This window comes from Populus trichocarpa, chromosome 4 (assembly GCF_000002775.5).
Source record: "Populus trichocarpa isolate Nisqually-1 chromosome 4, P.trichocarpa_v4.1, whole genome shotgun sequence".
NCBI classification, from domain to species: Eukaryota; Viridiplantae; Streptophyta; class Magnoliopsida; order Malpighiales; family Salicaceae; genus Populus; species Populus trichocarpa.
Window position 1 is genome coordinate 11755667 of NC_037288.2, and position 72089 is coordinate 11827755.

Genomic DNA, 72089 nt, shown 5'->3' on the forward strand with positions numbered 1-72089 from the left:
AAAAACTTTGCTTTTGTAAAGAAAATGGTCTCATTATCATGGATGACCTGCTCTTTTAAAATTCAAAAATTGGTTTATTCTCAAAGGCAACCTGCCCTTTTGAACTTAAAAAATAGACCTATTTTCAACGATGACCTACCTTTTTTTAAATTTCAAAAAGAATTTCAGTAAGGCTCCATTCTTCTCTAAAATTAGTCTATTTTCATCGGTGACCTATCCATTTTGAAATTTAAAAATTGATCTTTTTTCACGAGCGACCAGCCCTGTTTCAAATTCTAAAAAAAGAATTTTAGCAAGCCTCCATGCTTCACTATAATTGGTCTATTTTCATGGGCGACCTATCATTTTTCAAATTCCAAAAAGAATTTCAGCAAGCCTCCATGCTTCCTTGAAATTGATCCATCTTCACGGGCAACCTGTCCATTTTGAAATAAAAAAATGGCTTATTTTCACGGGCGACCTACCTTTTTCAAATTCTAAAATGAATTTTAGCAAACCTCCATACTTTCTTAAAATTGGTCTATTTTCATGGGTAACCTGCCTATTTTAAAATTAAAAAAATTAGCTTATTTTCACTAATGACCTACCCTTTTTAAATTCCAAATATTAGGATCTACATTAGATCCTTTCAAAACATTTCTAAAACAAAATACCTTTTAAGGCTAAACTCTTAAAACAAGCACCTTGTATTTTGGCCTTAGTTATCCACACCTTATAAATGGGATGTTTCTGCCATTTTTCAAATTTCGTTCACACATGTAGATTTCACTGCCTTTCCTTTTGATTGGTGAATCCTGTGCCAACACTATTTCAAACTTGAGGTTAAACTATATGAAATGCATGCCTTTCAAAATATAGCCTCCCCTTTCTTCATATTCTCTTTTTTTATTGCTGGCTCACCCTCCTAGTTTATTCGAGCAAATCCGTGCGAGTTACTTTCAAATCCTGAGTGTCGAGATGCCTCTGTAGCCTTCTTTTTTATGAGTATTTAGGTCATGGAAAATGTTATCACATTTCCTCTAATTGAGAATGAATTAAAACTCTGTTTTATGACAACATTGTTTTTCATGTGCTTTTTTCAAATACTAGTGACACATGCTTTGGTTATATTTTAGGGTGTTTTCCCTAACAAATATTTCTCAAGATTTACTATCTTTTTCAAAATATGAGATTTTTTTAATGACATGTCAGATAACAAAGTTCATCCAACTATCATGATTTGTATTAGTCTATGAAAAAAAATATTTCATCATAGTGATTGGTTTAGGAGATGACCTATTTTGCATTGGGTTAAAAAAAGATCAAATACTTGTTTGAAGTATTGTGTTTAGATTTTCTCAATGTGAACAAAGACTAATACTTTTTCACTTCTTCATCATTTTTATAAATGGTTCTTTCAATTTTAAAAGCGTTATTTATCAGTCTTTCCTACTCGTTTTATGGCTATATAAAAAAAAGGAGTTCACATGCTTAAATGGTGTTCGAAGGTTTTCATGGGTCTAGGATCACTTTCACTCCTTTATGTCTTTTCATCCTCTTTTGTTATTCTTTCATTATATGATATGTTATCAAAGACCTTCACTTTTAGAAATTGAGACAGGGGATCTTTCCAGGTTTTTCTTTTCACTCTAAACCTTTGATCAAACACATAATATTTCTTTACAAAGTAAGAGTTTACAAGCCTAGGCAAGTCGTTTCCATCCATTCTTGTTAATAACAAAGCTCTCTCAGAGAATTTTTTCTTCACTACATATGGGCTTTTATAGTTAGGTGCCCACTTACTATGATCTTTGCCAACTAGAGGAAAGATTTTTCTCAACACTAGATCTCCTTCTCGAAATACCCTGGCTCTTAAGCCTAGAATAAAAAAATACAGTGATAGCTGATCGGGGACAAAATGTTGTTTTGTTCTTTAAACAAAATGGGACTTAAAAGTTTAATGAGAGCACTTGATCTTTGTAGAGGGGGTGTTTCTAAGTTAATGGTGGTGGTTATAGCCTAGAGGTTTTCAGAAACGCCGCATTCATTCACTTGAAAATGCCTACTTAATCAACCAAAATTATTGAAGAAACAGCTAAATAGTGGTTAAACAATGCGTCGTCTAGGCTAAACCCTAAAAATTAGATTTTTGAATTTGGGATTTGACTAAGTTAACTTTAGTCCCTGTTCTTCCAATTGCTTTTAATTGCATCCATAATTGCTTCTCAAAGTCTTAATTTCATGCAATTTCACCCTTGCCAAACTCAATCAACAACCCCAAAGTTCAGGGTCATTTTCATCTTGGTCATTGGTTTCTAATATGAGCATTTGGACCCTTAATTGACCATTAAACTTTTAATTTTCTTCAATTTGACCCTTGATTTGGTCAATTTCAGCCCTTCTCACGCCTTTTCAGTTTGGTATTTGCTTTAGATTTCTTCAATCAAGTCCCTAATTATTCATCAAACTTCAATATTTATGCAATTAAGCCCCTAATTTAATCAAATTAACTCTTTATAATTGCAATTCGACCCTTAGACTTTAATTTCTTCCAATTAAAGCCTAAATTAACTTCAAAACTTAATTTTTCTCACAATTAAGTCCTCAATAAAATTAATTAAGCCTTTTAAAATTCTCATTGAGCCCTTACCTATCCAAATTTGTATTTCCTTACCCAAAATAAAATATTTTCACTTTAATCGTTTAGATTTTCCACTTGTCACTTTGGTCTTTCACCACCAACTTAGGCAATATTATAGGCTTTGTTCATGTATATCCTCTTGTATTTTGAATTTCTTTTATGTATTTTTTTATTTTTATTTTCTTGTTTTTCTATGGGGTCAAGAGTGAGTAACAACAGTTATCATGGGTAAAAGGGATTGGATTTTCAAGAACATTAAATCTTCTTTCTTGCTTAAGAACAATTCTCACATTACTCTACTAGTCCAATAAATTTAGTCCAGTCAATTTGTTTGCATCAAGTATGATGCGTAGGGTTTGTTTATGCTCATTTTGATCTATCAACTTATTCTTGTAAAGATAACAAGTATTAGTTTCATGCATACATATTTAAATCCTTTTCAAAAAAGGTCTTTAGGCTATGTTTGTTTTGCAACTGCTTTTGCGTTTGCGGTGCACAAACGCAAGAAAGTGTTTGGTCATACACCAAACTGTGTTTTGTACAACAGGGCCTACTAAGAAATTGAGTTTGAAACACAGTTTTTGAAAAGCAGTTTTTACATGTTTTTTTAACTGAGTTTCGTAAAACCCTTTTAGTTTTTGTGTTTCAAAAGCTCTTTTGAAAAAAATTGAAAATGTTTTATTTTTTTCTTTACTTCAAATTAATATTTTTTATGTTTTCAGATCATTTTGATACGTTGATATCAAAAATAATTTTTTTTAAATTAAAAAAATATATATTTTTATGCATTTCCAAGTAAACCTTAATCTTAAGTTAGTCTCCCACTATTTTCTTGCAAATTAATAGCCCTCACTATTAATTTGAGAAATCTCGCTTAGATCTTCTAATGGACTAGGATCCCATTTAATTTATATGACCTTAAGTAACTCAACAAATCAAAACGAATTAAATTAGGCAGATAACATTACTTATTAATCACATCTTTATATGACTCATAGATCAGTTAGGTGATAATTTTTTGTTTAAACATATCATATATATTTCGCCTAATTATTGTCTCTAATCTTATATGATTATAAATAAGTAATCTAAATCATATAAATTAGTTAAATAAGACCCAATTTTATAGCATTAAACATATTCAATTAACAATAAACTTGAGTAGCTCAACAAGTTATCCATGAATAGAACTCTAGTTTTATGCATATAAAATCAAAAGACAACAAATCATATTCTCAACACGTACTTAATATATTAATGAAGGACTTATTATCAATTTTAATTAGGTCTCATTTCATGGCATATTGGTATATCATACATAACCATTATATATTAACATATATCCCCTAACATGTCATTATAAGTGGATGATTATGGACATATCTAAACTAATTTCCTTAAGTCGTCAAAGGGAATTAGGTGGTCAAAACATAGGTAGCTGATGCAAATCTTCAGAAGTTTTTTGCGAGAACAATGGTTGTATCTTTCATCGCCATTCTTTCTTCGTCTTGGACTAAAAAATAATTTTTCTATCTAAATTCTTACATTTATAAATTACATAAAATTGAAAAGAAATTAATTAAGAAACCACGAGTTACATTCGAGAAAAATCAGACGAGAAAAAAATTTTACAACCTAAAAAAAAACTAGAGAAAAAACATGACACACAGACCCTAATTAATATTATGCATAATAACACAATAATCATTCAACCATAAAAACACAATCACATTGGTCTTTACTATCCATAACCATCCATCATGCATAATAAAACATTAATATGCATAAATAAATATATTGCATATTACAATTCTAATTATTGACTTTATGTGCAATTTTAAAAATAAAATTTCTAGCACTTAGAAATATTAAATCAAATCCAATTTGATAATATCCCAAACTTAATAAATTTTAATTAATAAACTTTTTCATTGGATAACCATTTTTCAAAGTTTAATAAGAAAATTAATCATATTAAAATTGTTATTAATATCCTAAACTAATTTAGGATCAATTAAATAAAAATATTTTAGCTTAAAATCTCTCTTTACTTTAGAAAAACTATTTTTCAAAACATTATTTAATTAAACATTTTAATCAAATCCTAATTCTATTAGAATATAACCAAAACTCAAAAAATTTTGAATCAAATATTTTAATTCAATCTTAATCTAATTAGAAAAACTAATTTTACAATTGGTTTAATTTAGGGTTTTAATTTTAAAATATAAATCAATATTTTATATGTGGAGGGGGTAAAATTATAATTTTATCCCAATAATACCCCAGAAGTAATTATGCATAAGTTGTAGGGGTAGATTCATAATCCTACCCTTCAAATAACCCTAATCGAAGCAGCGGAATAGAATCATAATTTTGCCCCCATCATCTTCTTGTTGTTATAATTGTTGTTGCCGATGTTGTTTACCCATATTGGTGGCAGCCCTTAGCAGCGGCAGCAGTGTTGCTGCACCTGGTGGCAGCACAAGGCAGCAACCCTCACATTGTCCCCGTGTAGCGCAACAGTGTCTGGCGTTGTTGTGGCCTTCTATCAGCGGCAATGGATTATGCACATAGCACGGTGAGGCGCGCCAGCGATGGTGGCGTCTTCGCTGGAGGCTTTTGTTGCCATCTAAAACCAGATCTAAACAGTCCAACTAGATCTACCTAGAATAATAGCCGAGACCTTTTTATTTTTTGAAAAACATAAGAGAAAAAATACTTTTGAAAAAAATAAATTTGCACACAAATTTAATTCATAATTAACATCAATAACAATTAAAACAATTATTCAACAACCCTAATTGTCTAATAAAGGCTCTACTCCCACAATTGTGTTTCTCGAAACACATACACACAAGAGAAACGATAAATTTAAATTTTTTTTTATGTCCCAAGGATCCTATTACATAAATCTAGAGTTGTTTAGTGTTTATGCGAAGATTACCTAAAAATCAAAAGTTTTTTTTTCTTTGAATATTTGCTTCAAGGCTAGGTCGACGCAAAACACAAGTTGTCTAAGTGTCCTATTTCTAACGGTAATCGTCATGAACCACTAGTGAGAAGTTTTCTAAACCTTTTTATGAGAGAGGGATTGATATACCTTAGATTGCTAGCTTTTTTCTTTTGTGTTTTAGGTGTTTTTGTATTGTATTTTTCTCACCATTCTATTTCTTCTTTCATAGGTAATAAGAGACATAACATTTTATTTATAGAGAAACCTAAAAAACCCTATAAATAATATAATATAAATTTGACCCTTAAATAATATTACATATATTATTTTAGTTTAATTTTAGAAATTTATTCAATCAAGTCTTTACTTTATTGTTTATAGGCTTAGAATTGCAATACCCTGTATTAATTACATTTTAGTTCTCAATTTCTAAAATTTATTTACAATCAAGTCACACTTGATTAATCATTCCATTTTAATTCTAATTTCTGACCAATAGTTCTTATGTGAGTGACCCATTAGGTTCCCTAATAAGTTGACCCAAATATAAATCACAATCCTGTATAAAATAATATTAAATAAATTAAACAATTTAATTTATTAACAATTCAATAATTGATTGATTTATATTTAGAGATCAAGTACAATATCTAGCAACTTGTCATGATCCCTAAATATTAGAAAAGTCATAAGTGATTTGACTTAACCTTTTAATGACTAGTTTCTTAGTATAATTATGATTCCTTCATCATGAATGTTCTGATTTAAACATTATAGCATGGAGTATGTCTACTTTGTTAAATCATTTTAATTCTCAACATTATAGTCATTGATTCTTTAAATAAGATTTTAAACTATTTTCAAAACTCATTCCAACTTGGTCAATGATTTCACAATTAATACTATTTGAAAACATATAGAATATTTTTCATAATTCACCTAGGGTGATGAATTCTCTCTTGATTACTCAAATATCTTCATATAGTTCATGTTATACTCAATATCTGCTCGTTTGTTACCCTTAATTAGGATAACATGTGATCAAGATCAAAGCATAACACTCCTTATATAAGATAACTTAGTAATCTCAACTTTAAAGATCTTTTACATAACTATCATGAAAGCCTTTCCATGTATATAAGTGATCTCTTCATATGAAATTCTTTTGCTGGTTAGTTTAGTGTACATGTTATATTACAAGCACCTGCATATTAGTTTCAAGTATCCTTCGTACCTCAGTTTATAAAAGCAACTGTTTCCTTTCATAAAGCATGAAAAATAATATGCATCGGTCTCAACATTGACCCGGAATATTTATGAACAATGCTTGATGTAATAGGAATCTCATAATTATAATAACTTTATGATTTTCTTTGCAAAATATTTTTGTCTCATGAACTTAATCTTTACTCTAGATTCATTACATAAATATTAGATTCATTAATCAAATTTAAATAAATGTTAAAAATAGAGAAAGCTTTTATTAATAATAAATATATTTTATATTAATAAAATAAGTGCTGCATATATCCAATTGAATGGCTATATGAAATATTCACTAACATGTGTATCATCTGATAAAATCAATGAATTAGAGATAATTGAAGCAGCTAAGGCAGCCAACGATTATGATTTCATATCCAGACTAAAAAACAAATATGATACATTATGCGGAGACAGGGCAGCGCAACTATCAGGGGGGGAAATAGCATATCGCTATAGCCCGTGCCATTCTGAGAAATCCAACAACATTGCAGTGTTAGACAAAGGGAATGTGGTGGAAAAAGGGACTCTCTCATCTTTGTTGACCAATGGAACTAATGAAGCTTATTATTCATTGGTTAGTCTCCAAAGTACACACAACACCTTTACTAGTCATCATAATCTAGATTGAACTATAAATTTCTATGAAATATTAGGGGTGGTGGAAGGAAAGTAATTGTAATTACAACTTAAATACAAATACTAGTAATTTCCTTTATCATTACTTTCTAAGTTAAGGTATTTGTTTTTGGGATAATTATAAAAAAAAACTTTGTAGTTTATTCATTTTTTTCACTTTCTTTTTATTCTTTAAAAAATTACAAATAAACATCTTGGAGGTTATATGTTTATAACACTTTACATCTTCTAGTTGACTTACCCAAAAAAGTTAATGAAAAAGGTTCAATTATTGATATGAATATCGTTATCTTCTATTTAATGACTAAAAAGTCTATTTTCAATCAAAATAACAAAAATATCATAAATGTTATTGTTGCTTAATTTATTTTTTAAAAAAAACCAGCCAGTGTTCCAATTGCTTCATAATTATAAAAATATCATAATTTACATGTTTTAACAAGATATTTTCCTTTTCCCTCACCATTTCCAGCTGCAATCACATCAACTTCTTCAAAAAAAAAAAAATTATAAACAAAGCATCATTTTTCAGCAAACAAAAATATTAGTCCCATTGTCAACACAAACACACCATTTGAGCATAACAACTCACCATCATATTTAACATGCAAACTTCTAGCAAAACTCCAGCAAACACGCTACCAAAGATCCCATAGACACTTTGCCAATATCTCTAGCAAATACACTCCCTAAAATTCAAGCAAACAAACAACCAATATTCAAGCAAACATACATTATCAATATTCAATCACTATCCAAAACACACCGACTACTAGCATTTCTAGTAAACACGCATTCCTAAATTTTCAGCACAAATACAACTACCAACAAGCACACACTACCAAATATTCAAAATAACAACCCAAAACACACACCACCAACAACCTCTAAAATTTCCAACACATATACAACCAATAACAAGCACATGCATTATCAATATGTCATCATCTATATCAAATAGCTTACAAACTTGCAACAACTTGGATGAAATAAAGCTTAAGAAAAGAAAGTGTATGAAATAGAAAACATATATAAGTAAAAACAAGCTATTCTACATATATGATGACAAGTCATGCAATAATAACTTCATTGATTGGTGCAAACTTATGAATAAAATTAAATTAAATATAGAAGGGAGAGGAGATGGTAATGATATCGAGCGAATACTTGATGAAGTGAAGAAAATGAAAAATGAATTATATAGAGTCTGATCAAGAATCACAATATATTTGCTAGTTTTGGAAGTTTAAAGTTATTACTGGTAGCTAATTTAGTATGTGTAATGTTAATGTTCCTAACTAAGATGTTGTTCATGTTGAATAAATAAAATAAAACATATGTATTCCCTAGTAAACAAAATACATGAAACATAAATATCAAATATAGCAAAAGCATGCACATTAAGATAGTAAAATCCATAATTTAAACCTGTCATAACAATGATCCATAACATTTATATTCTTATTGCTTGAAATAGTTAAAACAAATCCATAATTTGGTTCATCTAGATCCTCCAATCAATGTATGATGGTTTGGGTAAAGTGTTCAGAGGATGAAGTATCAACACTAGTCTATAATCTCTAAGAACATTGATTAGCAATAGAACAATTTTTAAACTAAGTGAACTAGCCTGCATATTTAAAAGACTAACTTGTGTTTGTGTTGAGGGTTAAGAGAAGGATGGGCTAACTCCATTTCCACCACCTTACTATCTCTCTCACCTTTGGAATCTCTTATTCCTCTAACAACACCACTCTTTCCTTCGTTAGCACCACTAAATCCTCTTACAACACCACTAGATCCTTGGCAACACTGGATCCTCTAATTTATGTAGCACTATCTTTTTAGCATGTCATGAAATTGTAGTCATCTTGCTTACATATATTGCATCTAAGTGTGAAAGCCCTTTTTCTATAGTACCAGGTTGATATTCTCCATGTTCTTTTCATCTATTTTTTCTTAGTCTACCCATGCTTTTTTTAAGATTAGTGGTAGAACAATCATATTGTATGTCATTAACATCTAAATCAACTTCTAGTAATGGATGCATCACCTCATTGTATATCTTCCTAAATGTTTTTATAATGTAATATGCATGACATAAATCTTCTATTTGTAAAATTAATAACATTAACACTAGAAGTGTCGATTACAATCCTATAACCAACAACATTAAAACCAGAAGTACCCATATCAGCACTAGAACTACCACTACCAGAAAATCAGAGAAAACCAATGGAATTACCGACGGAAATATTTCGTCGGTAGTTATTACTGACGGACTAAATTCTGTCTCAAAATCTGACGGTATATACCGACGGACTAACTCCGTCGGAGATACGGTCGGTATATATCGACGGAAATATTTCGTCGGTATATACCGACCGTATCTCCAACGGACTATACATTTTGTTTGGAAAGATGCAACGACGTGGTGACATGGAGTTTTTTCAGATGATTTTACCGACGGAATGACCGAGGGATTCAAACTAAGATAGCCGTACAGTGACTTGGCACTGTCACCGACGGAATCACCGATGGAATATATCCGTCGGTGAGTCCATCGGTAAAAACCATTATATACACCCCCTCTGCCGACACTCTCTTCCTCTGTTTCTCCTTCTTCTTCTTTCCCATCCCACCTCTCCCCTCCCAAACTGCAGCCAACCACTTATCCCAACTCTCCACTATTTTCAACACAAGCACTCAAGTTTCTTATACCTTGTACGTGGTCACAATATCCGTTTCTTGTGGATTTTATCATTTTTTTGTAAGTAAATCAATTCTTTTTAGTTTTAACATTTAAATGTGAATTTTATTATTTTTTTAGGATATGTATTTTGTTAACGTATGTACTTGTTTGATTCTTATTTGTCAAAGAAACTTTTAGTATGAATGTATAATTTTATAGTTGTTATAGTTTGTTTTAGATTTTGTCAAATTATATTTGTTTGTAAATTGTTGAAATTTTGTTTGAATTACACCGAATTAAATGTGTTGTGATGAAATAAATAATTAATAGCGAGTTTAACGGGTCTTTTTTAATTGTTATCAATTCTATTTCGAAGTTGTGATTTCTGTAAATTTATATATGTATAAATTTGTATGTATGAACGTTGATAGTTGATAATTGATAATGAATATTTAACATAAGTGTTGTTTTAGTTTGTTTGATAATATCGGGGAAAACCAATATTTTTGTTATGTTTTATAGAGGTTCAATAGAAGTCATGGATGATTGTTCATGGATGTATCGGGACTCACCCCAAGGATTGCGGAGGATGGATTATTATAACGGTGTCCAAGGTTTTATAAATTTCGCAACATCTATTCCGAGGAATTTTACTGATGGCGGTATTAGGTGTCCATGCAGGAAGTGTAAAAATTTAAAGTTTCTGCATCAAGATGTTGTAACGATGCATCTTCTAACCAAAGGGTTCATGAGGATTACCTGTGTTGGTATGCACACGGAGAACTATTTGTTCTTGATGAGAGCATGGAAGAATAGGCGGTTGGGTCAACTTCTAGTGCTAGCAACATGCATGAAGTTGGAAATGAGAACAGTAATCCATACATGAATATGGTTATGGATGCAATGAGAATGAGTGAAGGTAATGTTAGGGAATGTCCAATCGTAGAAGAAGAACCTAATGTAGATGCAGCAAGGTTTTTTGATCTGTTGAAAGATTCTGATGAACCATTATGGGATGGCTGTACGAACCACAGTAAATTATCAGCCGTAGCACAGGTGTTCACCATCAGGTCAGATCACGGGTTGAGTGAGGCCGGTTATGACAAGATTATTGAATGGGCGAGAAGCATTTTACCTGAAAGGAACAGTCTGAAAGAGAACTTCTATGCTGCCAAGTCCATGATGAAACCCCTCGGTTTAGGATACCAGAAAATTGATATATGTCCTAACTTCTGCATGTTATACTACCTTGAAAATGCTGAGATGACCGAGTGCATGACATGCGGGCATTCCCGTTACAAACCCAGAACTGGTAGAGGGAAGACTCTCGTGGCATATAAAAAACTTAGATACTTCCCAATCACACCTAGACTACAGAGGTTATTCATGTCACCAAGAACTGCTGAGTACATGACATGGCACCAATCACACCATGCGGTTGATGGAGTGATGGTTCATCCTTCTGACGGTGAAGCATGGAAACACTTTAATAGTGTGCATCCTCACTTTTCAGCTGAATCAAGGAACGTGCGTCTTGGGTTGTGTACCTGGATTCAACCCATTCGGGTCATTTGCTGCTCCTTATTCTTATTGGCCAGTCATACTGACGGTTTATAACTTGCCACCGGGGATGTGTATAAGGCCGGAGTTCATGTTTTTATCTATGGTCATACCAGGTCCGAGCAGTCCGGGGTGGAATATAGATGTTTGTCTTCGTCCATTAATTGATGAGTTGACACAGTTGTGGTCCTCTGGATCTTTGACTTTTGACATCTCGAGAAAACAGAATTTTGTTATGAGAGCGGCTTTGATGTGGACTATCAATGATTTCTTTGTTGGCAGAGTTGAAAAAGATGTTGCACCCCCGTTTCTTTCCGGTGAAGAATTGTTTGATGTTGTGTCAGAGTACGGTGACATTGTGTTTGGTCTCCAATCAGGTAAGTAGAAGTTTCCTGGTTTTGGTTTGACCCATAATTGGGTGAAGCGAAGTATCTTTTGGTAGCTTCCTTATTGGAAGACCAATCTTCTCCGCCATAACCTTGACGTCATGCACATTGAAAAGAACGTGTTTGAGAACATTTTCAACACCGTCATGGATGTGAAGGGGAAGACAAAGGACAACATCAAGTGTAGATTGGATGTAGCGCTGTTATGTAACCATAAAAATATGGAGTTGGTTTGTGATGGGTCACGGGTCGCAAAACCAAGAGCAAGCTTCGTGCTAGAGAAAAACACACAACTACTAGTCTACAAATGGCTTAAGAGTCTGCGTTTCCCCAATGGACATGCCTCGAACATATCAAGGCTGGTTAACACGGAGGAATGCAGATTATATGGAATGAAGAGTCATGACTGCCATGTGTTTATACAAACACTCGTCCCATTAGCTTTTCGTGATTTGTTGCCAAAGGGGATATGGGATGCACTAACGGAGATCAGTCATTTCTTCAGAGATATATGCTCCAGCAAGTTGAATATTGATCACATTGAAAGGCTTGAAAAGAATATCGTCGAGACAATATGCAAACTTGAGATGATATTCCCTCCATCATTTTTTGACTCAATGGAGCATCTACCCGTACATTTACTGTTTGAGGTAAAAGTTGGAGGACCGGTCCAATACAGATGGATGTATCCATTCGAGAGGTACTTGTTCAATCTTAAAAAAAAGGTTAAGAACAAGGCGCATGTTGAGGCGTCAATATGTGAGGCCTATATTGTTGAGGAGATCTCAACATTTATCTCATACTATTTCGAACCTCATTTGAGAACAACGATCAACCGTGTTCCACAGCATGATGATGGTGGTGAAGTGCCTTCAAGTGGGAACTTGTCAATATTCTCCAATCCTGGACGACCCACACCTAAAAATGCCGTGAGGGGAAGACATTTGTCTGAAATAGAGTTTAGACAAGCACACAATTATGTCCTATTTAATTGTGATGAGCTGAGACCCTTTATTAAGTAAGTAGATGTTCGACTTAAACTTTGTCAAGAGTGTATTATTTATGTTTTGTGATACCATAAACTCATATAATTTGAAACAACCTTGCAAGCAGCATCGACGATACTTACTGTCCAATAACTCACAGCTGACCGAATCCCAGATCTTTCAATTACAAGATGAACAATTTGCCACATGGTTTAGAACACATGTAAGTCCTATCACAAACTCATTATCTCTTGCAATGTAATTAATTGTATGTCAATTTTACATAATATCCGTTTATTGATTATTGTTGTATTTAATTTACAAGGTTTATCAAATGGGAGGTAGTGTTGCTATTTCACTGTCTTTACTAAGCCTGGGCCCTGAAAGAAAAGTCAAGTGCTATAACGAGTATTTTGTCAATGGATATTTCTTTCATACTGAAGAATACGGGCATGGAAGAAAGACATACAATAGCGGTGTTTGTCTTAAGGGATCGACTTCTAGTGAGTTTGAAGTTGACTACTACGGTAGATTGGAAGATGTCATTGAACTGCAATATCATAACGAGCAGAATAAAGTGTTTTTATTCAAATGCTATTGGTATGACACAACTGATAGAGGAATCAGAGTAGATCCTCACTATGGTCTCGTTGAAATCAACTCAAAAGCTAGACACCGTAATGTAAACGACGTCTTTGTTTTTGCAAAGCAATACCAACAAGTTTATTACACATACACCCCTTCGTTTAGAAAGGACCGATCAAGAGTTGATTGATTATCCGTTTTAAAAACAAAACCCAAGGGTCGTGTCGAGGTTGTTCAGGATGAGAACGAAGACACTAGTGTGATAGATGAAATCTTTCAAGCTAGTGAGTTGGTTGAACCATACCTAGTTGCTCCTTCGATTGACTTAGAAGAAAATTTGAATTTTCGTGTTTTCAACGATAATCTTGTTGATGTTGACGTAGAGGAGTTGAATGCTCTTATGAGCTCTACTAGTGGACAAAAGAATGTTGTTGAAGAAGATGATAACGAAATTGAAGAGTGCGATGAAGCTGATGATAACAATTCAATTGAGGACGAAGATGAAAATTCCGACTAACTAAACATGTTCTAAAGCCTTATTTTTATAATGTAATAATTTGGAACATGAAATATTTATTCTTCTTTAATGGTCAGCTCTTGTTATTGTGCTACGTGTGCTGTAAGATTGCAATTCAAGATTTTGTGACACGGTTACACAAAAAAATAAGAAAAATTTACGATTTCACCGACGGACTAAAACCCGTCGGTATTTCAAAGAGAGTTGAAAAAAATTACGGGATTGTGCCACTTTCACCGACGGACTACAACCTGTTGGTATTTCACAGAGAGTTGCAAAACATTTACGGGATTGTGCCACAATCACCGACGGCTTTCTGACGTAAAATACCGACGGAATTACGCACATCCCAAAGCGCACACATGTCAGACACGTGTCCGTCTGCACAAATACCGATGGATCGAAAAGTCTGGCGGGATTTTTGAACTTTTTTGGTGCGCATTTCAATTAATTTCTGACGGTATTACCGACGAAAGTTAATGCCACCGACAACAATTAATTTCCGTCGGAAAAATTGCAGTATAAAACCTCCCCTCCCCCAATTTGGTTCATTTTTTCTCTGGCTTTGTTTCTTCTTCATTTTTTCTTCTCCGTTCATTTGGTTGCATTTGGCTTTTTTAAGAGATTTACCCCTATTTGGTGGTAGTTTTAAAAGGTATGTATTCTTTTTTCTTTATCTTTGTATTTTTTTATTTTAATCATGATTATTTGTTTTGGTGTTCTTTGTTTTGTGTATTGTTTGTAGATAAAATCTTAAATTCAACACACTATTAAGGTTAGCATTTTTTATTCCCAAATTTATTTTGAATTGATATAGTGTTTTTTAGGTTTGTGTATTGTTTGTTTTGTGTTTAGGTTGTTTTGTATAGTTTTTTTTAGTTTTTTCATTTTATTTATTCATTTTATGATATTATTGTTTGTATTGGTATAATTTTTATTGTTGAATTTATGTTAAAAATATTAATTTATACATTTAATTAGTTTATCTTAATTTAGGATATTATTGTTTACCTGTCATTGTTATTGCTTGTAACTCTAAGTACCAATTTAACAATGAATGTTCATAGTTGAAATTGATTCTTTTACTTGAATTTCATTATATGATATTATTGAATAAGATGTTTTGTGTTGATGATGAGTTGGGCTGAGATCCAAGATGATTGGATCGGGATGTGAAATAAAATTGGAAGTGTAATATGATTTTGTCGATAACTTGGGACCCCCCAGTATAGGGGAGACTCTGTCGAATTTTTTTTTAAATAATCAAAGTTAATTATATAATTATTCGTATAAATTTGTGTAGATGCGTAGAATGAAATCTACAGCACGTCGTCAGAAGACGGTTGCAGCTAGTTCTTCTAGCAGCGAGGAGGACATATCCTTAGGTGCTGATCATGGCGAGGAATGTACGCCAACTTGTGATGCTGCCTCTTCTAGCGCGGTTTCACAGCGCAGAAGCGGTGCGCCTTCACAGCGGGGTCAATTCACCCGCAAGTACCAGGCACAATGGAAGGATGACCTCTTAATGTAAGTTTGTTTAGGTTTTACTTTTTTTTATATACTTATAACATAATTTATGAACAACTAATTAATATTATTACTTTTATTTAATTTCAGGTTCACAAACATTGAGGCTGCAAGGGCTATAACATTGGCGTTTAAATTGTCGATGGAGATTCCATTGTTTCAATGGAGCCAGGTTTCCAAACATCCTGAGTGGAAATCTAATATCGATGCATAGTTTAAGCGATTTCAGGTCGGTGTTAGTTTTTAATTTTCAGCTTATTTTTAATAAATAATTTTTATAATTTTATATCTTGTAATATTTTTATTTTATATGAATTATTTATATACACATAATAAATTTGAGTGGGATAGGGCGAACAACAATGTTGTGAGGAGGGTATGGGAGAATCACGCGGCAACTAGGTAACATCGAAAATAATATTTATTTTTGTTTTATAATTTTATGTTTTAAATTATAATTTGTTACTATGGAAGTAGGTTGCGTGATTTTTGGTATGATACCAAAAAAAAAAAACACGAGGGATAACGGTCTTGAAGGATGGAATGAGGTGGCGGTTTGGCGGGAATTCAAACCGCCATTCATCTCGGGGGAAATATGGACGGCATATATTGAGCACGTGACCTCACAGCGGTTCTCACGGCGTTCACAGTCCGGCGCCGACAACCGGAACCGGCAAATTCATGGTTCGGTGACCACGCACACTGGCGGATCCGTCCCATTCAGTGCATATGCAAAGCGGATGGTAAGATTAATTTTAATGAAATATATCATTAATTAATTTCTCGTTCCTTATTAAATAACTTTCAACCTATTTTTTCCTTACAGGCTGCGTCTCTTGGACGTGAGCCGAGTCCAATGGAGCTGTTTGTAGAGACGCATGTGCGAAGTCAAGACCGCCAAAAGGGGATGCAACAGTTTGTGGACAACCGTGCTCAGCACTTTGTGGTATGTTCGTTCATTCATTTTATTTTGTAAGTTATTATTTTCTTGAATTGCATCTTGAATTGCATATGATGATTTTTTTTTAAATTTTCAGGAGACCTATAATAGCCGGTTGAGGGAGAGATATGGGGACAATCCTTCGACCCATCCAGATTTCAATCCAGATTTGTGGATGGAGGTGGGACCGTCTGGTGGACCCGATAAAAATCGAGTCTACGGGCTCTCCAACACTACGGCTGAAAACTTGCGTTCGGCTCGTAGTGTCTCAACCGTTGGAAGCACTCCATCAGTATCGAGCACCCAGTTTGAGGAGCTCACTGCCTTGAAACAACAATATCAACAACTCTTGACGAATTATAATGAGCTCTGTCACATAGTCATGGAGATGAGATCAAAGATGGGTGATGATACTTGTGCATGGTCTTTTTAGCTGTACGGTCCCGGGAACAACCAGCCTCCTCCTCCTCCTTCTCCTCCAGCTCCGCCGCTATCCTAGTTTAATTTTGTTTTTTAAACACATTAAATTTGTAATTAATATTTGGATGAATATTATTTAACATTATTTTAATATTTTTAATGTTTAATCCAATTTTATTTGTTTATTAGAGTTTTACTATTAATAAATTATTTTTTTATATATATTTTAAATAGATACTGACGGCGTTACCGACGACTATTATCCGTCGGTGATTCACAGAGAGTTGCCAAACAATTACCAGCCATGCCATCATTACCGACGGATACTATCCATCGGTGATAACATACAGACGGCTTTACCGACGGATATTATCCATCGGTATTTCACAGAGAGTTGCCACACAATTACCACCGATGCCATAATTACCGACGGATTGTCCGTCGGTAATTACCGTTGAAAATTCAGACGGATTGATTCCGTCGGTAATGTTCCAGCCGGAATTTTTTTTTTGGCGCGTGTATCCGTCTGTAAGACCGTCGATGTTCCGTCGGTGGGTTGTTTTTTTTATTTGCGACAGAATTAGCAACGGAAAGGGGAATTACCGACGACTATTATACCGATGGACGTGTTCCGTCGGTGAGGCCGTCGGTAATTATTTCACCAACGGAGTTCATTCCTGTCACCGACGGAATGAGTCCATCGATAAAACTGTTTAATGGTGTAGTGTACCAACGCAAAATTCATCATCATCATCTAAATTAAGATCTTCTCCGATCAAATAATATCACTTTATTGCTGCTATTAACATTATCATCACCATCCTATGCTGCATGCAAAATATTTGGCTTCATGGTTCCTCAAGTGAGATTTACTTGTTGCGAGTCTCACACATGGACTTGCTTGTGTATTTCACCTGCAAAATATCTAGAGAGTGTTGAGATTTGCTCTTAAAGTGCTGTGCTTAGGGCTGCTCTTCAATTAAAACAATGATGTCTCATGTAATTTTCGTTTTTTGATTTGTTATCTGAATAAATGAGCGAGCATCTGTAGATGACTGAACATTTTCTTTGTTGTCAATAACATTTCATTTTCTTGGGATATGTATACTGATAGAGGTGAATACTTACTTGGGAAACCTTCAGAGCTTCTTGAACATGGGTATTATGAGATAGGCTCCTGTCATCAGAAGGTCTACCGGGGGTGGCACTGTTATTGTTGACTAAGGGACTATTTTTGTTACTCTTGTATGTAACAAGGATGATGTTCCTGGAGTTCAACCATATCCTCGTTCCATCATGTCTTGGAGTGCTCTTTTGTATAGTCAAGTGTTTCGAAGGATTACTGATTTCCAACTCCATGGGACTGGTACTTCTATCTTTGGATTATAAGGATTTTTCCTTTGTGTTATATTATGTAGGAGACTGGTAGAGGTGACATATTTAGACAGTTAGATGCGTGATGTTCTTAATCACGTCTGAAAAAATCATGTCAATTTCTCTCTTCTGTTGTTGTTTGAAGAGAAATTTGTTTCTAGTTTTGCTCTTATAAGCGAGAAGATATAATAACTATACGATCTATCTTACATGTAAACAATATCTGCTTTCAGATTATGTCTTCGGTGATCGCAAATTTAGTGGAAAAGCACAATCTATAACCAAAAAACGCTGGATACACCGTCCTTATGGGATTACGAGGTCAGTAGAATGGCTTATTTGAAGCTACCTGCACGGGCTTCTGAATATAGATTGGTATTTTATTTCCTTCTTCACTGTCTTTCTTTCTTGAGCTCTCTGTTCTGCCACTAAAAAAATTTAATTGGTTGCTTCTGGGTGAATCAAGTAATGTCTTGTTCTAATCTTGAGGGGTGTAGCTCAACTGGTCAGGATCTAAGTTTATTTTCTAGATATCACCAGTTTGAGTCTCACAAACCTCGGAGTTATTGGAGGTTTACATGGTCGTTAACTTCAGGACCCGTGAGATTAGTTGAGATACATGCAAGCTGGCCCCAAACACCTACATTAATAATAAAAAAAATATAATGTCCTGCTCTCACTGCAGATCCTATGACATTAAAACAAACAAAAAATAATATTTTCTGGGGATGCTATTATTATAGAATAAATGCACAATAGTTGTGGCAGCAAAGATAAAAGGACACATGTTTTTCTTTTCATATGCTTTCCGAGTTATGCCTATTGTTCAAGAAATGGGTTGATAAAAAAAAATTAGGTTATAGCATAATTATATATTGTACAGTTTTATATTATTAAGTATAATTCTCAATCCAATTAATAAATATAATATATATATTTTTTATTGTCTTTTGACTTATGAACTTCTTATTTGGAAAAGTTTTTTTTTCTAATAATACAAGGATATTCAACAGCTAATTTTAGAATTTTTCCTAGTTCTACAAGGATCTTTAATGTTCAAAAATTATTTTTCTTACAATAATTCTTGGGTTGATTTTTCTTTTTGCATAATTTTATGCTAATAAACATAATTTTTTATTCAACTGTTGGAGATTGAAATTTTACCATATATTTCTAGAGATCCTTATTTATATTGAGTTAAAATTTTAGATCAATTTGACATCAAAAAGACCTTACGATAAGGTCCATAAGCTACTGTACAAGATTTATATTAGTTTACTAGTTGATTTAGGTTTTTTTTTCTTATTTTATTATTTTTCCAAAATTATTTAGGATGTTTTAACCTATTATAAATATGATTATTTAGCTTGTATTTAGGTCTTAGCTTTGGATTAATGATGATTTTAACAAAAAAGGATTTTTCCTTTGTTTTGCATGTTGCAAACAACCTTTCTTTGCAAGGAAAAAGATCGTATACTAACTTAGCGAAGATTAACTAGTTTCGTGGCATTACTCGCATACTTCGGGTTCTTAGGTATAAATTTATTTCTGGGTCCAAGTTCTTTTCTGAATACTTTTGGTTTTTAGGTATAGGGTTACCTCTAGGTCAAGGTTTCAAACCTAATATTCGACTTTCTTGGGATAGTTTTCAATTTCATTGTGGATTGCGTGATCACGAGGTCCCATGGTCACGTAACCCACATGTGAGAAAGACAAATCCTGGAAAGCCAGAAAATCAGGTTTGATAGAAGTGTGACACGAAGATTACTTAAACTACAGCACCAACAATATTGGAATATGAACCCCCACCTAATGATTAGTGAATCGTGAATAAGAAGTATAAGAAAGAACGCCACAAAGTCAATTATACTTTAATAAGTTGGATTGTTCTTTATTTAACCAAATAGAAATGTATTGCATCATACAATACACAAGTTTATTCAAAACATCATGGCTCCAAAGTTAAAACCTAAGTACAAGCTAAATAACCTTAGTTAAAATAGGTAAACAAAATCCTAAACAATTCTGGAAAAATAATAAAACAGTTCTAAATGAAATAGAAAAAAAAAAAGAATCTTAAATCAACTAGTAAACTAATATAAATCTCATATAGTAGCTTATGGACCTTATTGTAAGGCCTTCCCGATGTCGAATTGAATATAAATTCCAACCCGATATAAATCAAGACCTCTAAAAAGTATGATAAAATTTCAATATGATCCAACAGTTGAATAAAAAATCATGTTTATTAGCATTAAACTATGTAATAGGAAAATCAGCCCAAGAATCCTTGTAAGAAAAGAATTTTGGAACATTAATGGAATCGTTACCACACTTAGAAATTATATTGGTATCTATTAAAGATGTAGAACTAGGAAAAGTCCTACAACTATCTACTGAATATCCTCCTATTATTAGGAAAAGATTCATCTCCAAATAAAAAGTTCACAAGTCAAAAGGTAACAAATAACAAAATTGATATTGTATCTGCTAACCTATATCACGATACCTTTTATAACTCCGATCAACCTGAAATTTTAACTCAATGTAGATCAATATGTCTGGGAACTCTTGGTAAAAATTCTGCGTAATCCATTTGTCAGATTGAGAGCTATGCTTAATAGCATAAAACTGGATCGCATGTATAATTACGCTAGAATTTTAATTTCTTTGTTCAACATTTTCTTGGATCGTATCATTCCCTCTCTTTTCAAAGTGATTTACTCTCAAATCACTGATAGATACAATGGATGTTTAATAAGTCTCTTGTTTAATCCTTCAAACCTCTTTTCTTGCCAACACTTGCCTCTAACAACTTTGTATAAATAGTCCTTCTCTTTTGCCTTTCATCCTCTCGGTGTTGTTGATCCTCTCTCTCTTATGCTTGCCATTCATAGAATAGTTATTTTAACTTATCAAATTCTTTCCTTAAAACCCCAAACATATATGATAAGTTTTTGTGTTCTCGAGTGAGAACCCTTTTTAGTTGTCTCTCCCTTAGCGAATACATGACACAAATAGAAAAATAAGACAATACACAACCAAGATATGATATAAAAACACTATGGAATAGGAATTCTAACCTAAAATTTCAAATCCGAAACTATAGGTACCCAACTTATTTTAATGAGATCAAACCTAAAAACTTCAATCTACCTTGATACCCAAAAGAATCAGCTCCTATAGACCTGAATTTGTGATCTCTTTTATTGTTTTTTTACTCTTAATAGATATTCTGGGTAGAATTAAAATGTTGGACACTTTTTTCTTTTATCAAAAGACCATTAACACAAAACTAGACAATAACTAAAGAAGAAAAAAAAAACATACCTGAAACAAGATACAAAGAAAAAAAAAGATATAGGTAGAAATAAATTTACATAACAAAAAAAATAGATATAACTTGATAAATAGAGCTAAACTTTGATACCAGCTGATGTGAACCTTGTGATCATGTAGTCACATAACTCACATGCAAGAAGAACAAATCTCGGAAAGCTAAAAAATCAGGTTTAATAGAAGTGTGACACAAAGATTACTTGAACTAAAACATTAATACTATTGGAATATGAACACCCACACAACGATTAGCGAATTTGAATGAGAAGTATAAAGAAGAACATCACAAAGTCGGTTATACTTTGATAAGTTTGATTGTTCTTTGTTTAACTAAAACCCCGTTTGTTTGCTGGAAAGTAGTTTCCTTTTGAAAAGTGAATTCCGGGAAAGTGAATTATTTTCCGATGTTTGGTAGTGTAATGAAAAATAAGTTGGAAAACATTTTCCAGTATTTGGTAATGAAAAATAACTTATTAATGTTTTATTTTTTCAAGTTTATTAAAATAATGAGGAACAAATCTTACAAATTAAAAAGTTGAATGGGAATGAAATTGAAAAAAAATATAATTTCATAAATTATTTTAAATAAAATAAATAATAATCAAAATAATAGAAATAAAATCTAAAAAATAAAAAAATTGAAAGATGAAGAAATTAAAATAATAATAATAATTAACATTTCATAAATTATTTCAAATAAAATAAGTAACTATCAAAAGAATGAGGACCAAATTTGATAGATAAAAAATTTCAATTAAAAAATGATAAGGGAAAAGCAAGTAACAATTATAAAAATAAGGACCAAAATTAATATAAAAATTAAATTCTCAGGGATGAAATTGAAAAACAAATATTCAAAACAAAATATATATAGCAATCAAAAGTTTGAGGACCAAATTTGATATAATCAACAAATAATATGACATTTTTAAATTTTTCACAACTTCCGGAAAGTGTTTTCCGCCCAAAATAAAAGGAAAACACTTTCCTGGAAACCAAGCCAAATTTTTCTTTGACTGAAAAGTGTTTTCCGTTGACCAACTTTTCTAATGGCAAATAAACACATGAAAGTTTGTATAGTGATTTCCCGGAAACTGGTTTCCGGGAAACAAACACAGCCTAAAGCAAAATATTTTGCATCATGCAAAAACAAGTTTATTCAAAACATCATGGCTCCAAAGCTAAAATATAAGTACAAGCTAAATAAACCTATTTATAATAGTTTAAAACATCCTAAAACATTCTGGAAAAAAATAGAAAAAAATCATAAATCAACTAGGAACTAATATAAATCTCGTATAGTAGCTTATGGACCTTATTGCAAGGTCCTTCCAATGTTGGATGGATCTAAAATTTTAACCTAGTATATAACAAGACCTCTAGAAATGTATGGTAGAGTTTCAACTCGATCCAATGATTGAATAAAATATTATGTTTGTTATAATAAAACTGTGCAATAGAAAAAATTAGCCCAATGATCCTTGTAAGAAAAGGATTTTAGAACATTAAAGAAATCATTGTCACACTTGGAAATTATGTTGTTGAGTCTTGGAATTATCTATTGAATATCCTTACATTATTAGGAAAAGAATCATCTCCAAATAGGAAGTTCACAAGTCAAAAGGCAACAAATATATATGGAAATTCCTGGTAAAATTTCTACTTGATCCATTAATTGGATTAAGAGTTCTGCTCGATAGCATAAAACTAGAGAATAGATACAATTACGTTGGAATCTAAATTTTTTTTTTCAACCCTTTCTTGGATCATATCACCTATTGGAACTTTGGAAGTATGGAGTACATAAAAATTACTTCTGGTATTATAATTAATTAATGAGCAGTCAATGAAGTCTTTACTGCCACTTTTCCTTCATTGTGCAGGCAAGAGACAACAATGAATTTATTTGTCGTATGAAGGATTATTTGCTAAGATCATTTTTCGTTGAGAAAACCACAAAGGCTTTTGAAACCTATTTTCCAATGCAACCAATGAGCTTGGATACAAATGGTATAGCTCATAAAAAAGTATTTGTTCACACCACTAGCCTTCTTGCAAAGCAGGAACTCCTGAATGGTTTGGCTTTTGTGTTCTCTGCAACTTATAGTGATGATGATGATGATAGTTCACTCACTGTGGCTTGAGTTGTTGATGCTGCCATGTAGTCTGAGAAACCTGAAAAGTGATGGTTAATTGTATCAAGCTGAAGATTTCATAAGCAGCAAATCTATCAATAATCAAGCGTATAATAGCTAGGATATAACAAAGAAAGTTGACTCTGTTTTTAAGTTTGTAACCGTTAGAAAATATATCCTTAATTTTAGCCCTTTTTCTTAGAATAGATTTTACAAGTTATGTATATATATAAAATATTGATTTGTATATCAAATGGGTCTGCAATACAATTGTTCTCTTGAAAGTAAACAATCTGTACATAAGCCACTCTTATCACTTTCATCATGGTATTAAAGCTCCCCTCCACCGAGAACTTGATCCCCAACTTAGAAAACTTCCCTTCACCCATCACAAACCCGCAATCCACCATAGATGTTCCATTACTTGCACTAGTTTGAAACCCTACTAATTGGCTACATTCTCATTGACTATGTTACTGCGACAAACCATGTCCCTCCCCAAATGGCTTCTCTGTTTCTTCCCTTCAAAAATCCCACTAGGTCAAAGAAGACAAGTTAATTCTCAGTGTTATCTTATCCTTCACTATACCCACCATAACCCCATTTATCTTCGCTACAACAACATCTCAAGTCACATGGTGCAAATTAAACACCATGTATGCAAGCAAGTCTCATGGTTGTGCCATGCAACTAAAGGAGTAACTTACCTTGATTAAGAAAGAACATCGATCAATTCAAGAATATATGCATATTGTCAAGGCCCTTGCAGATGAGAATGCACTTATTGATCATCCCATTTCAAAGGATGACCTTACTATTTATATCTTAAATGGTTTGGGACCAGATTTCAGAGAAATTATCGCACCCATCTGGGCAAGGGAATGCTCGATGTCCTTTGAAGAGCTTTATGATTTACTTGTAAGTCATGAATGCTACTTGCGTCGTCTTGAAGCCACCACACAGCAGCTCATCGCTATAACTAATTTCTCAAATTGCAGGTTGCTTTCCCATTCTTCAAGTGGGGGCAATGTCTCTAGAGGCTTTAACAAGCTAATCGAAGGAGGCCACTTCAAATATGATGGTCATCCTGCCTCAACCCGTAACAATGAAAACCCATGTGACAACAAAAAGCCCGATAAATTTAATGGCCAGCACAGGTATCAACCCAAATGTCAAATATGTGATAAATTAGGTCACATTTCTAAGTATTGTTCGCGGTTGAACTCTTGTAAAGCAACAACTAATTGTGCTTCCACCTCACAAGCCAAAGACACTAAATTGCTTATTGACTTGACTGCTTCTCACAATATCACTAGTGATCTTGCAACTTTATCAGTCCATTCAAAATATGATGGAACCAATGAAGTTTTCATTGGTGACGAATCAGGTTTACGTGTCTCACATATTGGTTCATTGGTATTTCATTAACTCACTTACACTTTCTATTTAAACGATACACTTTGTGTTCCGGGTATATATAAAAATCTTATTTTTGTTCATCATTTCACTTCCCGAAATAACATTTTTTTTGAATTTCATTCCCTTTTCTTTCTTGTTAAGGATCCAATCACGGGGGTAGTACTACTCAAAGGAGCACGTGAAAATGGTGTTTACACACTTCCAAACTCACTGGTATCCTCTCCAAAAATGTCTTTGGATTTTAACAGTGTTGCCCTAAGGAAAATTTTCTTTAGATTTAACAGAAAATTTAAGTATAATTCAACCGTTGTATATCCTGTTATTAAGTTTTAAGGAGCTTACCGGTTCTGGATGTTCTAGACTTTTTTTTTTAACTTAAACTTGTATAATTATCCTTAAAAATAGTTGTTAGACTATCATATATTCTATCTAAACCAAATCCCTATTTAATAATATTAAATTATCACTTAAATACTCAAAACCGTACATGTCTACCAGCCCTGCCGGCTACATCACAATTACAACATGCCAGTGATTTTTGACAGCATTATCAGTCCTCCCGGGAAAAATCTAGTAATCAAGGCCCGTTTGTTACCATAAACTTTATGAGCAGCCATTAGCCTTTCTTCTTCCTCTTTTTAAAAGCTATTCTATTGATCTTCGGATTCAATCGATGGGACCATCTCGATCTACAGCTCTTACCTTCAATCCCGACAATGAAGACAAGTAAAATAAAATGTACACAAATATAAGAAACGTTAAAAACCTTTGGCTAAACCAAAAATAAAACACTTAATGTGGACAAACATGCAACTTCTTTAATTACTTGGTCTTCCTTGTAACTTTTATGCTATAATGTTCCGGTTTTGAGGTCCATGAAGAGCACCTTCTACTTGTCACCTTCCATTCTTTCTTTCCCACTCACTAAACTCTTATTAGTGTTTTCTATAAGTGCATCATTGTCTTCGTGTTTTCTCCCATCATCACCAACTTCACTATATTGCTCGTTCTCCAACCTACTACTGCAGCATTTGTCCATTTAGGCCTTGTCAAAACACTGAGAGGAGCAAGTATTCTGTGGCAGTCTATAAACAGAGGGAGAACCCATGTCATTAAAAGTTTCCAGTGGCAGTACTGATGAGTTGCAAGGTGTAGAAGCATAGATGGTATAATGACGGGGAATGCCATCATTTTCTTGGTGACAACAAAATGATGTCGTGGAAGTGTTGCGAGGTCATTTTCATGGGCCAAATGCAAGAAAAACAGTAAAAGAAAGCAGTGGAGATTGGAAGCTACATGATGCAATCAAAACTAAATCAAAGGATCCATTAGAAATTGAAGATGGGTCAATTAAAAAATTATGAACAAAAAAACTCATAGATACATTCAATGGACATATTCAGAATATTTGGATTAAAATAAATTTTAAAAAAATTACATCTTCAACAAGTAATGATCAAACCTTAGTTAATTTAATCTATTTACAAGAGAGGTCTAATTCATCTATTTCATGAGCTACTTAATTTTAGCAGTTAGAAGCATATTTTTTCTAATGCATAGTTTTACAATAACAAATATAATTTTTTATCCAACTGTTGGATCAAACTAAGCTTTTACTAGAAGATTCCAGAGGACTAGTTTCATATTGGGTTAAAATTTCAGTTGATTTAGAATTATTTTTTTTTTATTTAAAATTCTCATATTATTTTTCAATTATTGTTTATGATGTTTTTACCTATTGTAAATAGGGTTATTTGCTTTATATGTAGGTTTTTTTGACAAACTTTGATTTATGCAATTATTATTGTATAGTCTTAGGTGGGGGTTTAATATCTAGAGTCTTAGTGCCTCAACACAGGTTATCATTGTGTCAAACTCAATCACAAGCTTTCATTGTGTCAAACTCAATCACAAGCCTAAATTTAACTTTCTTGGGAAGGGTCGACTTGACTATGGGTTTCTGGATCTTTTTACCAATAGGGTTTGCATCAGTTGATATCAAAATAAGGCTTTAAAATCACATTATATCCCTTTATCTTTTAGTTTATGTGTTATTTCATTGTTGTTGTCATCTAGAACCTAGTTGTGGCAAAGCTTTAAAAAAAGACATACTAATTGTGATCATGTTGTCTATAATTCAAAAACAAAAGGAAGAAAGGTTAAAGAAATCACACAAAGACAAATTAAAAAAAATAAGGCTTGGGCCGTAAAATTAGAGTTTTTCCACAAAACTTGGATTCTACATCTCAAATCTGATATTTTTTATTCTTGAGATATATTATTATCATATCTTGACTTTTGGGTTATTTAAGTATGTTTTGTTGGGTTATTTCTGAAAATTACACAAAAATAATTCATAACGGGTAATTTTTGAAAATTAAATCGTTTTGCTATTCGCAATTTTATATTCATAGCTTTGTATTGATAATTTTTAGTTTTTATTGCTTCTTAAATCTTTATATTATTTTCGGTCGTGTTATTATGCAGTTAAAATTTTCTGATTTGTTGTGAGTTAGTTCCTTAAAGAACTAAAATTTTGAAATTAAGTGATAAAAGGTAAAAGATGAGCTTATTATATTGAAAAGCTGAAAATTTATGTGAAATATAAGGGAAGTGACTTCTATTGAGTGTAAACACATGCATAAAAGGGTGTCTGAAGATATATTTTCTCTTGCTACTAACATGATTTTTATATCTTAACAATATAATCAAAAGTTGATCATCACTGCCAAGGGATAACAATAATCTTAAATGGAGTTATTTGGCTATGAAACAATAATAAGATGGCTAGATTAAGAACCAAAGTAGCTAGCCTTCAAGATGGGTTAGTAGAGGTCCTAATGGTAGAAAGCCTCTTAAATGAGATATTTCATCTCTAGAGGACTCTATATCCAAAAATACAAATGAAAAGGTCAAGGATTTTGATCATAAACATGATGCTAGGTTTTAATGACAATGGACCCGTAAACATAGGGGAGTTCAGCCACATGATTATTTTGGCCATAAGAGAGCATATAAAAAGGATGGTTTTAATGATGTTAAGTATCTAATTGATGAATAGGCTTTGCTGATTAGGAGGTCACTTAATATTCAAATTAAAAATAATGATTTGGAGTAATAAATAGAGAACATATTTCATACTAGATGTCACATAAGTAACAAGTTATGTAATATGATTATTGATAGTGTGGGTTGTGTTAATATTGCTAGTGCTATATTTGCTAGAAAATTGAATGTGAACACTATTAAGCATGAAAGACCTTATAGAAATTCAATGGTTAAGTTAATGTGGAGAAGTAAGAGTTACTAAATAGATTTTGATATCTTTTTTGGTTGGAAAGTATAAGGTTGAGATTTTGAGTGATGTTGTTCATATGTATACTACTCATCTATTGTTAGGGTGTCTTTGGCAATTTGATAGAAAAGTCAAGCATGAGAGGTTTAAGAATAAATATTCCCTTCAAAATGATGAGAAAACTTTCACACATGTACCTTTGTCACTTATATAGATTTATGAAGATCAACTAAAACCGAAGAAGAAAGGTAGAGCTGAAAGTTCAGAACAACCATATGACGATGTAAGAAAGAGTGAAAATCATGGGATCCTTAAGAGAATAGTTTTATACAAGATGGAAAAAGATAAGGTTTTGACCGAGAGAAGAGAAAAGAAAGAAATGGTGAGAAAAGAAGGGTGTGAAAAAAAAAATCAAGAAGCAAGTTGGTTTTTATACAAAAAAGGGAGATTAAGACAACCTTTTTTTATGACATACTTATGATTTTACTTATGCATAAAGAGACATATTTTAACACTAATGAATTTGATCCTTATATTCCTAGTATTTGTGTTTCTTTATTACAGAATTGTGAGGATATTTTTCCTAATAAGATTACTAGTGGGTTACCACCTATTAGGGGAACTAAACATCTAAAGTTCCAAGCGAAGTTGAATCGACAACATGTCAAGTGGGTTAAGTTTATTGAAATGTTTTCATTTATGAGAAAATATAAGCAAGATAAGAAAAATATAGTGATTGATGTACTATCGTGAGGGAGTGTACTTCTTTCAAGTTTAAATGCTAGATTATTAGAACTTGAGTATGTGAAAGGTTTGTGAGTTGATGATGAAGATTTTGGCCAAGTTTATAAATCATGTAAGAATTCGAGATTTGAAAAATTTTATAAGTTTAATGGATATTTGTTTAAATAAAAAGATTGTGTGTGTCTAATTGTTTTACACATGAGTTGTTTATTCGTAAAGCTCGTGAGGGTGGTTTAATATGACATTACAGGGTTGTTAAGACTTTAAATATTTTGCATGAGTACTTTTATTGGCCTCATTTGAAAAGATATGTGAAAAAATTTTATGATAGGTGCATAACATGTAGACAAGCTAAGTCTAATGTTTCACATCATGGTTTGTATACTCTTTTACCTAAAGAACCTTAGGTTGAAATATCTAAGGATTTTTTTTGTAGGTTTACTAGGTGTCAAAAATGAGTAGGGATGATGCAACTAGTATAGCAGACTTATTTTTATGGTTGTAGACAGGTTTTCTAATATGACATATTTTATATCTTATCATAAAACTGATGATGCAACTAGTATAGTGGACTTATTCTTTAAGGAGATAGCTCGGCTTCATATGGTTCCTAAAAGAATTGTTTCTAATCATAATGTTAAATCTCTTAACTATTATCAGAAGGTTTTGTAGGGTAAGTTAGGAATAAAATTGTTATTTTCTACTACTCTTCATCCACAAATAGGTGGTTAAATTGAAATAGTTAATAAGACTTTAACTATATTGTTAAGAACTATCATTCAAAAAAATTAAAGAATTAAGAAGATTGTTCATCATTTGTTAAATTTGCATAATACAAGTGTTCATTCTTTTATTAATTATTTCTATAAATGTCATTTTGTTGGCTTAGATTAATAAAGATCTCTTTTACGGTTAATAAAAAGATAATTTGATTAAAATAGAAGTTTATCAAGATTACTTAGCATTATCTTCTATGTAATTATCTGATTAGTTTAGATTATTTAAAAGATAAGTTCAGATAGAGTAGAAAAAGTTATCCAAAGATAACTTTATTAGTATTTTTGTAAAACACGTTAGTAGTTTGTTACCAACGTGACAGACTAGAAAACTTGAAGACTATCCTTATATTTATCACATAAGACATGTATATAAGAAAAGTAAAGTTTGAAGAAATGTGTGTCCCATATGCTTTAGAAGAGAATTTCAGAACATTAAAAGCATCAATTACATGGAAGCAAGTGTCAACAAATTAAGGAGTTTACACAGAGTTTTACAGCACATACTCTTGACACATGAGGAGTGTGTAGGCAATTCTCGAGAAGAATTGGTCCTTATAGAGTTGGAGAGCCTACAAACTCTTAGGAGGAGTTTTTGTGTGAATTGTTAGCAACTAGAGGTTCCAGTTAGGATGACAACAGTTTGAAGATCGTCAAATGTATTGGCAAGATACTGGGGTAGGAAATATAACATGGCTCACTATCTCAGCAAGTAAGGTAGTATAGACACAAAGAGTTGTGTTCAGAGATATTCCTCTTGTAATCATTCAAACTAGTGAAAAAATTATTTATCCTAGGTTTGGCTACCCCGGAGGGTTTTTTTATCTTTTGAAGAGTTCTTTAAATGGTTTTCTCTTTGTAACCAAATACCTTGTGCTTTTAAGTTTTATGCATTCTTTATTTATTTAGTTACTTATCAGTGTTTGCAAAGTGTTATCAAATCATTTGTTAATAGATGATAAACAAGAAAAGGGACTTTCAAATGGTATCAGAGCAAGTTCACTCTATAAGAGTGAGATCTATTTTTCCTGATTGAAGATGTTAACACTAAATTCACCACCACAATTCAATGGTAAGAACTATACCTACTGGAAGGTCAGAATAAGAGCCTTTCTCAAATCAGTAGATGAGAAAGTATGGCTCTCATTAGACCAAAGGTGGATCAAACCTGAAACATGTTTTGCATAATAGAACATAGATGATGCTACTAATTGTAATTGGAATAACAAAGGCCTAAAAGCTATATTTATAATAGTTTCTCTTGATGAGTTTAAAATAATATCTATGTGTGAAATAGCTAAGGAAGCTTAAGATATTCTTAAAGCTTAAAGTTACTCATGAGGGAACTAAATCAGTGAAAAAATCCAAATTATAAATGTTAACCTCAAATTTTGAGGAAAATAGAATGCTGGAAGATGAATCTTTTGATGAGTTTTATGTTAAACTTAATGACATTATGAATTCCAGGTTCAATCTAGAAGATAAAGTGGAGGATGCATGAATTGTAAGGAAGATCCTAAGATCCTTACCTGAAAGATTTGGGCCAAAGGTAACAGCCATTAAAGGAAGCAAGAATTTTAATACTATATGTGTTGAAGAACTGGTAAGTCCATAAAAAGAAAGGTAAGTCCATTGCAAATATATGAATCTACATTGCCTCATAAAAAGAAAGGTAAGTTCATTACATTTAAATCTTATAAGGAAAAACATGACTACTCTTCTAATGATGATCTTAATAATAAAGATATAGCTATCATAGCTAAGAAATTCAAAAAAAATCATGTTTAAGAAGAAGAAAATTGAAAGAGGCAAAAAGGTAAATAATTTTGTCAAAAGAAATGAATCAGAAAATGAAAGTAAAATTAAGACTAAATCTAGGGAAATAGTTAAGTATTTTGAATGTTCAGGATAAGGTCACTTGAGAAGTGAATGTCCTAATTTAAAAAAAAAAATAAGGGAAAAGCTCTTAATGTCATCTTAAGTGATGAATCTGACTTTGAAAATTCCAATCCATCATCTGATAATGAATGTGTTTTTGTTACTCTTTCTGACACTATTAATGGATCTATTGACATGAAATAAATAATTGAGATATCATATGATTCTGACACAAATCAGACTGTAAGAAATTATAGTGATTCAAATATTACTTTTGTTATTGTCGTCATGAACTAAGCTTGCAGGAAGCTTATGACGACTTGTGTGAAGATATAGTGAAAGCCAAGGAATTGAACAAGAAATTGTTCAATAAACTGACAGATATGGAAAATGAGAAGAACAATCTGGCATAAGCCCTAAATCTGTTAGAAGTAGAGATATCTAGATCTTTTAGGAAAGTCTAAGCACTTAAAAATGAGTTAATTATGTGCAAACAGTCACAAGAACCGCCAGCAACACAAAAACTTGATGGATTGTTGAAAGCTCAAAGGGCAAGTACTGATTGTACAAGATTAGGATATATGATATATGGAAACTCCATCAACAATACATTTATATCTTCCTCCTCCAACGGGATTACCTTTGTAAAATGGTAAGGAACCTTTCATGCCAGTAAAAAAAACAAACGTCTAAAAAAGTAAGTTGAAAGGTAAGTTTATCCCTACCTATTAGCATTGCTGAATTCAAGGACATGTAAACAAAAAACTGTTTCACAAGTAAAAATCAAAATCTAGAGTAAAAGGTTAATTTAGTCTTAAATCAATTATGTACTATAGATAGGAAAAGTGATAAGTCAGTAGGTTGTGAGAAATCTAATGAGACTGAAAGTTTTAATATAACAAAAATGAAAAATTAATGGGTAATTAAGAAAAAAGAATGTTTAGTAGTACACATTACACTAAAAACTATGAATAATAATTTGTGGTATTGAGATAGTGGTTGTTCTAAACATAAGTCAGGAGATAAAGGGCCTGTTTGTTTTTGCGTTTCAAAAGCACTTTTGAAAAAATTTGAAATTTTTTTATTTTTTTATTAACTTCAAATTAATATGTTTTTAGTGTTTTCAAATCATTTTGATGTGCTGATATCAAAAATGATTTTTAAAAAATAAAAAAACATCATTAACATGCATTTTGGCATGAAAAGCTATTTGAAAAGCAACCGCAACCACACTGCCAAACAAACCCAAAGATCAATTTAAGAAATTTGAATAGTCCGAAGAAAAAAAAACCTTCCTCATGGGTAAAGCATAATCATCATATGAAGAACATCATTGGAAAATTAGATGAGGTATGAGGTTGAGAAAAAAAATTTAATCAAGTCTCATATGTGTATTGTTTGTCACAAGTTAAACCTAAAAAGGTTAACCAAACTCTACAAGATGAAAACTAGATCAATGTCATGCATGAAGAACTGAATTAGTTCATTAGAAATGATGTATGGAAGTTGGTTCCACATCGTGACATTCACAACATAATTGGAACCAAGTAGATCTCCAAGAACAAATCAAATGAGCATGGAATAGTTATCATAAACAAAGCAAGACTAGTGGTACAAGGATACTCACAAGTCAAAGAAATTGATTTTGATGAAACATTTGCACCAGTAGGTCGTGTGGAGTCTGTTCGTATACTGTTTGCATTTGCTTGTCACTAGAACTTCAAACTATACCAAATGGATGTAAAGAGTGCTTTCTTGAATGGGATTTTACAAGAAGAGGTATATATAGAACAACCTAAGGGTTTCACTAATCATTTGTTTCTTGATCATGTGTACAGATTGAAGAAAACCCTTTATGGTTTAAAACAAGCACCGCGAGCCTGGTATGAACGATTAACAAAATACCTATTAGATAACTGTTTTCAAAGAGATCATACTGACAAGACACTATTTATACGAAAAAACAGGTAAGGAAACACTCATTGTTCAGATTTATGTTGATGACATTGTATTTGGAGCTACTCATGATTCACTTTCTCATGAGTTTGCTAACGAGATGAAATCTAAATTTGAGATAAGTATGATTGGTAAGTTAAACTTCTTTCTTGGCATACAAGTTAAGCAATATGATAATGAATTTTTATTTCTCAATCAAAGTATGCACCGAGATATAGTTAAGAAGTTTGGTATGGAAGGTAAGAATCATGCTCGAACCCCCATGAGCACTTCTGTCAAGATCAGTTCAGACCCCACAAACAAGTGTGTTGATTCCACACTTTATAGAAGCATGATAGAAAGTTTGCTCTACATAACTGCAACCAGACCTAATATTATTTTTAGTGTTGGTGTGTGAAGTAGATGTCAATCTAATCCAAAAGAATCACATCTTACTACAATCAACAAAATCTTGAAATACTTAAGTGTCACATCTGATTATGGTATTTGGTATTCAAAAGACTCGAATTTGAATTTGGTAGGTTACTCAGATGCTGACTGGGTTGGTAATAATAATGACAGAAAAAGCACAACAAAAGGTTGTTTTTATGTTGGTGAAAATTTGGCAGCATAGATGAGCAAGAAACATAATTCAATTTTTTTTATCAATTGTTGAAGCTGAATAAATTGTTGTTGGAAGTTGTTGCACACAACTTCTTTGGATAAAAAAGATTTTACAAGATTATGGTTTTACTCATGATAATATAATTGTTTATGATAATTCTAGTGTCATATTGGCAAAATCAAAGCTTGTGGTGTTATGAGCAAGTTTCCAACAAGATCATAGAAGGTAAAACAAAACAAAAAAAACAACAAAATATCTTTGCATGCATGGACAAACAAGAACAATTATTTTTTTAACACAACAGGAACAAGTTAAATTTTCCAGTTCTAGCATGTCTCCTCATCGCCTAGCTTCCTTACAAAGGCTTTCACAGGAATCTCATTAATGGTATGAACAAACAATTAAGGCAATATCTCATCATTCACTTCGACTTTTGTCTCTGCAATTTGTTATTTCTATGCAATTTGTTTAATAACGTGATATTAAAACAAGATCATATGACAAATGTACCCTGATTTTTTTTCTTTTATTATTATTATTATTATTATTATACCCTAATAGTTATTAAAACTTGTAAAAAACCACATATTTAATCTTGGATTTTCGAGAGTGTATTATGCATGCTCGGAAATTGTCTTGGCCTATTAAATAATTGTAAAAGAAAATTAAGGTAGAGAGATGCATAATATCAAATCGAGATATTTTATAAGAAAAATATATTAGATCTTGCAATAAATAAATCTTGCACCCACATAGTAGAGTGGGGCCGGCAACGTGTGAAGGTGGAGCTCCTCCAGCTTAAGCCGTGGAGTGCTTTGTTTGCATAACATTTTTCCCGTGTCAATCTCCAAAACTGAAAAACCTGCCGACAAAACCCAATAGTATCTTAAAATGCAAAATGACATTTTATTATAGGTTCTTTTACAAAGACAAGAAATCAAAATATCAAGATCACCACTTTCAATGATAGGCGAGCTTAATCGATATCTATGCCCTTTTAAAAAAAACAAACAATTTGTAGAATTGGGAGAAATTTCATTAGAGTACTCTGCAATGCTTGAAGCATCTATGATGACCAAATGACATCAAATGTTTGATAGCAAATGTTAAAGTGTTTGATAATGTAATATTAGTTGTTTTTTAAAGTATTTTTTTGTTTAAAAATATATTAAAATAAAATTTTAAAAATTTTATTTTTAACATTAATACATCAAAACAATCTAAAAATATCTGAAAAAATAATTTAAAACAAATTAAAAATTTATATTTTCTGTATTGTAGTACGTGGTTCATAAGCATATATATACTGAACCAAAGTGGTGCAGAAGGACGATATCTACCTCTTTAAATTTTATTCTTGGAAAATCATCAACATTAAAAGGAAGGAAAAAGAAAAGGTTGAGATCTCACTTTCATTAGAATTAACTATACCAAAAGGTGCATTTATTTTGCAGATCAAATACAAACAAGGGCACAGTGAACTAAGAGCTTCCAGCAGTGACCTTCTTTTCTTCTTGTTTTCACCACAAGCATTTTAAAATTTACTTGTATTTGTAATTTGAAATGCCCTAGCAGTAATCAAACAGCTGCCTTTGGACGTATATATGCATGCACACACTCCTGCAGTAAAAATGAAGCCTTGGCTCCTGAGATAGGAAAGAGGGAATTAGGGCTAATTCATAAGAGACATTGACCCAAGGTACGTTGACCATATACTTTCTGTCTTGCAACAAACACAGAGAGCACTACATCTTCATTAATGGTGCCGCCGGCGTGTTGCTTGATAATACTGCATATTTTATATGTCTTTTTCCAAGACAGGCAATCGTTGCTAGTACCTATACTGCCCTCCACTATACGTCTGCCCAAAGGACCAACCAGCAGGGGCGACATTGTAAGAAACCACACTGCGGCCATCGCTAGTCGTCACTACAAAAGAGAGACTCTGTCCATTAAGGTAAGAGTTACTCTGCCAGTTTTGGCCCCAGTTTCTCGACATTGATTGCCACCCAGTTCTCGAACCTTTGATGGCCACTGAATGCACATCGCCAGCACCGCCAACATTGGTAATCAGGACTAAATTGAAGTATGAGTGGCCATTGATGGTGAACCGAATGCCTCCGCTCCTCCTGCATCTTATCCTATAACAATCCGTAACCTCATTAATCTGTTAGGTTAAGAAGTTCTGAGCGGAATTAATAAAGCATGAAAAAGTGTTGATTAATTAACCTACCTTCTGTAGATTACTGGGACAATTCCGGCTCTATATTGGGCAATGTGTTGGAAGACAGGTTGAGAGAGATCAAAATGATGGTTGGGAGGATCACACCAGCCGCCGGGAGGGCAGAAGTTAGTAGCGGTGACCACAATTACGCCAGGCAGGCACCACTGTGGATCATTTACACATCTGATCTCAAAGCAAGCCCCACAGCTCAAACCATTGTCGAACAATGCAGTGCTCAGTGCTGCGGTGTTAGTTCCATAACCCTGGCTGTACAGATTTCCATAGCCACAAGCCCCACCTTAAAACACAACCAAGCTATGGTTAGCCAGGACAATATTGTAAGAAGATTATACATCATAGAGCTTGCATGTACATGATTTTCCTATCAAAAAGAAAAAAAAGAATACATGTCTCACATACCCATTGTCCCTGAAGCATCGCCACCTCCATAGAAAGTGGCATGAGCGTTAATCCAACCTCCATAATATCCATGAACAGAAGAGACAGAGGAGAGAAACCCCACTAAAAGAAAACCAAGAAGAGCCATTTTCCTGCACAAAATTAGATGAACCCCCCTTAGGAACATTGTAGCTACCTATAAATTAATACAAGTTGTAAAGCTATTAATTATTTCGAAAACATTATAGCTAGTAACTAAGGAAAACAAAAGGAATTCAATGGTAAACAGATATATAATGTTACTAGAAAATGTGATGAACCTTGGAAGAATTTTCTTGAAGGGAAATGAAGAGGGGAGGGGAGGATTGAAGAGAATAAATAGAAGCCAGCCAATATCACATCTGATTGAAAAACCTCACCATCTTTCCACTGTTGGGACCGTACAGTTATTTTAGTGAAAGAGACGTTTGTTTTTGCATAAAAACTTTCATGATTTTTAAAAAATTTATTTTACTTAAAATTAATATTTTTATATTTTTAATTATGTTGATGTACTGATGTCAAAAATAATTTTTTTAAAATAAAAAAATACTATTTTCAAGCAAAAAAACATTTGAAAAGCAACCATTATCATACTTTCAACACTATCTTTATGTAAAACATGAGTTTTGGGTAGGATAAAAAAACATTTTCAATATAAAAAAATGAATATAAAGACATTTGATATGTGTTTTTATATAAAAAAAAACTCAATTATAAATTAAAAAATTTATTCATGTATTTAATTAAATAAATTGAGAATTATTTGTGCAATCGCAAAACATTTAAAAGCCTAATTCTTAACCAACTGATATTAACCAGCTAGACTCATGGCTCGGGTCATGGACTCCATTAGGTAAAAAAAAATTAATAACTTGTTATTTAACTATGTGTTAAGAAAAATAAATTCTTGCAACCACTACAAGATTTCACAGTTTTACCGACGGAAATATTTTGTCGGTGTGTGATTAGAAGTTCGTCGGTGATTTATTTACCGACGTATTCACCGACGGATTAAGTTCGTCGGCTTTCCCTTCATCGGTGATTCCCCATTCTGTCGCTATATTGGTCGGAAAAACAAAAAAACCATTTGCCGATGGTTTTGCAGACGGAATTTGCGCGCCAAAAAAAAAAGTTTCTCGCTGAAATATACCGACGGATTTTTATTCCGTCGGTGATATCGTGATTTACCGACTGCTACGTATCGTCGGTAAAGTTGTCGGTGAGTGTTTGAAATACCGACCGAATATATCCGTTTGTAAATTCGTTGGTAAGTGTGGCAGCTACTGTCAAATGCCGACGAATTAAGTCCGTCGGTAAAGCTGTCGGTGAGTGTTTGAAATACCGACTGAATATATCTGTCTGTAAATGCGTCGGTGAATGCTACTGTCAGATGCCGACAGATTCATTCTGTCGGCAAAACCCTTGGTAATAGTTTTTTCAAAATTTGTTTTTAAAAAATTATTTAGAATATATAATATAAAATCATATAAATTAATGGTAATAAAAACCAATTATGCAAATAAAATTTATATTAAACATCAAAAACAAAAATCAAAGTTAAATAATATTCATTACAAACTGAATGTGTTTCAAAAAAAATATTAAATGAAGTTTTAAAGGTAAATAATGTTTATTACAAATTAATATAAAGGTGGAGCTGGAGGAGGAGGAGGAGATCCTGGAGGAGGAGGCTGGTGGTTATACGGCCAAAAAGGATTAGGCGCACATGTTCCACTCTGTGCTGCCATGTTCATAACCATTTCACGAAGCTGTTCATAAGCCGCTTTTTGTTGTTTAGACTCCGCTCTTTGTTGTGCATGAGACGCTTTGAGTTGTGCGCACTCCGCTAATAGGTGGTCGTATTTTTCGGTGAGCTGAGTCGTGTGTTGCTGCAAGGCCACGAACTCCTTAGATTGGGAGCTCCATATTGATTGGGAGCTCCCAACGACTGAAACACTACGAGTCGACCGCAAGTTGTCGGCCGTAGTGTTGGAGAGCCCGTAAACCCGATTTTTATCGGGTCCACCTGACGATCCAACCTCCATCCACAAATCCGGATCGAATTCCGGATGGGTCAAAATATCGTCCCTGTATCTCTCCCTCAACCGATTATTATAGGTCTCCTGAAAAAAAAAAAAGTAATCATCATATTCAATTCAATAAACATAATAACTTACAAAATAAAATGGTTGAACAAACATACCACAAAATGTTGAGCACGGTTATCAACGAACTGTTGCGCCCCCTTTTGGCGGTCTTGACTCCGCACGTGCGTCTCCACAAACAGCTCCATCGGGCTCAGCTCATGTCCAAGAGACGTAGCCTATAATGAAAAAAGATTAATTAACAACAACTTAATTTAACAATATATTTCATTTAAATTAATCTTACCATCCGTTTTGCATGTGCAGCAAACGGAACGGAGCCGCCAGTGTGCGTTGTCACCGAGCCATGAATTCTGCTCAGACATCACGTGCTCAAGATAGTGCGGCCATATATCTTCCGGAATGTATATTGGTTTGAAATCCCTCCAAACCGCAACATCGTTCCAGCCTTGGAAACCCCTATCTCTCGCGGTTTGTTTTGCCTTTTTTTGTGCTTTATACCAAAAATCACGCAACTTACTTCACGCAACCAAAAATTACATTTCAAAACATAAATTTTTTTCTTAAAAAAATCTTGTATTGTTTTTTATGTTACCTAGTTGTCGCGTGATTTTCCCACACCCTCCTCGCAACAGTGTTGTGCTCACTGTCCTAGTAGAATTTGTTTTATGTATAAATAATTAATTTTAAATAAAAATAATAATTTATTTACAATTATATTAATAAGCTGAAAATTATAAATTAACACCAACCTCAAACCTGTCAAACCATGCATTGATTTGAGGCATCCATTCATGATGCTTGGATATCTGACTCCATTGAAACAATGGAATCTCCATCGATGATTTAAATGTCGATGATATTACTCGGGCGGCTTCAATGTTTGTGAACCTGAAAATAAATGAAATAAATTCAATAGTGATTACTTCATAAATTATGTTGTAATTTTTTTAAAAAAAACTAAAACCTTAACAAACTTACATTGAAATGTCGTCCTTCCACTGTGCCTCGTACTTGCGGGTAAATTGATTCCGCTGCGAAGGCACGCCGCCTCTACGCTATGAAGTTGCGTTGGAAGAGGCAGCATCAGTTGACGACGCAGGTGGTGTAGGTGCCTCTTCTTGAGAGGCACCTAAGAAAATATCATCCTCGCTGCTAGACGAACTAGCTGCGACCATACGTGAGCGACCAGCTCTGGTTTTTGTTCTACACATCTACACAATTTTATACAAATAATTATATAATTAAATTCAAATGTTAAAAAGAAATTCGACAGCACCTCTCCTATACTGGATACTACCCAAATCTACAAACCTGCACATATTAACAATAGCCACAACCAATTGACCCAATCTATACTAATTATTCCAACATATTCAATTACTAATCTTAAGGTAAATTCAACACTAAGAATTACAATTCAACAAATTATTCAATAATTATGTCAATACAACAATAAAATATATTCAATAAATAAATAAAAAACTCTAGACTAACAATTAAAATTAATGGAAAAAATTAAACATAAATCATGCAATAATAGAGTAAAATTAACAATTATTCAAAAATATTCAATTACTAATACTAAGGTAAATTCAACATTAACAATTACAATTCAAAAAATTATTCAATAATTATGCCAATACAACAAAACAATAAATTCAAAAAAAACTCTAGACTAACAATCAAAATAAATGGAAAAAATTAAACACAAATCATGCAATAATAGAGTAAAATTAATAATTATTCCAACATATTCAATTACTAATTCTAAGGTAAATTCAACATTAACAATAAATATTCAACAAATTAACTAATAATAATTATGCCAATACAACAATAAAACATATTCAATAAATTCAAAAAAAAACTATAGACTTTAGGAATGAAATATGCTTACTTTAATAATGTGTTGAATTCAATACTTTAACTACATTACAAAAAATACACCAAAACAAAAAACATAGCAAAAAAAAAACCCTTAAAGTAAAATAAAATAGAAGAAACACATACCTTTTAAACTGATGAAGATTCACAAGAAAACTTGCTAGAGATTGCAGGTGAAAGCTTTGAAGAATGGAGAGGAAAAGATTTGAAATTTAAGGTGAAAAACTGAGGAGAAGAAAAAATGAACTGAATGGGTGGTCGCTGGAACTTATATGGCAGTTTTACCGACGGATTCACCGACGGATATAAAATTAATTATTATTTTAATTTATTCCTAGGTGAAGTGTCAAAAATCCATCGGTAATTTTTGAATTTCGCACCAAAATTTTTAATGACCCTCCATATTTTTCGTGGTCCGTCGGCAAGATGACGTGGTCAGAGATGCATTTATTGCACAACCCTTTAGAATTCGCGCAGTCCGTCGATAATTTTGTTGGTAAAATTGACCCGCCGACAACTTACCGACGGACTTATATCCGTCGGTAGGGACGTCGGTGATTGTGGCATTTCAAGTAATTATTTTCGAACTCTCTGTGAAATGCCGACGGACTTAATCCATCGGTATGGGCGTCGATGATTGTGGCATTTCAAGTAATTATCTTCGAATTCTCTGTGAAATGCCGACAGACTTAATCCGTCGGTATGGGCGTCGGTGATTGTGGCATTTCAAGTAATTATTTTTGAACTCTCTGTGAAATGCCAACGGACTTATTCCATCGGTATGGACGTCGGTGATTGTGGCATTTCAAGTAATTATTTCGTGTTACAAAATATATCATCCATGATCTATAATTATTTCAAGTAATTATTTCGTGATTGTGGCATTTCAAGTAATAAATATTTCGTGTTACAAAATATATCATCTTCATAATCTAAATTACATGAAAAAAAGGGTTTTACACAAGGCTTCATTTTGATTGTTAGTCAGAATTTTCTTCTTCTTCGTCATCAATTGAATTGTCATCACCTTCATCGTAATCTTCAATATGGATATCATCTTCTTCATCGACATTTGCTTGTCCGCTAGAGCTCAAAACAACATTCAACTCCTCTGTGTCAACATCAACAAGACTATCATCGAAAACACGAAAATTTAAATTTTCTTCCAATTCAATCGAAGGAGCAACTCGATATGGTTCAACCAACTCACTAACTTGAAAGACTTCATCTCGCACACTTGTGTCTTCGTTCTCATCCTGAACAATCTTGACATGACCCCGGGGTTTCGTTTTTAAAACGGACAACCAATCCACTCTTGATCGATCCTTTCTAAATGAAGGGGTGTATGTGTAATAAACTTGTTGACATTGCTTTGCGAAAACAAAGACATCGTTTATGTTGCGGAGTCTAGCTTTTGAGTTGATTTCGACCAGACCATAGTGCAGATCAACTCTGATTCCTTTGTTAGTCGTGTCATACCAATAGCATTTGAATAAAAACACTCTATTCTGCTCGTTATGATATTGCAGTTCGACGATCTCTTCTAATCTACCATAGTAGTCAACTTCTAACTCACTACTAGTGGATCCCTTAACACAAACACCGTTGTTGTATGTCTTTCTTCCTTGCCCGTATTCTTCAGTATGGAAAACATATTCATTGACAAAATACCCATTGTAGCACATACATTTTCTTTCAGGCCCCAGGCTTAGTGAAGACAATGACTTAGGCGCACTCATTCCCATTTGATAAACCTTGTATGTAATGTACATCAATAAACAGTAAATGAACGAGAATCTCGTAGTGACATGCATATGTACAGTAATTTTGCAAGTTAGAATGAGTTTGTGATAGTGCTTACATGTGTTCTGAACCACGTGGCAAATTGTTCATCTTGTAATTGAAAGATCTGGGATTCGGTCAGCTGTGAGTTATTGAAGAGCAAATATTATCAATGTTGCCTGCAAGTGATAATGAGTGTATGATATTACAATATATAATTAACAGTATATTACTCACAAAGTTTAATTAGTATTACACATATATAAACTTACTGAATAAAAGGTCTCAACTCATCATAGTTAAATAGAATATAGTTGTGTGCTTGTTTGAACTCTATTTCTGACAAATATCTTCCTCTTACGGCATTTTTAGGTGTGGGTCATCTAGTATTGGAGAATATTGACAAGTTCCCACTGGAAGGCACTTCACCGCCATCATCATGTCGTGGAATGCGATTAATTCTCGTTCTCAGATGAGGTTCGAAATAGTACGAGATAAATGTTGAGATCTCCTCAACAATATAGGCCTCACATATCGAAGCCTCAACATACGCCTTGTTCTTAACCTTTTTCTTGAGATTAAACAAGTACCTGCATTAAATTAATCAAGTATTTTCAATTAAGAAAAACATAGAAAATACTTTTATATATGAATTACATTGCAACTGTAATATCTAACTGTTCGAATGGGTACATCCATCTATATTGGACCGGTCCTCCAGCTTTTGCCTCGAACGGTAGATGTATAAGGAGATGCTTCATTGAGTCAAAAAATAATGGAGGGAATATCATCTCAAGTTTGCATAGTGTCTTGATGATATTCGTTTGAAGCCTCTCAATGTGATCAACATTCAACTTGCTGGAGCATATATCTTTGAAGAAATGACTGATCTCCATGAGTGCATCCCATATTCCCTTTGGCAACAAATCACGAAAAGCTAATGGGATGAGTGTTTGCATAAACACGTGGCAGTCACGACTCTTCATTCCATACAATCTGCAGTCCTCTATATTAACTAGACTTGATATGTTCGATGCATGTCCATCTGAAAAACGCAGACTCTTAAGCCATTTGTAGACTAGCAGTTGTGTATTTTTCTCTAACACGAAGCTTGCTCTTGGTTTTGCGACCCGTGACTCATCATAAACCAACTCCATATTTTTACATTTACAGTATAAAGCTATATCCAATCTAGCATTGATGTTGTCCTTTGTCTTCCCCTTCACATCCATAACGGTGTTGAAAATGTTCTCAAACATGTTCTTTTCGATGTGCATGACGTCAAGGTCATGGCGGAGCAAATTGGTCTTCCAATAAGGAAGCTCCCAAAAGATACTTCGCTTTACCCAATTATGGGTCAAACCAAAACCATGAAACTTTTGCTTACCTGATTGAAGGCTAAACACAATGTCACCGTACTCTGATACAACATCATGCAATTCTTCACCAGAAAGACGCGGGGATGCAACATCTTTTTCAACTCTGCCAACAAAGAAATCTTTTCTGTTCTTTCTGTACCTGTGATTAAGTGGCAAGAAGCGACGGTGACAGTCAAAAAAAGAAGTTTTACCTCTGTTTGCTAGCATGAATGCCTTGTTGTTTTCCATGCAGTATGGACATGCGCGTTTCCCATGCGTGCTCCAACCAGAAAGCATTCCATAAGCTGGAAAATCATTGATAGTCCACATCAAAGCCGCCCTCATAAGGAAATTTTGTTTCCTCGATATATCATAAGTCACAGCTCCGGAGGACCACGACTGCGTCAACTCATCAATCAACGGTCGAAGATGAACATCTATATTCTGCCCCGGGTTGCTTGGACTGGGTATGACAGTAGATAAAAACATGAACTCCGGCCTCATACACATTCCCGGTGGCAAGTTATAAACTGTGAGTATGACCGGCCAACAAGAATAAGGAGTAGCAAATGACCCAAATTTTATAACGGGAATGCCCGCATGTTATGGACTCAGTCATCTCAGCATCTTCAAGGTAGTATAACATGCAGAAGTTAGGGCACATGTCAATTTTCTGGTATCCTAAACCAAGGGGTTTCATCATGGACTTCGCAACATAGAAGTTCTCTTTCAGCCTGTTCCCTTCAGGTAAAATGTTTCTCGCCCTTTCAATAATCTTGTCATACCCAGCCTCACTCAACCCGTGATCTGACTTGATGGTGAACACCTGTGCTACGGCCGATAATTTACTGTGGTTCGTGCAGCCATCCCATAATGGTTCGTCAGAATCTTTCAACAAATCAAAAAACCTAGCTGCATCTGCATTAGGTTCTTCTTCTACGATTGGACATTGACTGACATTACCTTGATTCATTCTCATTGCATCCATAACCATATTTCTATAAGGATTAGTGTTATCATTTGCCGCTTTATGGACGTTGCTAGCACTAGAAGTAGACCCAACCACCGTTTCTCTCATTCTCCTCTTACTAACAAATACTTCTCCATGTGCATACCAACACTAGTAATTCTCCATAAACCCTTTGTGTAGAAGATGCATCATTACAACATCTGGATACAGATATATTTTATTTTGACACTTCCTGCATGGACACCTAATACTGCCTCCAGTAAAATTTATGGGAATAGATGTTGCGAAATTAATAAAACCCTGAACCCCGTTACAATAATCAATCCTCCGCAATTCTTGGGGTGAATCTCGATACATCCATGAACGATCATTCATGACTTATATCGAACCTCTATAAAATTATGATGACATCATGTATTAATTAACTAAGTTAGGTAAATAAACTTGCAAAAATATTACTTTACCACTCCAACAAACCAATCACAACTTCTCATAAATATTAAATATTCATTATCATTTATCAACGTCCATACAAATTAATATATATAAATTTACGGAAATTACCACTCCGCAATACCATTGATAAAACTTTAAACGGACCCATTAAGCAAGCTATTAATTATTTCAAAACAGCATATGTAATTCGGTAGTTCCATAAAGTTTTAACAATTTACAAACAAATACAATCTTACAAAATCTAAAACAAATTAACCATAACAGGTATAGAATTATACATTCATAAACTACAAGTTTGTTTGAGAAATCACAATAAAACATGTACATCTACTAACAAAATATATATACTAAAAAAACAATAAAATTGACATTTAATTAAATGTTAAAATTTAAAAAGATAGAATTACTTACAAAAATTGATAAAATCCGTCGGTAAATCAGAATACGGATGTTGTGACCACAAAACTTCAAGAAATATAACTTGTTGTGCTGAGATTAGGGAGATTTTTGTTTGGGGGGGAGGGGGGGCTGGTTGTTTACAGATGGAGAGAGTTGGGATTAGGAAGAAGAAGAAGGAAAAATAGGGGAGGAGAGGGTCGGCAGAGAGGACATATATTAACTTTTTCCGACGGTTTCACCGACGGAAAAGCCGTCAGTGATTCTGACGGAAAAATCGACACGTCACCATACGGATCTGCCATTTCGAATCCCTCGGTGATTCCATCGGCATTTTAAACGGCGAACCGGTCACGTCACTGTACGGGTTGTCGTTTTGAATCCGTCGGTGATTCCGTCGGTAAAAATAACCCCGCCAAAACCTCCACGTTAGTGACCCGCCTTTTTTTTTAATTCGGAAACTTTTCCGTCCGTAATTCAGTCCGTAATTCGGTAGTTACCGACTGAATTACGGACGGAAAAGTTTTCGTCGGTAATTTCGACCTCAAATTACCAACAGAAATATTATGTCGGTAAATCCGTTGCTATTTAGCGAATTTTCTGGTAGTGAACGAATCCAATCAGGTTCAACAATTTTTTTTAATAATTTTTTATTTAATTGTATAATAAGAAAAATAGATACTTGAAAAATTGAAAATTAACTAAATATCAAGGCGTCTATTTAAGATTGAGATAAACCTACCAATATAAAAACTAAAACAAATTACATTGTTTAATTAAAAATAAATAAAATTTTAAAAGATAAAATTTTAAAAAAATAATAAATATCTAATTGTGAATAATCAAATTGGGAGAAAAACCACTCAAGAAAACAATATATATATCATTTTATCATATATATACATGCTTCAAAAATACATATTACTATTTTATTTTTTATTGAATATTAAATAATAATTAAATAATAGATATTCAATGGACACTTGAAATCTAATAAATAAAATATAAATATCTAAATTTATTATAAAAAAATAATAAATAATATATAAATATAAAGAAACCCGATCCACAATTACTCGTTACCATCCCTGAATACAAGTGATAACTGAAGCGACAAGAAGGAATGGGTGGTTTCAATAGGAAAGAATGCTGGGAATTAATTACTAATAGGATGGTGTTACTAAGCATTCCCACCGAAAAAAAGTGATATTTTTAATATATATATATATATATATATTTAACAATATCTAAATGGTGTGGGGGGAATCACTATTACCCCACACCTAGATCACTGTGGATTACAACAGTAATCTACAGTGTTTTTTCCTCTCTTTTTTTTGTATTTTTGCATTTTTTTTCTTTTTTTTTCCAACTTTCCTTTTTTTTTTCTTTTTTTTTCCAACTTTCCCTCTCTTTTTTTCTTTTTTTTCTATAATTACTTTCCTTTTTTTTTTCCAACTTTGCTTTTTTTTTCTTTTTTTTCATTTATTTTTTTTTAAAAAAAATTATCTTTGTTGATTTTACTTTTAAAATATTGAGCTGGTTAAAAAATCTGCTTTGTAATTTTTTTCCTTTAAAATACTTTGGATTGCTACGGTGTTTTCCCACATAGTTTTTCTATTTTATTTTTTAATTTTTCAAAATTATATTTGTCGATTTTTTTTTATATTGAGTTGATTGAGAATTTAGTTTTGTAATTTTTTTCTTTAAAACATTGTTTATTGCTACAATGTTTCTCCTCATGGTTTTTTTTTGTTTTTGTTTTTTTATAATTTTCTATGAAATTATCTTTTTTTATTTTATTTTTTAATATTGAGTTGATTAAAAATTACAGTTACAATATGTAAGGAAAGCACTGTAACTTTCCTCGCAAATTATTGTGGATTGCTACAGTGTTTTTTCTCATATGGTTTTTTTCTATTTTGTTATGTTTTTCCCTAAAATTGTCTTTGTTAATTTTATTTTTTAAATATTAAGCTGGTTAAGAATTGCAATTACAAGTAAATACATGTTTTTCCTCACAAAACACTATGGATTGATACAGTTTTTCCTCACATGGTTTTTTTCCAGTTTCTTTTGTGTTTTCTTTTTTTGTAATATTTTTTTCCAAAATATATTCGTCGATTTTATTTTTTTTAATATTGAGTTGGTTAGAATTTAACTTTGTAATAAAACTTAATCATGTGGGGAAAAAACTGTAGTTTTCCTCACAAAACATTGTTGAAAATTACAATTACAAGTCATTACAAATAAGGTTAAATCGTGTGGGGAAGCACTGTAGCTTTCATCACAAAACACTATGAATTGCTACAGTGTTTCCAACATGATTTTTTCCTCCTTTTTTGTGTTTTTTTTAATATTTTTTTCTAAAATTGTTTCTGTTGATTTGATTTTTTTAATATTGAGCTGATTAAGAATTTAGCTTTATAATTTTTTTCTTTAAAACACTGTGAATTATTGCAGTATTTTCTCATATGATTTTTTTATTATTTTTTCCAAAATTATCTTTGTCTATTTTTTTTTTAATATTAAGTTGGTTAAAAATTATAATTACAATAAAGCTAAATCATATGGGGAAAGCGTTGTAGTTTTTCTCACAAAACATTATGGATTGCTACAGTATTTCTCTAAATGGTTTTTTATTTTATTTTATTTTATTTTATTGGGGAAAGCACTGTAGTTTTCCTCACAAAACATTGTCAATCGCTACAACCTTTTTTCTCATGGGTTTTTTTCCTTCCAAAATTATCTTTGTTGGTTTTTTTTTTAATATTAAGTTGGTAGAGAATTTAGCTTTGTAATTGTTTTTGCTTTTTATTAACAGAAAAACTAAATCATGTGGCGAAAGCACTGTATCTTTCCTCCCAAAACACTGTGGATTGCTACAAATCATTTTGTTCAGTCTCTAAGTTTTGATCACCAACACAACTTTTTTTTCCGTCATGAAATATTGGCTTCATCATACTTTTAGTTTCTATTACTTATCTAGCGCTGGTTCACAATTATTACACTATTAAATATATTTGTTTTATAAGCCCGCGGCAGCGCGCGGGCATACATCTCGTGTGTGTGTGTGTGTGTGTGTGTGTGTGTGTGTGAGGAGGAGGAGGAGGTGAATCTAAGACATATTCAAGGGATATGGCCATCTAGGACGAATAATTTGTTTGGAAAAATTATTAACACAATCTTAAAAATATTATTTGTTTTTACTATAATAGATGAGTAGATGTCATTGGATTAATAAAAAGAAAATTCTAGAATTACACAAAGACATCAACAATCTTTAATAGTAATATAAAATACTCTTCACGGGATATATATTTCTATGAACATGGAAATGATGTTTCATGTAGAAAATGATAGATTTGTAAAAAGTTTTTAATTTTTTATGGAAGCGGGTATTATAGCAATGGTTAATTTATAATTTTTTTGAATTTGTTAAAAAAAAATCTTTCATATTTTTTTTCCTTTACACTTGATCTATTTTTCACTATTTTTTATTTTTATCTTCTTTCTTTTGTAATATTTTTTTTGTTTTTTCTTTACACTTTTTTTTGCAAAAACAATTATTATTTTTTATTCTTTATACTTACAATATTTATTACTCTATACTTGACCTATTTATACCATTCTTTTTGTTTTTATCTTTATTTTTTTGTAATTTATTTTTGTAATTTTTCCTTTTTTTTCTTTACAATATTTTTGGAAAACTATTATACAAAGACTAAAAAAACATGGTATCTCACTATAGTAATTACAACATTATCTTATTGTTTTACTAAGTTAAAAATTAACTGAGATCCTACATGTTTTTTTAATTCATATGATCTTATCTCTATTTTATTATATATAAGTATTGACTTTTTAATTCATAATTATATTTTTTTTATTCGATGTCACAAAATAAGTTAACAACACCTACGTATTTATTCTTTTGTGTTAGAAAAAAATTATTCTACTCATAACGAGATGAGTCAAGTTGAATAGATACATTAATACTTTATTTTTTATTTTTTATTTATTGATATAAATAATTTTTTATTTATTTAATTAAACATATATATGTATAAATATTTGATTTATAATTAGGATTTTTTTATAAAAAAAAAAATTATTTAACCCACATTAAAACAAGAATCAAATAGCTAATAAAAATCTATTTCTACATTATCGATTGAGAGGATTCAATAACGACTATGCTGCCCATATATGCATATTCAATAAAAATAGTTGCTTCCCTCGAATCTAACAACACCTTTTCATTTTTAACAAAATGGTCCCTAGACTACAGGTTTGTTTCTATTTGATCTTTAACTCTTTTACCATAATATATAATTTAAATCATAATTTCAACATTTCTCTACTTAGGTTATAAAAATAACAACACATAGTCTTAACTTTGAAGGTTTCTTGGACTCAAACCTTTAATTTATGAAATTTATAACCTAAGTTTAGAACGATGATTTATTAATGTCAAAAAGAAGAAAAAAATATGCACATACAATTACATTATTCTTCGAGAAATTAATTCATCAAATTTACCACTATTTTGACCTCGTGTTTCCACGTGAATTTCATGAATATTTACAAATATATACGTACTTTTATTTAAAAGGAACCACCACTATATATTTATACATGTGAAGTTCTTTTTTCACTCATTTTATTAATTACCTAAGAACTAGCAGACATATACTCTTTGGCAGAGGCGAAACAAGAAGAAAAAAGTAAGGGGCCAAATTAAAAGAAATTTTTTAAAAAGTTTAAAATTTTAAATATTTTACAAAGGGAGAGGCTAAAAAAAAATTTCTTGCAGGGGCCCGGGCCCCTGCCAGCCTCCCCCTGTCTCCGCCACTGCTCTTTGGTGAACATACATAAGACTTCATTATGAGTATTAAACTTAGCCATTCATGGTACTAGTAAACACAATTAATCTAGCTGCCAGTGTCTTTTGATCTGGGAAGCTTGTTTGTATGGTTGTTGTGTATCTTTTGCGAGTCTGGCTGTGTTATTTTTTTTGCTTAGGTATTGTAGCTAATAGTTTTTTTTGTTCTGATTGCATCTTTAGTCATTCTTGTTGTTTATATTTTTTTGTGTTATGTGTTAGGTTTGACATCTTGTTCTTGATTAGGTTCCTCATCTAACCATTGTCAGCTAACAGGCTTAGAGAGTATGTTTTTTTTTTTTTTGTATATCTTATATATGAACTTACTAGTTCTCCAACCTTGTATATTTTTTCATCTGATATATATTTACTTATCTTTGATTAAAAAAAAATAACTTATTTTTTTCATTAGAATATTTGACTAATTTAACAAGAAAATAAAGAGGTAGCTAAATCAAAGCAGCCACACTCATAAAATACTATTCATTAAAATAGTTTTTTTTTCAATTTAATCCTTCTACAACTCAATCCTTTTTTTATTTAGCTTTTTTAAAAAATTTATTTGCTTTGAAAATTATGCTTTGTAATTTTATTTTATTTTTTGCTAGGTTATATATTGGTTTCATGGATTTAATTATTTTTTTCTTGATTTTAACATTTAATATTAAATTTTTTATTATGCAATTCACTAAAACTCCTAAATAAGGGAGCTTCATTCTTCCAATACAAGGAGATAGATGACATTTTACATGGCCATAACTTTGTATTTAGCAATAGATTTCTCAACCATTTAGTCTCTTTACTTGCACCCATTAAGGTTATAAATTTCGATTTTCATTATTGAGTGATTAATACATGAATGTTTCTTCAAATCCTAAGAAACTCCCTCACCAACTAGCATAAAGCATGTCATTCCAATACTCTAGAATGGTTGTTATAAAACATTCCTACTAAGTCCTTCATCTTAAATCGATAAGTTAGGGTTGTGTTTATTTATGAAAAACAATATCTAGTATTTTAGAAAAACTTTTTAGGAAACAGAAAACTAGAATAAAAACATGTTTATTAATTGAAAAATAAATTAAAAAAAACAACCCATGTTTTCTATTTTTCCAATTCTCTAGAAAACTGAAAAATATGAAAAATGTTGTTTTTCAAAGTTTTCGTTATGAAATAAAGGTTTTATATGGTTCACATGATTATTTTATATTTGTTTCTTCTACTAGTTTCAATGTAAGCCAAATAAGACCTTTGTTTTCTATTCAAAAAAATTGTATTTAATAAATATGTTTCTTAATTTTACATGCAGAAACCTTTTTTTAAAAAAAAAAGTAACCAATAATGGAAACTATAAAAAAAATTATTTTTTAAAAATAAACACAACACAAATATTTCTCAATTTTCACGATACCTTTTGTATTTAGAATTTAATAATGAACAAGTCATTTACATATAAATAAAATTGGCTAAATCTAATTTGGTTTAAAGTTATATTCAAGTGTATGTGGGTTTCTAAGTGTGTTTATTATGATTTTTTATCATTCTATTTGGGTTAATTTTCTATATTTGAAGGTTTGTTCCAAGCATTAAAGATAATCTTATCTCTAAGAGTTTTCAATCTCGTTTAAGAAATTATCTTTATTCTTTTTAATTCAAATCATATCACAAAGTTTTTGAGTTATTTTTTTGGCTTTTAAGTTTTTAGCATATCTCACGAAAATAAATTTTCAGTCGTTGGTCCAAACCTTTATCCTTTTTGGATGAGGAACTCAATGAGCTAAAAATAGACCCATACTCTAAAATAATTTAGGTTAGGATTTCTTCATTTCTATACTTCATATGGAGATATTTTAACTTTTTAAAAAGATAATTTTATTCGCTTCCTTTATTCTTTTTCAAACATTTGATTTTCTTTTCTATTTGCATTTAACTTTAGCTTTGCAAATCACGAATGTTAAATCTTTTTCGTCATATAATATTATACCTAATTTGTCACCAATAAATACAATGAATATCTATTTTCATCTTTAGTTACAAAAAAAATTTAATTTATTTTTTTACATCATAACAAGAATATTATATCTTTTTTCAATTTTAAAAAAAGTTTTTTTGGTCGTCTTAGATTTAATGAAAACTTCACATTTATCTTGTTTTTTCATTATTATAAGAAATTATTTCATGTTGAGATATAAATGTTAAAATTCTATAATTACGAAGTACTAAATCATTTAGACTTTTATAGTTACCATGTACTAAACAATTGGGCCATAACAACTTTTTTTTAAACAAATACCTTATTATATAATATAAAATAAATAGAATAGAATAGAATAGCTTGTATACTACTTAACAAAGATAACCCGTTTCTGAATGGCAAAGAAGGAATGGTGATTCATAGAAATTGTAAACAGATTTGAATGGCGGTATCTAATTGAGATTTCCTCTATACATTAGGCACCCAATTGATCAAAAAAAAGTACGCTAGGGACCCAACTAAGAATTAGTGTATAGATTGAGGACTAATCTAAAGTTACCCCAAGAATTATCTTCCTTCCAAGTCACAACTCACAAGCGTTGTCCTATTCAATCTAATCCCCACAATCACTTACCAAGACTTCTTACAGATAAAGGATTAAACAGTATAAGCTTTCTCTCTGTTTTTTGTTTTTATCGATGAGTGATTTACAAAAGAAAATTCAATAAAGTTCAATTATTCATATATAATAAGATATACCCCAGCCTCATCAAATTCTCAATCTCCTATTCTGTTACAAGTCAAATGTTATGCCTCTTAGAATTAATTAATTAATTCATTCATCATATCATATAGACCATCTAATCCAATTATTTTGCCAATCTCACTAATAGAAGAGAAGTAGTGCTATTATTTTTTCTTAGGTCACAAGTGTATTGACACCATGGTTTAAATGGGACAATGCATGACCATGGAAACCTGTCTCATAAAGGCGCTATTTGGGAACACCATCTAAGTGGCTTTTCATAGAATTTTATTTTATTTTGTTTTAAATTATTTTTTTATGTTTTTTTTATTATTTTGATGTGCTGATGTCAAAAATAGTTTTTCAAAAAAAAATTATCATTTTGTTGCATATCTGAGTAATTATTTCATCCTTTTTTATGGTTATCAATCCGCACATGTATTTTCATAAAAAGCTCCATCGGGCTTGGATCGTGTTTAAGAACCATAGTTTGCAAGAGAAAATTATTTTTAGTTAAATATATTTATAAAAAAAACAAATAAAAAATGGATGTAATTAAAAAAGAATCTTATAATCTGCTTCACATGCGAAACAAATGGAATGGAGCTGCCGATGTGCGTGGTAACGGAATCGTGAACACATCGGTTTTGATTCTCCATACCAAAGTGTGATTGTCGCATGAAATGTTCGGACATCACATGTTGAATATATTCCGTCTACACGGCCTCTAAAACATACATCGGTCTGAAATCCTTCCAAACCACCACCTTCTTCCAGCCTAGAAACTCTATTTCTTTCGAATATTTTTTGGCTTTCTTTTTCGTCTTGTACCATAAATCACGCAACCTATATGGTACAAATAAATTATTTGTTAGTAAATGAATAATAAAATTGAATAAAAGGATTAAAAAAATTTATCTTGATTTCAATCTTACTTAGTTGCAGCATGATTCTCTCAAACTCTTTTTGCTACAGCGTTATTAGCTTTATCCCATTTAGATTTTTCCTTGCAGTTAAAATTTGTAAAAGAAATTTTCATTTATAGATTAAAAACTAACTAAATTAACATCATAAAAAAAATATTTAAATTAACACTAACCTTAAACCTTACGAAACATGCATCAATCATAAGTTTTCATGCAAGATGTTTGGAAACTTGACTCTATTGAAACAATGAAATTTCCATCATTGATTTCATCACCAATGGTTTTGGCACCTTTAATGTTTGAAAACCTAAAATTGCATTCGTTAATTAAAATTAATTTTTAAAAAATTATTAACATGTCACGATGAAGGGAAAACAAACTTACATTGAAAGGTTGTTTTTCCACTGAGCTTGGTACTTTTGGGTAAATGGATCCCGCTGTGAAGGGACCCCTCTTGATGTGGTAGTATCACACTCGATGAGCCCGTGTCGTGAGTGGATGCCTATATCTCATGTGCTTGTTCTTGGTCGACACCTAATGACCTATAGTCCTCTAAATCGCTGCTTGAAGAACTAGCAGTGATCTTGTCCGTACAATATGCTATTGACTTTTCCCTAGGCATCTACACAAATTAAAATATTAAGGTATCGTAAACCATTCCTATTTAAAAAAAAAACATTCAACAATGCCTCCTTTATACAGGAGATTACCCAAAATTTTAAACTTGCAAATACATAACAATCTAAATTGAATTGCCACAAACTAGTTGATTTTATTTCAATATTTGTCAATCGAGTAATTTCAATAACGTTAATTCAACCAAATTTTCAATTAAATTTGCTACAGCCATTTGCGAAATGATCATAAAAGGTAAATATAAACACATTAAAAGATCTATAGTATGAATATTTCACATTAAAAACTATTCATTTATCCTAACTATTATCTTAGCTATTTTTTATTTTTATTTATGGCTATTATTTTTGTTTATTTTTATTATTTTTAAATAATTTTTAATTTCATGAAATAAAAAAGTGTTTGTTATCACCAACAAATCAATTAGCTAACAATAATGATTATGTGGGTCTTGTACATAAAATCATAATCTAATAATATTCAATGAGACATAAGAACAAAAAAATTAAAAAAACAAACAAACAAACAACGCTTATACAATCATTAAAGAACAGAAAACTTTTAATAGCATAATAACATCAATTCTGTGTATAATAATAAAATCACATAAAATAAATGTTTCATTATCATTTAATAAAAAATAAATATTGTTGTCATTACATTAAAGTTAATTTCGTCAAGAAATATTGCATTATAGTTTATGGCATTAAACATTCGTGTTGTGCAAATTAATAAGATTTTTCTTCTTCTTCAATTTCATCATTGTCATATCCATCACAATCTTCTACGTTAATTTCGTTGCTATCATCATCTTCAACGACTTATGTATGTCAGTTAGTTCTCAAAACATCATTTAACTCATCAACATCAACAAAAGTATTCTTAGTGATGCAAAAATTTGAATTTTCTTCTAAGTAATTAAACAGAGTAACTTGATATGAATCAACTAACTCATCAAATTGAAAGACATCATCTCTTATAGTTAATTCATCGTTGTCGTCCTGAACAACCTGGATACGACCTCTAGGTTAGATTTTTACTATATATAATCAATCAACTCTTGAACGATTCTTTCTAAAGAAAGAAGTGTATCTGTAATAAACTTGTTGTCATTGCTTGGTGAAAATAAAGACATTGTCGACGTAGAGGAGTTTAGCCTTTATATTAATTTCAACCAAACCATGATAGGGATCTACTTTTATTCCTTTGCCAATGGTATCATACCAATAGCATTTGAATAAAAAGACTTTATTTTACTCGTTATGATATTGTAATTCAATGACCTCTTTTAACTTCCTATAGTAGCCAACTTTAAACTTATTAGAAGTTGATCCCTTAACACAGACCCCATTGTTATATGACTTCCTACCTTAACCATACTCTTTAGTATGAAACATATGTCCATTGATGAAATACTCGTTATAGCACTTCACCTTTCTTTTAGGTTCCAAACTTAAATTCAAAGTAACACTAGCATTCCCTCCCAATTGATAAACCTGGTACATAAATTATATCTTTATCACAATTAACAAGAAATGTGTAATGAAATTAAATATCTCAAGAGATAAAAATAATTAAACAGACCTTCTATGTGTTTTGAACCTCGTGGAAAATTTTTCATCTTGTAATCGAAAGATTTGAGATTCAGTTAGCTTTGAGTTTTTGGATAGTAAAAATTAATAATGTTACCTATGAGGAATACAACAATCTATCAGTTTATGATAGTATAAGAAAAAAATTATTCGAAAGTAATAACATGTAGAGCATTACACTTATTGAATAAAAGGTCTCAGTTCATCGCAGTTAAATAACACATAATTATGTGCTTGTCTGGATTCTATTTCCATCAAATATCTTCTCCTCACAATATTGTTTAGTACAAGTCGTCTAAGATGAGAGAATATTAACAAGTTTCCACTTAAGGGAACTTCCTTACCATCATTATGCCTTAGAACGCGGTTAATTCTTGTTCTCAAATGAGGCTCGAAATTGTACAAGATAAATGTTGAGATTTTTTCAATAATATAAGTCTTGCATATCGAAGCCTCAACAAGCGCCTTGTTTTACTTTTCTCTTAAGGTTGAACAAGTACTTGCATGGAATTAAATGAATTTTTTAAATTTTAAAAATAAAAGGACATTATAATTTTAATTACAATGCATGTGTAATCTCTAACCTCTCGAATGGATACATTCATCTATATTGGACTGGGCTTTCAACTTTTGCCTCAAGCGGTAGATGTATGGGTAGATGCTCTAATGAGTCGAATAACGATAAAGGGATTATCATCTCAACTTTGCATATTGTATGGACGATATTTGTTTCAAACACCTCCATATGTTATGTCTGCAACTTGTTTGTTAGAGCATATATCTCTAAAGAAGTTATTGATCTTCATGAGTGCATTTCATATCCCTTTTGGCAATAAATCCTGGTAAGCTAGTGGAATGAGTGTTTGTATAAACACATGACATTCATGACTCTTCATTCTATACAATATGAAATCCTCCAAATTTATTAACCTTAATATGTTTGAACCATGTCTATCAGGAAAACACAAACTCTTAAGTAATTGATAAACAAGTAACTAAGCATTCTTTTCTAAGGTGAAGTTGGCTTTGGGCTTTGCGACCCTGTGACCCATCATAAACCAACTCTATATTTTTATGGTGACAAAACAAAGATATATTCATTTTAAACTTGATGCTGACCTTTGTCTTTCCTTTCATGTCCATATATAACCGTGTTGAAAATATTTTTAAACACGTTCTTTTCAATGTGCATGACATTATGGTTATGGTGGAGAAGATTGGTCTTCCAATAAGAAAACTCCCAGAAAATACTTTGATGTACCCAATTATGGATCAAACCAAAACCAGGATACTTCTACTTACCCAATTGAAAATCAAACACAATATCAAACATAATATCATGTATATTTATTAAATAATAAAAGTATAAATATTATAGATATATATATGTGTATTATTTCAATATTGATATGTGTGTATATTATATTGAATTCAATATATATATATCTTAAGTTATGTTGGGGTTAAATTTTGAGTCGGGTTTTATAATATCCATACCATATCCATTACTCATCGAGTAAGGTTGTATAAACAAAATTCACCCATCTGGGTCAATTTAGGTCGGTATACATCGGGTTTGAATTCAATTGTAATCTCTTTCATAGCTTCATAACAATTAATCACACATTGCATAACTTATTATTCAAAAACAATATTATTTAGTTATTAGAATTAAAATTTAATGTTATGTTATGTTATGTTATGTTATGTTAGGTTAAATATGAATTAAAAAAATTTAGAAAGAAAAAAATAAGTATATATTAAAAAAAAACATATATGAAATGAATATAACAGTGTTTATATTTCATGTAAATGGAGTTTGTGTTAGAAACTAATTATTATATTGAGATAGCTCAATAAATATAAAATAAAATAAAGACTCATAAAATATAAAATTTAAATAGTGTTGGATTTGAAATAAATATAAATATGCAAATATTGAAATCATTGAATTATTAGAAAAAACAAAAGTGATCTGATATGACAACTTCAAAATTAAAATAAATCCTTATAACTCTAAAAACCAAAGTTGTACATGTTCTCTAGTGTTCTATTGTGGGTAACATTTTGTTTATTAATGTTTAAAGTAGTTATTTAATATTTGATTAAATTAAATTGTTGTACTTAAAATAATAATTAAAAAAATAATGTTAAAAAAATTATTTTCTCTTCTACTATAAATTATAACAGTGCTTCACAATATTATTATTTTTGTCCTTCAATTTTTTTTCACTCAACTTTTTTTTATTTAATCCTTTCATATTACATTAAATTAGGATTGAACTTGATTATTTGTTTTGGTTGCCTAGATATGGGGATATTATGATGTCAAGAAAAAAAATTGGCACTTGATCAATGATTAGATTAGCAAAATAAATTTTAATTTTATTGATTTAAAATAATTGAAGCTCTAGAGACTAAATTTGAAACTAAAATAAATGTTCAACCCTTTTTTTTGTCATTTGATTTTTTTTTTATCACTCATTTTTTTTCAATTTGATTCTTTCACATTGAGTTTATTTGGGATTGGACTTGATGATTCATTTTGGTTTCCTAGATAAGGAGATCTTGTGATGTCAAGAAAAACTATAGTGCTTAATGCTCGATTTGAAAAAACAAAATTCAATTTTATTGATTTAAAGTAATTGAAGTATTTGTGGACTGAATTGACACTAAAACAAATGTCCAACTCTATTTTTTGCCAGATCAAGGACTAAATAGAACAGGTGCATAAGACTTCCTCCAAGTTTGGAAGGAGGCCTTCCTTAGTGATGTTGGAATTCTTTTGGAAAAGGCTTCATTATCTAGTTGCACATGATTGACGAAAAAGCTACGATATGGCTTCGATGACCCATTCTTGCATGTTTTCTTTCTTACCATTTTTTCCCCTCTCTTCTCTCCTTTGTTTTCACAACATGCTCTATCCAAAATAGCAAAGTGGGTTGTCATTTATTTATGTAAAATTTGATCTTCATGCTCTTGACTGCTATTTTTAGCAACAATTATAGTTTGGTTTTGCATAATTTACATTTGATGAATCATGGAATAGTATTTAAATCATGAGCATGTGGGACAATACAAGATGGAAGATATATTCAGGAAAAATACCAATAGAAATGCAACATAAAAGGAAGACACATTCCATTATGGATTGCAATAGTTATTTGCGATGTTTTCTTTCTTTTTTTCTTTCTTTTTGTTCTCTAATTTTTTTTAGTCACTTAACCTTTTTTTTTCAATTTGATTCTTTTATATTGAATTTATTTGAAGTTTGGCTTGACAATTTGTTTTGGTTGACTTGACGTGGGGTTCTCGTAATGTCAAAAATAAGGCTTTACATTGAGTCGATACTTGATTTGGCAAAATAAGATTTAATTTTATAATTTAAAACAGTTGAATTTTTAGGGATTGAATTTGAAACTACAAAGAATACTTAACCTCTTTTTATTATTTTAGTCCCTAATTTGTTTTTTTTCATTTTTGGTCCTCATTATTTGAAGTTCTTACATTTTGGTTTAAAAATTCATTTTGTTTAGATTTTAGTCGAAATGGTTGAGATAGGAGGTGAGGATCACTAAGAAATAGAAAAGGAGATTGGGAAGTGAGTCGACTTCCCATAATCCAATCACCAAAAAAAGATTTTTTTGGTGTCAATGAATTCTATTTAGCAAGATAAGTTTCATTACAGTGTTTTTAATCCTTTAGCTTACGAGCGTGGGTTGATTGGTGCTTCAAAATGTTTTTAATCAGGTTGGTTTTTTTATTTTTGAGAAGATTGAAGGTTGATATGAGGTTATTAATAGATTTATTGATATCTTTAAAGTGTTTTCCACATACTTTCGGGTAAAAGAAGGGTTGAAAAGTGGGATTTTATGTTAATTATATCAAAGCATAGCTTTCCACCCACCTTACCAAGTGACCGTGTAGTGGTGCGAAAGGCACGAACTTCGCGAACAACCCTCGCCCCTTTATTAATAATCATACTGGAAGGCGGCGCCTAGTTTGCCACTGTACATGACGTGATAACTCTTTATTTCAAAAAAAAAAAAAAAGGAGAGAGAGAAATGGGAAAACAACGAGCATGCAGACGTGTGTGGTTGGACTTTTTTTATGGGTCAGGCCTAGCATCTACACTCTATTTATAAAGACCTTTAAATTTTTTTCCTTTTTCATTTAGATTCATTAAAATTAAATGATTTATAATTTTTTTTATAAGATACTGCTACCGTTTTACTTCTTCTTTTTTTTTTTTTTTCAAATTATGACATTTTTATAATACTCTTTTTCCATGTGAGCCTCGTGAATTGTTTTTCTTTTCTTTTAATTTTATTCATTAACTTTCCTTAGCATGCCCTAGAGAAAGGATTACAAAGAATTTCTTGTGACAATGCGCGAGTGGTGTGTTGCCCTTGTATTATTTTGAATATGTTCATGTTGAAATTATTAAAATATTATTTATTTATTTTTCTAAAATTGGAGGGATGCCTTTTTACATTTTTTTTCAAATTATCTAGATTTTTCTTACATTTTTTTAATTATCAAAACATTCAAATTATGAATTATGAGCCCAAGCCAGAAAAAAAAATTGTCTAATAAAAACATGTTAATAAGAAAAGGAGGAATTATACCACAATAATTTTTTTTCAACTTAGTTTAAATTATTACTTTCCCTAAAAAAACAATTTTAGTGCTGCATAGTTAAAAAAAAAATTGAAACAAATATCTTAATATGAATGTATTTCTCTAAACTTCACAGCTTAATCTTTAATGTTAAAGATTATTTTTTAACACGTATTGGCATATATGATTTTTAATATATTCTATTGAACACATACATTAGCTTCTCAGTTAGTAATTAAAGTTTTCTATTGCCCTATAAATCACATTAACAATAATTGCTTATTCGTTTTTTTTTTTTTTATTAATCCAACCTGTGGTGAATCACAGACACCCCTATCCAATGATATACCAAAAACATTTAAACAAATATATTCCAATCACATAAAATGATGTTTTTTTAATTGTTCCCTGTTACATGTGTGCACATATATATTTTTTTAGTTTAACGTGGGTGTCCAGGCCAGCTTGCGCGTACCTCGACTAATCCCACGGGCCCTGAAGTTAACGACCATATAAGACTTCAATGGTCATCATATGAGCAACCACAGGGCTCGAACCTGAGACCACAGAGGGAGCAAACCTCTTGGTCCCAAGCTCTTACCACTGATGTGTGCACATATATTTAATTAGAGTGATTCTTGAGGTTAAAAAGGTGCAAAAGTAAAAGGTTCAATAATAATAGATACACAAACGTGCTTAAGGTAAGTATGATCTATTCAATAAAAACTTTATATTATTGAACATGCATGCCCCTAGCTTTTCTGGGGCCTCAGTGACGAGAGCCTTAAATAGATGTAGAAACTGTATCTTCACTGCAATTTAAGTATTCTTTCCTTGGCTTTCATAAATCAACCACAGACAATTGCGCAGAATCCAGCTACGATATTTACTACAGGAGACAGTATCAATCTAATTCCCAGCATATCCTATTGTGGGTTCAAGGTGCTTTAAACTGAGAGATGCAATGGTGCCTTGTCTTTTCAAGGTGCATCTATTGTGGGTTCAAGGTGCATTTTCTCATCAGTTTGAAGTGTAGTAAGCAACATTGACACAGACAATTCATTGTGATTCAATTACTAACATATATGAAACAGAAAAGGACATCAACTATAGCTTGAGATATTATACTGAAACTCTCATGTGCTCATGCATTTAGGTTGGGAGGCATGTGAAAGGAATGATCATTCATTTTCATCCATACACATGTCCAAGGTTTGTTAGCTATTTATTAAAATCTTGCAATCCAAATAACCACAATATTGCATAACAACGATGGAATATTCCGTCGGTGTTTAAAAACTGATTTTATCAACAACAAAAAATTACCAACAAGATCACGAACGGAAAATTATCGTCGGAAAACATATCATTGGTGATTTAGATTCTATTAGTCATTCCATTGGTAATATAATCATCGATGGATTCACAAATGGAAATAGCGTGCCAAACAAAAAAAATGTTTATTAGCATCTATTTTGTCAGTAACTCCATCGATGATTATGGCACATTACCGACAGAATAAACCAATGGTAAGTACATCGGTGATCATATGCATGTTACTGATAGAATTAAATCGTTAGAGAATTGCATTTATAAGTGGCAAGTCTTGTAATTTTTTTCCAACTATCTAGGACTCTCTGAGGGAATTAGTTCACCGGGCATTCAATCGGTGATGTAAATTTCTTCGATAATTCTATCAGTATTTTATTTAATATTTTAAAAAAAATACAATAAAAAAACTAAAAAAGAATTAAACCAAATAAAAAACCAAATTTTTATTATTAATTTAAAAAAATATATTATTGAATACAATTTATCTAATGGATAGAAGTTGGAGTAGGAGGTGGAGGCGGAGGCGGAGGCGGAGGCGGATCTTCACAAGAACTAGGAGGGCGACAAGGTTGACCACATATACTAGTGAGGATTACCAACAGCTGCTCAGGTCGGATGTCTTAGACCTAAGTTGAGTCCTCTCAGCACTAAACTAGGTTGTATGAGCTTGAACTTGTTCTCGTACAATCGCTTAAATGGCCAAAGATTTCTAGCTCGATCTCGATCACGAGGAACCAATGGTCGATACACTACAGCTCGTCTGCATATCCTCAGTCTTGGAGATACTGTAAACCTAATTTTTACCAGGTTTCCTGGACAATCGAACCTCCAACCACAAATCTGGATCGAGTTTTGGATGAGTTGAAGGATCATCTTCGTATCTTTTCTACAATCAGATGTTATATATTTCCTAGAAAAACGTCAGCAAATTTTAAAAATAATAACTTAAGAAAAAATTATTAAAATCCAACTTATCATAAACTTCTGAGCTCGGCTATCCAAGAGCTGATGCACCCCTTTTTGAAAGTCTTCATTTGGCATGTGGATTTCCATAAAAAGCTCCATGTCTTGGATCGCGTTCAAGCACCGTAGCTTGCAAAAGAAAGCTACAGTTAGTTAAATATTTTTATACAACACAATAATTTTTAAAAATTATCTGATAAAATAGAATCTTACTATCTATTTTGCACGCAAAATGAATAGAATGGATCCGTCGGTGTATATAGTAATGGAACCATGAATCTCCTAGGTCTGATTCTTTACACCGGACTATGACTACCACATAAGTTGCTCAGCCATCATGTGCTGGATATAACCATCTCAGATAGCCTCCGAGACATACGGAGGTCTGAAATCCCTCCATATGACCACGTCTTCCTAGCCTCTTCCTAGCCTGGAAGACCTTTTTCTTTTGCATATTTCTTTGATTTTTTGCTAGGCCTCATACCAGAAATCACACAACCTTATTCGTAGAAACAAAATTATCCATTAAGATTAAAAACAATAAAAATTTAACATTTAAAAAAATATTACAATTTGAATTCAATCTTACCTAATAGCAGTGTGATTCTCCCACATTCTCCTGGTAACAGTGTTGGCAGCCTCTTCCCAATAATTTTTTTTCCTCACACGTCAATTTCATAAAATAATTATTTTATTAAAATTAGAAAACTGACCGAATTAAATATTAAAAAAAATATGTATATACTAACCTTGAACTTTCCAAACCAAGCATCAATCATAGGCTTTCATTCAAGATTTTTAGAAACCTAACTCCACTAAAACAAAGGCACTTCCATCAATGATTTCATCACCGATGTTATCATGCAAGCAGCCTCCACATTTGTAAACCTGAAATTTTATTTGTTCATCGAAATTAATTATTCAAAAATTATTCATTGTTGTTTATCTTTTTATCGTGCAGGAAAGGAAAACAAACTTATCTTTTTATCGTGCAGGAAAGGAAAACAAACTTACATGTTATGGTTGGGTTTCTACTAAGCAATATATTTTCTAGTGTATACATCCTACTCAGAAAAGACACCTCATTTACAAGCCGACCTCACACTCGACGAGCTTGTTTCAAGAGAGGGTGTTTGTGCCTGAGGTGTCTGGTCATGGTTGACATTTAAAAGCTCATAGTCATCAGAAGCGCTGCCAGAAAAACCAACAGCGCTCCTATCGTATTACTCTTCTCTTTGTCATCTAAAAAAACAAAGTATATAAAAATAATAATAACATTATCATCATATTCTATTTTAAAAAACAATTCAGCCGGCACCTTTCTTATATAGGTGACTACCCAAAATTTTATTACTTATAAAAATATACATCAATAAATAAAGCCACAAACTAGTTATTTTTATTTATGACTAACATTTAATTTAAAAAGTATTCCAAAAATCCAATTAACATCTTAATATCCTAATATATTTGACAGTTATTATACATGTTATTGATATCCATTGAGACCAAAAGAGAGACACATATATGATAACATCTAGAGAGAATATGAAAAAATAACAAATCAACATCTTGTTTGGCCAAACACGCACATATTTGTTCTTTTATAAATCAATTTAGCCTAAGTACATAAGTTCACAAATTTCCATATGTATTTGTACAAATTTAGCCCATTTGAGACATTACAACCATACACAAAATGTGAAGCCTGAGAATAAAGTATGCAAAAAAAAAAGGGGAGTTTATAATAATTTTAAAAAAAATGTTGTCATATTTATAAAATAGAAGGGGCTAAAATAAGAAAAAGGGAGAAAGATGGGACCAAAATGAATTAAAACAAGATGGGACTATAAATACCCATCCCTTCTCTCATTCATGACCGGGGGAGGTAACAAAAAGAAAAGGGGAGGGAAAATTTTCAGATTTTCCTTCACCAAGCTTAAGAGAAAACACCTAAATTTATATACCTACACAAACCTTAGATTTTCTACGTGGGGAGACAAACCGGGGCAGGAGATTTGCAAGAAGAAAAAGTGATAGAATTTCTAAGAGAAGAGGGAGTGGGAGACCGGCTGCTTGTAGAGAAGAAAGGGGTTAGGAAACTTTAATCAAATCAGAAATCAAACCTAAATTTTCCTCCAGGTATGAAGTTCTAAACCAATTGGGAAAGCCAAATTAAATTCATGCAAGAATTGTGCATTAATTTGAAGTTTGAAAGATTAGGGTCCTTGAGTAAAATTTGGGGAAATGTGGAATTAATTGGAACTAAATGAGTTGAGCAGCATAGGTTGCCTAAAAAGGATGGAATTATGCAAAGAAGATTTCAACAAAACCAAAAACCATGGGGAAATAGTGGCCGGCCATGAGATTGTTAGTAAAGAAAGGAAATTGTCATAGTTGCGTTGTTTTCCTTATTGCAAAATTAAAACAGGTTTCAGGAGGTGAATAATAAGGAAATGTGGTGATTGAGTGTGTGTGTGTGTGTATATATATATATATATATATATATATATATATATATATATATATATATATAAAAGAGAGAAGGAACTGATTTTAAGGACCGGCCACTAGAGGGGAAGAAAAAAAAACAGAGGAGAACGTATGACTCCCCTGTTAATTAATTAGGTGTGTTGTTATAGTGTAGTTACAAATTGTAACTTATAAGGGAGAGGAACCTACGTTCCAGGTAAGGTGAAAACATGGCTGAAATTGATGGGGAAGTAGGATTGGAAATAAAAATTGTAGGTACCTTCTCCATTGATAAAACAGGGCAGATTTGTTGCCCTGGTTCCTGAGGGAATTTGGACCTGAAGATGATAGAATCTAGGGAGGGTCCATTCATAAAAGTTGTAGCTGGGAGTGTTAGCTTTCCAACAAGTCCGACCCCGCCTAATTTGGAGTCCTAGAACTCCGGATACAAATGAAAATCTGAGGAGAGGTCAAGCTGCCACCCCTGTTGGCAGTTTCGGCCAAGTCGATAAAACGGCGAAATTTAGCCGTATTAAGGGTAGAATTTGTTTTCTCGCCCTTCATAAAGTGTGTCTCTTAAAAAAAAAGATAAAAAAAAAAGAATAAACTGTGATCAAAATTGAATTCATGATGTCCACTTGGACTACAAATGGGACGAAAATGTGAAAGGATAATAATGAGGAATGTAAGTGAGAAAGAAAAGATTGGTAAAAGAGAAATGAGTATTATTCCCATTGTTGTTGTTGTGTTGTGATATGTGGACTAATATGTAATAATGATGGGTGTTTGTGGTTTCAGGAGGAACCGCGGGAGGAGTACAACAACAACAGGGGAACGCAAGTCGAGCGTCTACAGCAGGTAGGTACTCGGTACCTACATCTCCTCTTGTTAATAATTATTTTAACTAACTATTGAACTATAAAAATTTGGTGCGTATTGATGAGGAAAAGAAAGGGGGAAAGGAAAGGTGAAATGGTGGGAAAATAGAAATGAGGACTAAATTTAAATTATAGGTCCTTTTGGAGGAAATGAACAGTAACAACGAATTTTAATAATGATTGTTTCTCAAATTTGATTAGCCTGTCCCTGATATGGGAGGCTAATGATGTTAACCAATCTGGTTAACATCGGCATTACCGGTACGTGGGAGGAGAAATATAAAAACTTGATTAACTATTCAGGTTCAGAATAGTTAATGATATCGGCGGGTGACGTCGATATCGGCAAAATTTATAAAAACTTGATTAACTATTCAGGTTCAGAATAGTTAATGATATCGGCGGGTGACATCGATATCGGCAAAATTTATAAACTTGATTAACTAGTTAATGATATCGGCGGGTGACGTCGATATCGGCAAAATTTGTAAACTTGATTAACTATTCGGATTCAGAATAGTTAATGATATCGGCGGGTGTCGTCGATATCGGCAAAACTTATAGACTTGATTAGCTTTCCGAGGTGAAAGCTAATGATGTCAAGAATCCTTTACATCGTCATACCCGAGGACCTCCCAAGGTAGCATAGAACAGTGATTAACTATTTCGGTTCAAAATATATATATATATATATATATATAATGACACCAACGGTCGTGTTAGTGTCGGCATTTTCATGAATCTGATTAGTTGACCCCAGGATGGACAACTAAAGACACTAATGGAGGTTGTTAGTGCCGGTATAGTCTTCCTAATGTGGGGAGAAGTAGTTAAAGGAAATAAACTGGATAATCCTAAAAAAGGATGGTGGTGGTGTATTGAAATTACATATGACTTAAGTAGGTAGATGTGTTGTATAAATTTCTTCCGTGAATTGTTTGTATTTTAGTTAATTTTAATTATATGGAAAATTTATGTTTTGCAGGTCCCTTTCATTCACGTCAGGAGTAGAATTTAGGTTCCTTATCCCTTTTGTATAAGTTAGGAACTTAGGGATTTTCATGTAATTTTGTTATGCAGCAAACATGTAACCTGAATAGAATAGTATACTCCTTATATTATTATGTTTTTGGAATATTAATGTATTAATCTATACTTGGAAAAATTATAGCGTAATAGCTTATGTTCAGAACGCTAAATTGTGTTGTGCTTATATATATGAAATTTCAGTGCTTGGATGGTCCTCTTAATTAATAATTTATGCATGTGATATGAGATGGAGATTGAGAATGAAGATTTGTCCTAAGTATATTCTTGAATGAATAAAATGATTGAATGTACCAATCATGGATGTGATTATGGGTGGGATGTGATTATAATTGTGTGCAGGATAAATTGTTGATAACTTGGGATCTCCCGGTATAGGGGAGACTCTGCTGAAATTTCGTTAGAAATTTCGGTGAATTTAACCAAAAAAAAAATTGCTCCATTTGCCCTTCATGTAGGAGTTAAACAAATATATATATTGATTGAAATTGTTTTGAGGTTGTTACACAAAATCAATCTATTTTCAATAATAACATAAGCACATTTGGCAATTTATACTCAAACACTCATACACACCTTTGGCTATTAATCCATCAATATATTTATACACCAATTTACTTAACAACCATAATATACACATGCATTCTTTTGGCCATAACAGTTAACTCACACTAACTCACACTCTTTCGCGACTATCATAACAATCCATAAATACTCGTATTTATGTTTGTCACAGCAGCTCATATTCATGTACTTTTGGGTTGTTTGTGATAGCCTATATTTTCACACATTAAGGTTGTTGTAACAACCCATATTTTCATAATTATTCAAACACAAACTTTTCATTTCCACACTACCAATTTCATCTCCACAGTTCTTTCACAATTCTATATCACGCATTTTACTTCAAAACATGAAATTTCCACACTTTTATACACCAAAAAACATTAATCAACAATTGATACTATTTTGTCAATTTCATAATTTTTCATCTCTTCAAAACATAGAAATAATAACCAAACTCATAGCAACCTAATTTATAATATTTGCAACAAGTTTAACGCATTCATAACATTATTAAGAAATCCAAATACATGTAAGTTGTCCTTTTGCTAGTAAAACTAACTTATGTTTACACTTCAAAAAAAATTACCTTAGTTTCATGTTAAATATAATTTCAAAAACAATGTTACACTTTATAATAATTTCAATACTTAATTTTGGGTACTCCATGGTAAATTAATATGTCATGTTGTTTTCCACTGTATGTTGAAGGTTTTTCTTATTCTTTTTCTTTTTTTTTATTTATTAGTTTTTGTTTCTATAGATATATAATTAAACAAAAAATAGTAAATAAATAATGAACTACTAATTAAACAAAAATATTCCTTAAACTACTTCTACCAAACAATTAAAACATGAGATTAAGGTCAAACAAAAGCAAGTGTATTTTAATCAAACTAGTCAATCCACTCAACCAAATCAAAGATCAAAAGTAGTTTTAAAAAGGAAAGAGAAGGAGATTTACCTAGCGTAGAGGATGAAAACTTCTCACTTGTTTGGTGTTGAGGATAGACGATAGAGGGAGAGGGGAATAGAGGGACAAAGGACGAGAAGAAATTGAGGGGAAGAGAAGGAGATGGAAGATAGAGAGAAGAAATTGATAGAGAGAGAAGAGATTGACATAGAGAGATGAGAAGAAGAAGATGGGTTGTTCTTCTGAAATTGGAGATTCTAGTCTTTTAATGGAGTTTTTGACCGATGAATAATTAAATATTTATTAATTTTTAACTTCCATCGTTAATTCCCTTGATAGTTAAGCCTGAATATTTTTAATAAAACCTGAAATATTTCAAAACCCCTTAAAATTCTCTGATGTAATTTTGTTTCATCATTAATTAAATTAGTAATTGTAAATGATAAAGTCCTATAATTTTTTAAAACTCTCTAAAACTTTTTGAGAGACTTAGTTCATTGGTAATTTTGTTTATAATTGTTAGTGGCAAAGTCTTGTAATTTTTTTCAACTCTCCAGGACTTTCCGATGGACTTAGTCCATCTTTGATTATCAATGGCAAAGTCTTGTAATTTCTTTCCAACTTTCTGAAACTTTTCGAGGGACATATCAGTTGGTAATTCTATGGTATTTTATATTCTATCGATATAAAACAATAAATTTTTTCCAATGTTTTTGTATTTCATATCTATACAACCTGTGAATACAGTAAAATCATAACACAATAACACTATTTTTGCTCAATAATAAAATAAAAACCACAGCAATAAACGTTGCAATAACAATAGTTCATTATAAAGCAACAACCAGAAAGATTACATTAAAGTTAATTTCATTACACATTGATGTGTTATATTTAAAATCAGTTCAAAATTTTTTTAATCAAAACTATCTTTTTCTTCTTTAATTTTATCATCGTCATGTCCATCATAATTTTCTTCATTGAATTGAAGTTCATTGATATCATCATCCTCATTAACTTTTGTATATCCACTTGTTCTTAATATATTATTTAACTCATCAGCGTTAACATCAATAAAATTATTCTTAACTACATGAAAATTTGAATTTTCTTCTAAGTCTGTAGACGAAGCAACTCGATATACATCAACTAACTCATCAAGTCGAAAGACATCGTCTCCCGCAATTACTTTATCGTTACTATCCTGAACAACTTGGACACGACCCCTGGGTTTCATTTTCACTGTAGATAACCAATCAACCCTAGAATGATCATTTCTAAAGAAAAGAGTATATATGTAATAAACTTGTTGGCATATCTTGGCAAAAATAAAGACATCGTCAACATTATGAAGTCTAGCCTTTTTATTAATTTTGACCAAACCATGGTGGGGATCTACTCTAATTTTTCTATCGGAGGTATCATACCAATAACATTTGGATAGAAAGACTCTATTATGCTTACTATGATATTGCAATTCAATCCCCTCTTCTAACTTTCTATAATAATCAACTTCAAACATATTAGAAGTTGATTCCTTCACACAAACTCTACTATTATAGGTGTTTCTACCCTAATCATGCTCTTTAGTATGAAAGACACGTCCATTGAAGAAATACTCGTTATAGCACTTGACATTTCTTTCATGATCCAAACATAGTATATTCAAACTACCACTGGCATTCCCTTCCATTTAATAAACTTAGTATAAAATTACAAGGTATAATGAAATGAAGTATTAAAAGAGTTAAGAATTATTAAGTACCGCTTACATGTTTTTTTAACCACGTGGCAAATTGTCCATCTTGTAATTGAAAAATATAAGATTCAGTCATATCTGAATTTGGAGATACTAAAAATTAACAATGTTGCCTTCAATCTATCAGATTATGAGAGTGTAAGAGAAATAATATTTGAGAATGGCATGTTAATATTATACTTACTGAATAAAAAATCTTAATTCATTATAATTAAATAGCACATAATTATATGCATGTCTGAATTGGATTTTTATCAGCTATCTTCTCCTCAATGTATTTTTTTTATAAAGGTCGTCCAAGATTTTGAAGTATACCACATGAAGTATCCTACATTTTGAAGTTCATGGAAAATAACTTTCGAGTTTGAATTACAATTATCATTATTATTTTAATGTTTTATTGGAAGGTAACACGTGCACTGCACATCACATGAATGCATATGATAAGATGAAAGTTTTCTTCTTCTTTTTTCACCAATTTTTTTTTTTTTCTTGACAGATGAGGCAGACCAAAGCAATTAATACATATGCGCACCCCACCTAAAATCAAGT

At 31.8% G+C, this 72089-nt stretch overlaps 1 protein-coding gene and 1 pseudogene across 3 annotated transcripts; one reads left to right on the top strand and one right to left on the bottom strand.

Moving 5' to 3' along the window:
- Window positions 1-7122: 7122 nt before the first annotated feature.
- Window positions 7123-23948, top strand: LOC112327333 (uncharacterized; annotated as a pseudogene).
- A 12047-nt stretch (window positions 23949-35995) lies between these two features.
- LOC7463044 (expansin-A10) lies at window positions 35996-37641 on the bottom strand. Of its 3 annotated transcripts, none has more exons than XM_024599183.2 (4): window positions 37555-37641; window positions 37256-37386; window positions 36845-37133; window positions 35996-36752 (listed from the first exon to the last, which is right to left on the bottom strand). In XM_024599183.2, the coding sequence occupies exons 2-4, from the start codon at window positions 37380-37382 to the stop codon at window positions 36443-36445; spliced, it is 726 nt and encodes a 241-aa protein (XP_024454951.1). In that variant the 5' UTR covers window positions 37383-37386; window positions 37555-37641; the 3' UTR covers window positions 35996-36442. The 3 variants fall into 3 exon arrangements, with proteins under 3 accessions (XP_024454951.1, XP_002306037.2, XP_024454950.1); XM_002306001.4 differs by having other exon boundaries at window positions 37538-37569; XM_024599182.2 differs by having other exon boundaries at window positions 37256-37570.
- Window positions 37642-72089: the final 34448 nt, after the last annotated feature.

Bases quoted from the DNA above. Each gene is read 5' to 3' on its own strand.
- LOC7463044 (XM_024599182.2), bottom strand. From the start codon at position 37,421: ATGTTCCTAAGGGGGGTTCATCTAATTTTGTGCAGGAAAATGGCTCTT. The intron at 37,134-37,255 runs GTATGTGAGACA...TTGTGTTTTAAG, and splicing joins CGATGCTTCAGGGACAATGG to GTGGGGCTTGTGGCTATGGA. The intron at 36,753-36,844 runs GTAGGTTAATTA...GGATTGTTATAG, and splicing joins GTCCCAGTAATCTACAGAAG to GATAAGATGCAGGAGGAGCG.